This window comes from Heptranchias perlo, chromosome 14 (assembly GCF_035084215.1).
Source record: "Heptranchias perlo isolate sHepPer1 chromosome 14, sHepPer1.hap1, whole genome shotgun sequence".
NCBI classification, from domain to species: domain Eukaryota; kingdom Metazoa; phylum Chordata; class Chondrichthyes; order Hexanchiformes; family Hexanchidae; genus Heptranchias; species Heptranchias perlo.
In genome coordinates, this window is record NC_090338.1 from 6683437 (window position 1) to 6744436 (window position 61000).

General features: G+C 50.9%; 1 protein-coding gene and 1 long non-coding RNA gene across 2 annotated transcripts; one reads left to right on the forward strand and one right to left on the reverse strand.

Moving 5' to 3' along the window:
- Positions 1-27518: 27518 nt before the first annotated feature.
- gpx3 (glutathione peroxidase 3) lies at positions 27519-45024 on the forward strand. The gene is made up of 5 exons (XM_067995992.1): positions 27519-27663; positions 37387-37543; positions 41362-41479; positions 43104-43203; positions 43373-45024. Exons 1-5 carry the CDS (start codon positions 27592-27594, stop codon positions 43595-43597), a joined length of 672 nt encoding a protein of 223 aa, XP_067852093.1. The 5' UTR covers positions 27519-27591; the 3' UTR covers positions 43598-45024.
- A 6691-nt stretch (positions 45025-51715) lies between these two features.
- Positions 51716-60082, reverse strand: LOC137332036 (uncharacterized). The gene is made up of 2 exons (XR_010965559.1): positions 59994-60082; positions 51716-53027 (listed from the first exon to the last, which is right to left on the reverse strand). It is a non-coding gene; the product is annotated as an uncharacterized lncRNA (long non-coding RNA).
- Between the last annotated feature and the right edge of the window lie 918 nt (positions 60083-61000).

Here is a 61000-nt window from a genome sequence, read left to right on the forward strand (position 1 = left end):
AAGATGTTTCCAGTTGTGGAGGAGATCAGAAGTAGGGGCCGTAAATATTTTTTTATTATATTCGTTCATGGGATGTGGGCGTCGCTGGCGAGGCCGGCATTTATTGCCCATCCCTAATTGCCCCTTGAGAAGGTGGTGGTGAGCCGCCTTCTTGAACCGCTGCAGTCCGTGTGGTGACAGTTCTCCCGCTGTGCTGTTAGGAAGGGAGTTCCAGGATTTTGACCCAGCGACGATGAAGGAACGGCCGATATATTTCCAAGTCGGGATGGTGTGTGACTTGGAGGGGAACGTGCAGGTGGTGTTGTTCCCATGTGCCTGCTGCCCTTGTCCTTCTAGGTGGTAGAGGTCGCGGGTTTGGGAGGTGCTGTCGAAGAAGCCTTGGCGAGTTGCTGCAGTGCATCCTGTGGATGGTACACACTGCAGCCACTGTGCACCGGTGGTGAAGGGAGTGAATGTTTAGGGTGGTGGATAGGGTGCCAATCAAGCCAATCCAATAGGGATTTCAGGAGAAACTTCTTTACCCAGAGAGTGGTGAGAATGTGGAACTCACTCCCACAAGGAGTAGTTGAGGCGACCAGAATAGATACATTTAAGGGGAAGCTCGATAAACACATGAGGGTGAAAGAAATAGAAGGTTATGCTGGTTATGAAGGTTATGTGAGATAAAGTAAATAGTGGGAGGAGGCTCATGTGGAGCACAAACACCGGGCATAGTCCAATTGAGCCGAAGGGCCTGTTTCTATGCTGTAAATTCTATGGATCAGGTGAAATTGGTGAGAGAAGCTACTCTCCGACATTAGAAGTGACTACACTTCAAAAAGTACTTAATTGGCTTCCTCCCTCCCTTCCTCCCTTCATTCCTCCCTTTCTTCCTCCCTCCCTTCCTCCCTTCCATCCTCCCTCCCTCCCTTCCTTCCTCCCTCTCTTCCTTCCACCCTTCCTCCCTCCCTCTCTTCCTTCCACCCTACCTCCCTCCCTCCCTTCCTCCCTCTCTTCATTCCACCCTTCCTCCCTCCCTCCCTTCCTTCCACCCTTCCTCCCTTCCTTCCTCCCTCCCTTCCTTCCTTCCTCCCTCCCTCCCTCCCTTCCTTCCTTCCTTCCTCCCTCCCTCCCTCACTCCCTCCTTTCCTGCCTCCCACCCTTCCTTCCTCCCTCCCTCCCACCCTCCCTTCCTCCCTCCCTTCCTCCCTCCTTTCCTTCCTTCCTCCCTTCCTCCCTTCCATCCTCCCTCCCTCCCTCCCTCCCTCTCTTCCTTCCTCCTTCCCTCCCTTCCTCCCTCCCTCCCTCCCACCCTTCCTTCCTCCCTCCCTCCCAGGCTTCCTTTCTCTCTCCCTCCATTTCTCCCTTCCTCCCTCTCTTCCTTCCTCCCTCCCACCCTCCCTTCCGCCCTCCTTTTCACCCTCCCTTCCTTCCTTCCTTCCTCCCTCCCACCCTCCCTTCCGCCCTCCTTTTCACCCTCCCTTCCTTCCTTCCTTCCTCCCTCCCTCCCAGGCTTCCTTTCTCTCTCCCTCCATTTCTCCCTTCCTCCCTCCCTCCCTCCCTTCCTTCCTCCCTCCCTCCCTTCCTTCCTCCCTTCCTTCCTCCCTCCCTCCCTCCCACACTCCCTTCCTCCCTCCCTCCCTCCCTTCCTTCCTCCCTCCCTTTCTCCCTCCCTCCCTTCCTTCCTCCCTCCCTCCCTCCCTTCCTTCCTCCCTCCCTTTCTCCCTCCCTCCCTTCCTTCCTCCCTTCCTTCCTCCCTTCCTCCCTCCCTCCCTCCCTTCCTTCCTCCCTCCCTTCCTTCCTCCCTTCCTTCCTCCCTCCCTCCCTCCCACACTCCCTTCCTCCCTCCCTCCCTCCCTTCCTTCCTTCCTTCCTCCTTCCCTGCCTCCCTTCCTTCCTCCCTCCCTCCCTCACTCCCTCCTTTCCTGCCTCCCACCCTTCCTTCCTCCCTCCCTCCCACCCTCCCTTCCTCCCTCCCTTCCTCCCTCCTTTCCTTCCTTCCTCCCTTCCTCCCTTCCATCCTCCCTCCCTCCCTCCCTCCCTCTCTTCCTTCCTCCTTCCCTCCCTTCCTCCCTCCTTTCCTGCCTCCCTCCCTTCCTTCCTCCCTCCCTTTCTTCCTCCCTCCCTCCCTTCCTTCCTTCCTTCCTCCCTCCCTCCCTCCCTTCCTTCCTCCCTCCCTCCCTCCCTTACTCCCTCCCTTCCTTCTCCATCCGATCTTTCTTTCCAGTTCATCTGGGCTCAAGCTAATGAACCTCACAATCTCTTTATTTAATGCTCTGATACAGGGGAAAGGGCAGGGGAATTGGCTTAAAGTAGAGAACTCCACTTGAGGAGCTAGCACAGGTGCTGGATCAATGGGCCGAATGGCCTCTTTGTGAGCCATAATTCCTTTGACTCTGAGTTACAGGTAATGGAGCCAACCTCATACACCATGGGTCATTGCCCAGCTCCCTGTGGCTTCCAGGAAATGGTGAAGGTAAATAAACACAGTACAGACTCCATTTAAAGTAAATATTGAGAACAAATATGACAAGAGAAACATCTCCCGGTCGCATGACGAGCAAACAGTTTAAAAACGAGGGGGTTGCGATCTGTCCCCCCTCAGATACAATCCCCACCCCCCCCCGTCAGATACAATCCCCACCCCCCCCGTCAGATACAATCCCCACCCCCCTCCCCTCAGACACAATCCCCACCCCCCCAGGTCAGATACAATCCCCACCCCCCACGTCAGGTACAATCCCCACCCCCCCATCAGATACAATCCCCACCCCCCCCCGTCAGGTACAATCCCCACCCCCCCCCGTCAGATACAATTCCCCCCCCCTCCCCCCGGCAGGTACAGTAGGGGGGGAATTGGGGACTATGAGAGGGTCCAGGGGGTGGGGATTGTGGGGACGGGCGAATTATGGCCTCAAATCTGATGCTTGATTCACTCCTCTCAGAAATCCGTTCAAAAAGCGTGATAATTAGAACCTCAACACTGGGGGGTGGGGCGGGGGGGGCCGGGTTGGGGCGGGGGGGCCGGGTTGGGGCGGGGGGCCGGGAGGGGGGCGGGTTGGGGTGGGGGGGGTGGGGCTGGGGGGCGCTGGGAGGCTTCTCTTTTTAACATCAGACTTCTGAGGGCAATTTCTGCTCTGCTGACTGGGACCCCCCACGACCTGAAATTCTAAGATATGCTTTTGGGGATGGGGGGGTAAATCACCCCCTTCCCCACCCCATCCCCCCTCCCTCTCCCCATCCCCTTTTCCCTTCCTCATCCCCAACCCTCTCCCCTTACCCTCCCTTCTCCATCCCCCTCCCCATCCCTCTCCCTCTCCCCACCCCCTCTCCTCCCCACCTTCCCTTCCCCATCAAATCTCCTCCTCCCCCTCCCCAACTCCCCTTCCCATTCCCCCTCCCCCTCCCCATTTCTCCTTCCCCTCCCCAACCCCCTCCTCATCCCATCCCCATCCCCATCCTCAACCCCCTCCCCCTCCCCCTTCCTCTCCCTACCCCCTATCCCCTCCCCACCTCCCCTTCCCCCTCCCTCTCCCACCCCTTCCCCATCCCCCTTCCTCTTCCCACCCCCTCCCATCTCCCTGCTCCATCCCCCTCCCTCTCCATACCCCCGTCCCCATCTTCCCCCATCCCCCTCCCTCTCCCTTCCCATCGCCCCTCCCTCTCCCCACCCCCCTCCCCATTCCTTCTTCCCCTCCCCATCCCCTTCCCTCTCCCCATCTCCCCTCCTCTTCCCCATCCCCCTCCCCATCCCATCCCCATTTCTCTACTCAACCCCCCCTCCCATTCCCCATCCCTCTCCCCAACCCTCCCTCCCTTTCCCCCTTCCCCCTCCCCATCCACCCACCCCTTCCCCATCCCTCTCCCCATCCTCCCTCCTCCCCATCTCTCCTCCTCTTCCCCACCCCCTCCCCATCCCCCATCTCATCCCCCTTCCCCTCCCCACCCCCTCCCCATCCCCCATCTCATCCTCCATCTCCTCCCCATCCCTCCAAACCCCATCCCCCAGCCCAAGGGGGTGAGGGGGTGAAGGAGGGAGGAGCAGCCCCAGGTCACAGCTGGAGGAACTTGCACTCCTCCTACATCAAAGATCACACAGGAGGCAAGACAATAGACCGCCCTCCCTCCCACCCCCCCCACTCTCAGACCTTCGCCACAAAGGACTGTGGGATACAGGAGGAGCTCGCAGAGAGCAGGACATCACAGGGAAGCTGAGCGTTACCCCGGTAACCAGATTAACAGGGGTAGGGACCGGCCTCCCGAATGTAAATTATATTAGGAATTACAATTATAATATAAATTATGGTTTATTGTGTGAAAGTTGGTGCTGGCATTAGTTTTACCTAATAATTATAACACGGGAACAGGCCATTCGGCCCATCAGGTCTGTGTTGGTTTTTTTTATCCTCCACATGAGCAGTAGTCCTAATCCCACATGCCCACCTTGTTCCCCCTTTCCTTCAACCTCCCCTCTAACCTATTCTGAAATGTTGACATGGTCTCTGCTTCAATCACTAACCCGATTGTGCAATCTTTACCCAGACAGTGGTGAGAATGTGGAACTCGGTACCACAAGGAGTGGTTGAGGCGAATAGATTAGATGCGTTTAAGGGGAAGCTCGATAAACACACGAGGGAGAAAGGAATGGAAGGATATGCTGATAAGGTTGGATGAAGTAGGGAGGGAGGAGACTCGTGTGGATCTGGCATGGACCTGCTAGCCTGAATGGCCTGTATCTGTGCTTCAAAACTCTATGTTAATTCTACGCAATCCACACTCCCACAAACCTCTGTGTAAAAATGTTTCCCCTGCTCTCTGTCCTAAATATCTTGCATTTAATCTTATACCTAATCCCCTCATTGTAGACCCTTCACTCACTGGGAACAGACTGCTTCTATCTACTTTTTTTCACGCAGCGAGTTGTTATGATCTGGAATGCGCTTTCTGAAAGGGCGATGGAAGCAGATTCAATAATAACTTTCAAAAGGAAATTGGATAAATACTTGAAGGAGAAAGAATTGCAGGACAAAAGGGAATTGGATAAATTTTATTTTTATTCGTTCATGGGATGTGGGCGTCGCTGGCGAGGCCGGCATTTATTGCCCATCACTAATTGCCCTTGAGAAGGTGGTGGTGAGCCGCCTTCTTGAACCGCTGCAGTCCGTGTGGTGAAGGTTCTCCCACAGTGCTGTTAGGAAGGGAGTTCCAGGATTTTGACCCAGCGACGATGAAGGAACGGCGATATATTTCCAAGTCGGGATGGTGTGTGACTTGGAGGGGAACGTGCAGGTGGTGTTGTTCCCATGCGCCTGCTGCCCTTGTCCTTCTAGATGGTAGAGGTCGCGGGTTTGGGAGGTGCTGTCGAAGAAGCCTTGGCGAGTTGCTGCAGTGCATCCTGTGGATGGTACACACTGCAGCCACTGTGCGCCGGTGGTAAAGGGAGTGAATGTTTAGGGTGGTGGATAAGGTGCCAATCAAGCGGGCTGCTTTGTCCTGGATGGTGTCGAGCTTCTCAAGTGTTGTTGGAGCTGCACCCATCCAGGCAACTGGAGAGTATTCCATCACACTCCTGACTTGTGCCTTGTAGATGGTGGAAAGGCTTTGGGGAGTCGGGAGATGAGTCACTCGCCGCAGAATACCCAGCCTCTGACCTGCTCTTGTAGCCACAGTATTTATGTGGCTGGTCCAGTTAAGCTTCTGGTCAATGGTGACCCCCAGGATGTTGATGGTGGGGGATTCAGCAATGGTAATACCGTTGAATGTCAAGGGGAGGTGGTTAGACTCTCTCTTGTTGGGGATGGTCATTGCCTGGCACTTGTCTGGCGCGAATGTTACTTGCCACATATGAGCCCAAGTCTGGATGTTGTCCAGGTCTTGCTGCATGCGGGCTCGGACTGCTTCATTATTTGAGGGGTTGCGAATGGAACTGAAATACTTGAAGGTGAACAATTTACAGGGCCATGGGGAAAGAGATGGGGAGTGGGATTAATTGGATAGCTCTTTCAAAGAGCCGGCACAGGCTCGATGGGCCAAATGGCCTTCTCCTGTGCTGTACCTACTGTGATACTATGGTATTCTGTCCCAGCCTTCCATAATTTTGAACAGCTCTAACAAATCACCCCATAAAGTGCTCTGTTCTAACAAATCGTTCTTTGTATTTGTATCTCCTCCTTGCAGGCAGCACCCTGGTGAATTTGTGCTCTTCCCTCAATAACCTTCCTATAGTGTGGAGCCCAAAACTGCACCCAGTCCTCTAACTGTGGTCTTACTAAGGTTTTGTCTATAGGTTCACTATTCTCGACTTTTGTATTCCATTAGTTTTATTTTATGGCCTTATTCACTTAGAATCATGGAATCTTACGGCACAGAAAGAGGCCATTCGGCCCATCGTGCCTGTGCCGGCTCTTTGAGAAAGCTGTCCGATTAATCCCACTCTAACCCCCCCCCCACCCCGCCCTTTCCCCATAGCCCTGCAAATTGAGGTGCTGCTTTTAATATCTGGTGAACCCCGAACCCCCAAAATCCCTCCCCTCTTCCCCATCACCCAGCTTTTCCCCCATTCAAAGTATAATTTACTGCCTCTTTATCAAAACGTACCACCTCACATTCACTGACATTGAATGCCATCTGACACTATTTGGTTCGTTTCCCCCGTCTTATATATAACCCCCTTTGCAGCTCCCTTTAGTCCTCAGGATTATTTACTACGCAGTAGTAGAGGTGGGTACAATTTTGTCTTTTAAAAAGCATATGGACAGTTACATGGGTAAGATGGGTATAGAGGGATATGGGCCAAGTGCAGGCAATTGGGACTAGCTTAGTGGTATAAACTGGGCGACATGGACATGTTGGGCCGAAGGGCCTGTTTCCATGTTGTAAACTTCTATGGTTCTATGGTTCTTATTTTCGAATCGTCTGCAAATTTGGACACCGCTCCCCCTTAGGCCTATAATCGAACCATCGACGTACACACTGGACAGAGGTGATCCCAGAACAGAACCCTGTGGGGCACTGCTACCCACTTCTAACTCCCCTGAGGCCTCGGGTTTAACTCGGGGGTGGGATCGGTGCGTGCGGGGAGGATAATAGGGGTGGAAGGGTGGGGGTTGGCGACTCTGGTTGGCCGTATTCCTGGAGATTTCATCACATGACCTCCAGCTTCCAACCAGCCCCACCCGGTCAAACAGCCTTTCTTTCCCCATCTCCAATACTTTTGTAGCGTTCAATGAAAATAAAATGCATAATTTTTTTTTTAATGGCCCCAATGATTTTTCTCCATGGGCTTTTTGCTGATAGAGAGTTTCCTGGGAGGTTTATCTTTAATTCCTGGAGACTCCGGGGACAATCCTGGAGGGTTGGTATTATGGGATATAATTAAATTCAATTAATTAAATAAAAATCTGGAATTAAAATACTAGTATCAGTAATGATGGCCATGAAACTACCGGATTGTCGTAAAAACCCATCTGGTTCACTAATGTCCTTTAGGGAAGGAAACCTGCCGCCCTTACCCGGTCTGGCCTATATGTGACTCCAGACCCACAGCAATGTGGTTGATTCTTAATTGCCCTCTGAAATGGCCTAGCAAGCCACTCAGTTGTAAAATCTCGCTACGAAAAGTCATAATAAGAAAAAAACCGGACGGACCACCCGGCATCGGACCACCAGGCACCGGACATGACAACGGCAAAACACCAAGCCCAGTCGACCCTGCAAGGTCCTCCTTACTAACATCTGGGGACTTGTGCCAAAATTGGGAGAGCTGTCCCACAGACTAGTCAAGCAACAGCCTGACATAGCCATACTCACAGAATCATATCTTTCAGCCAACGTCCCAGACTCTTCCATCACCATCCCTGGGTATGTCCTGTCCCACCGGCAGGACAAACCCACCAGAGGTGGCGGTACAGTGATAGACAGTCAGGAGGGAGTGACCCTGGGAGTCCTCAACATTGACTCTGGACCCCATGAAATCTCATGGCATCAGGTCAAACATGGGCAAGGAAACCTCCTGCTGATTACCACCTACCGTCCTTCCTCAGCTGATGAATCAGTCCTCCTCCATGTTGAACACCACTTGGAGGAGGCACTGAGGGTAGCAAGGGCACAGAATGTACTCTGGGTGGGGAACTTCAATGTCCATCACCAAGAGTGGCTCGGCAGCACCACTACTGACCTACCGAGCTGGCCGAGTCCTGAAGGACATAGCTGCTAGACTGGGCCTGCGGCAGGTGGTGAGCGAACCAACACGAGGGAAAAACTTACTTGACCTCGTCCTCACCAATCTACCTGTCGCAAATGTATCTGTCCATGACAGTATTGGTAGGAGTGACCACCGCACAGTCCTCGTGGAGATGAAATCCCGTCTTCGCACTGAGGACACCATCCAACGTGTTGTGTGGCACTACCACCGTGCTAAATGGGATAGATTCAGAACAGATCTAGCAGCTCAAAACTGGGCATCCATGAGGCGCTGTGGGCCATCAGCAGCAGCAGAATTGTATTCCAGCACAATCTGTAACCTCATGGCCCGGCATATTCCTCACTCTACCATTACCAACAAGCCAGGGGATCAACCCTGGTTCAATGAGGAGTGTAGAAGAGCATGCCAGGAGCAGCACCAGGCGTACCTAAAAATGAGGTGCCAACCTGGTGAAGCTACAACTCAGGACTACATGCATGCTAAACAGCGGAAGCAACATGCTATAGACAGAGCTAAGCGATTCCACAACCAACGGATCAGATCAAAGCTCTGCAGTCCTGCCACATCCAGTCGTGAATGGTGGTGGACAATTAAACAACTAACGGAAGGAGGAGGCTCTGCAAACATCCCCATCCTCAATGATGGCGGAGTCCAGCACGTGAGTGCAAAAGACAAGGCTGAAGCATTTGCAACAATCTTCAGCCAGAAGTGCGGAGTGGATGATCCATCTCGGCCTCCTCCCGATATCCCCACCATCATGGAAGCCAGTCTTCGGCCAATTCGATTCACTCCACGTGATATCAAGAAACGGCTGAGTGCACTGGATACAGCAAAGGCTATGGGCCCCGACAACATCCCAGCTGTAGTGCTGAAGACTTGTGCTCCAGAATTAGCTGCGCCTCTAGCCAAACTGTTCCAGTACAGCTACAACACTGGCATCTACCCGACAATGTGGAAAATTGCCCAGGTATGTCCTGTCCACAAAAAGCAGGACAAATCCAATCCGGCCAATTACCGCCCCATCAGTCTACTCTCAATCATCAGCAAAGTGATGGAAGGTGTTGTCGACAGTGCTATCAAGCGGCACTTACTCACCAATAACCTGCTCACCGATGCTCAGTTTGGGTTCCGCCAGGACCACTCGGCTCCAGACCTCATTACAGCCCTGGTCCAAACATGGACAAAAGAGCTGAATTCCAGAGGTGAGGTGAGAGTGACTGCCCTTGAAATCAAGGCAGCATTTGACCGAGTGTGGCACCAAGGAGCCCTAGTAAAATTGAAGTCAATGGGAATCGGGGGGAAAACTCTCCAGTGGCTGGAGTCATACCTAGCACAAAGGAAGATGGTAGTGGTTGTTGGAGGCCAATCATCTCAGCCCCAGGACATTGCTGCAGGAGTTCCTCAGGGCAGTGTCCTAGGCCCAACCATCTTCAGCTGCTTCATCAATGACCTTCCCTCCATCATAAGGTCAGAAATGGGGATGTTCGCTGATGACTGCACAGTGTTCAGTTCCATTCGTAACCCCTCAAATAATGAAGCAGTCCGAGCCCGCATGCAGCAAGACCTGGACAACATCCAGGCTTGGGCTCATAAGTGGCAAGTAACATTCGCGCCAGACAAGTGCCAGGCAATGACCATCTCCAACAAGAGAGAGTCTAACCACCTCCCCTTGACATTCAACGGCATTACCATCGCCGAATCCCCACCATCAACATCCTGGGGGTCACCATTGACCAGAAACTTAACTGGACCAGCCATATAAATACTGTGGCTGCGAGAGCAGGTCAGAGGCTGGGTATTCTGCGGCGAGTGACTCACCTCCTGACTCCCCAAAGCCTTTCCACCATCCATAAGGCACAAGTCAGGAGTGTGATGGAATACTCTCCACTTGCCTGGATGAGTGCAGCTCCAACAACACTCAAGAAGCTCGACACCATCCAAGATAAAGCAGCCCGCTTGATTGGCACCCCATCCACCACCCTAAACATTCACTCCCTTCACCACCGGCGCACAGTGGCTGCAGTGTGTACCATCCACAGGATGCACTGCAGCAACTCGCCAAGGCTTCTTCGACAGCACCTCCCAAACCCGCGACCTCTACCACCTAGAAGGACAAGAGCAGCAGGTACATGGGAACAACACCACCTGCACGTTCCCCTCCAAGTCACACACCATCCCGACTTGGAAATATATCGGCCGTTCCTTCATCGTCGCTGGGTCAAAATCCTGGAACTCCCTTCCTAACAGCACTGTGGGAGAACCTTCACCACACGGACTGCAGCGGTTCAAGAAGGCGGCTCATCACCACCTTCTCAAGGGCAATTAGGGATGGGCAATAAATGCTGGCCTCGCCAGCGACGCCCACATCCCGTGAACGAATAAAAAAAATTAAAAAATTATGGGCCAAAGGCAGGTATATGGAGTTAGATCACAGATCAGCCATGATCTTATCAAATGGCGGAGCAGGCATGAGGGGCTGAATGGCCTACTCCTGTTCCTATGTTCCTAACCCCGAGAACAGGGGGCGAAGGTTGAGGGAGGGGGGGAACGGACCGGGGCATTCCTTGACCCCGGAGAGATTTTAACTCCTGGGGCCTCATTTCCATATCCAAAGGACCCCGGATTCCTGGCGACAGGAGGTCACCCCCCCTTCCCCCCCCCCTCCAGGGTCCCGCGGGAACGGTCGCCGGGTGGTCAGGTAAGTGGTGGGGGATGGGGGGAGAGATGATGGTGATCGGGGTGGGGGGAGAGTAGGGGGAGAGGGGGGAGGGGAAGCCACCTGGGGAAGGGGAGGCCCGAGGCTTCCTGGTGGGGAGCCAGAGGAGCGGAAATTGTTTCCGGGGCTGTAGGTTCCTCTGGTGGGTACACCAGCGCATCAGCCCCTGGTGCAGTTGGCTCCGTCAGTGTAGCGAGGGGGCACCTGCTGGGCATTCCGCTACCCCCTCATATTGGTCTCGTGTGATTTACATCCTGCACTGGGAGCGCAGAGGCCTGGGGATAAGCGGGGAGGAGGAATTCCTGGGCAGGAGCAGCTCCTTAAAGTGGCGGGTGCACTTCCTGTAGTCTGCGAACGGTGCTGAGAAGGGCCAGGCACCTGTTAGTTGGTGGAACGGGAACACTGGAACAGGAGCAGGCCATTCAGCCCCTCGAGCCTGTTCTACCATTCAATTAGATCATGGTTGATCTGTATCGTAACTCTATTTACCTCTCTTGGCTCCATAATCCTCGTCTAAAAAACAAATCTATCGATCTCTGTTTTGAAATTTCCAATTGACCCCCGGCCTCAACAGCTTTTTGGGGGAGAGAGTTCCAGATTTCCACTCCCCTTTGTGTGAAGAAGTGCTTCCTGACATCACCCCTGAACGGCCTAACTGTAATTTTAAGGTTATGCCCCCTTGTTCTGGACTCCCCCCACCAGAGGAAATAGTTTCTCTCTATCTACCCTCCTTTAATCATCTCAAACACCTCGATCAGATCACCCCTTAATCTTCTACACTCGAGGGAATACAAGCCTAGTCTATGCAACCTGTCCTCATAATTTAACCCTTTTAGCCCAGGGATAATTCAAGGGAGTTCAGCTCCCCTTTCTAACAGGTCCCTGGAGACCATTGCTGAGGGGAGGCGATGGTACGAGGAACGACGACACACACATGGCTGTTCAGGGCCTCCTTCCTCAGCACATTGCAGTCAGCGCTGCCTGGGACGAGGTGTCCAAAACAGGTCACAAGGCCATCGTGGAGGAAGGAGGCCATTCAGCCCATCTTAATTTATCCATCCAGTGAGATCCTAACTTACCCTCCCCCATTGCAGCATCCAATTGCCTCTTAAATGATTCCAAGGCTTTTGAAACAAGAAAGACTCGCATTTATGCAGCACCTTTCATGACCTCCCAAAGCACCTTACAGCCAATGAACTACTTTTTGAAGCGTAGTCACTGTTGCAATGTAGGAAACGCAGCAGCTAATTTGTGCACAGCAAGATCCCACAAACAGCAATGTGATAATGACCAGATCATCTGTTCTAGTGATGTTTGTTGAGGGGAAAAATATCGGCCAGGACACCGGGGAGAAACCCCCTGCTCTGCTTTGAAATAGTGGCCGTGGGATCTTTTAAGTCCGCCTGAGAGAGCAGACGGGGCCTCGGTTTAACATCTCATCCGAAAGACGGCACCTCCAACAATGCAGCACTCCCTCAGCATTGCATTTTGTGCTCAAATCTCTGGAGTGGGACTCAAACCCACAACCTTCTGACTCAGAGGTGAGAGTGCTGCCCAGTGAGCCATGGCTGACACCTGTAATAACCCTAGCTCACATTGTTCAGGAAATATCTGAACTATAGCATCCTTGACATGTCAGCTTCTGGTAATGACAGTGTGTTAACTAATTAAAAAACAGTCTAATTTAGAAATGCTGGACCAGCAGGCTAGTAGTGTGGAACCAATTTAGTTTAATCTGACCTCTGAAGACCCCGGATTCAACATTTATTGACTCTTTCAAATTAACAGCAACGTGAAAAGGGCAATGGAATTGAAGTAGGCAGCCCAGAAAATTCATTCATTCTCGTGATGTGGGCGTCGCTGGCGAGGCCGGCATTTATTGCCCATCCCTAATTGCCCTTGAGAAGGTGGTGGTGAGCCGCCTTCTTGAACCGCTGCAGTCCGTGTGGTGAAGGTTCTCCCACAGTGCTGTTAGGTCAGGAGTTCCAGGATTTTGACCCAGCGACGATGAAGGAACGGCCGATATATTTCCAAGTCGGGATGGTGTGTGACTTGGAGGGGAACGTGCAGGTGGTGTTGTTCCCATGTGCCTGCTGCCCTTGTCCTTCTAGGTGGTAGAGGTCGCGGGTTTGGGAGGTGCTGTCGAAGAAGCCTTGGCGAGTTGCTGCAGTGCATCCTGTGGATGGTACACACTGCAGCCACGGTGCGCCGGTGGTGAAGGGAGTGAATGTTCAGGGTGGTGGATGGGGTGCCGATCAAGCGGGCTGCTTTGCTCTGGATGGTGTCGAGCTTCTTGAGTGTTGTTGGAGCTGCACTCATCCAGGCAAGTGGAGAGTATTCCATCACACTCCTGACTTGTGAATCAATGAGCTAAACCAGATAACTGAGTGAGCCGAACAGTAGCAGATGGAATTTAATGCAGACAAATTTGAAGCTTTGCAGAAGGAAGATGGGCAACAAACATACTTCATGAATGGCAATGAAATGGCTCCAGGTGGAGTTGAAGGAGACTTAGTGGATTCAACGCTCAAAATATCCGACTGATGCAGAGCAGCAATCAACAAAACCCAACGGATGTTGAACGACATAATCAAAACAAGTCAGAGGAAGTGGTGATCAAACTGTACAGAGCTCTAGTCAGACTGCAACTTGAGTATTGTGTCCAGCTCTGGTCACTGAGAAACAAGGGAGACGTTTAAGCCTGGAGGCAACGCAAAGAAGAGCCATGAGGTTGATCCCTTGTGTCGGGGGTCTGAGTAATGAGGAAGGACTGGAGAGACTTGGGCTTTTCAGCCTGGAAAGTGGGTATCTGAGAGGTGAACTTATAGATAGGAAATGGTACGGAGAAGGTTAATCCACAGGGCCGAGGTTTCAAACTAGTAAAAGGCTGCTTTAGGGCTGGTGTCAGGGTTCTTCACCACCTGAAAAGGACTTCTGGGCAGAGTGATGGAGTCAAAAACCCGGGATTCACTTAACAAACAACTAGATGCAGTAATGGGGGGAGTTGTTCTGGATGCAAGAATTAAAATAGGCCAAACTTCCTTCCTCATCCGTAAGTATCGTGTGATTCAAATCATATTTTTAAAAACCACAAGCCAAAGAGAACATTGGGGCATTGTTCCAGGAGGCTACGGCCACATTAGGCCCAACCACTCATGCATAACGTCAGTGTTTTCGGCCATAGGAACAGGAGTCGGCCATTCAGCCCCTCGTGCCTTGCTCCGCCATTTGATAAGATCATGGCTGATCTGTGATCTAACTCCATAGACCCGCCTTTGGCCCATATCCCTTAATAACTTTGGTTGCCAAAAAGTTATCTATCTCACATTTAAATTTAGCAATTGAGCTAGTCTCAATTGCCGTTTGCGGAAGAGAGTTCCAAACGTCCACAACACTTTGTGTGCAGAAATGTTTTCTAATCTCGCTCCTGAAAGTTCTGGCTCTAATTTTTAGACCGTGCCCTCTACTCCTGGAATCCCCAACCAGCGGAAATAGTTTCTCTCTATCCACCCTATCCGTTCCCCTTAATATCTTATAAACTTTGATCAGATCACCCCTTAACCTTCGAAACTCTAGAGATTACAACCCCAATTTATGTAATCTCTCCTCGTAACTTAATCCTTGAAGTCCGGGTATCATTCTAGTAAACCTACGCTGCACTCCCTCCAAGGCCAATATGTCCTTCCGAAGGTGCGGTGCCCAGAACTGCTCACAGTACTCCAGGTGCGGTCTAACCAGGGTTTTGTATAGCTAGTATAGCCATGCTTCATGTTGCTCGATCACTCATGCAAACGTCTGGGAAGTTTAGAATCGAGCCAGCACGAGTAATATCTTTTGTCCAGATGAGATGCATCCTCGGTTACTGAGGGAGGTAAGGGTAGAAATTGCAGAGGCTCTGGCCACAATCTTCCAATCCTCCTTAGATATGGGGACGGTGCCCAAGGACTGGAGGATTGCAAATGTTACACCCCTGTGCAAAAAAGGGGAGAGAGATAAACCCGGCAATAAACCCAGCGCAGTCAGCCTAATGTCGGTGGTGGGGAAACATTTAGAGACAATAATCTGGGACAAAATGAATTGGCGCTTGGAAAAGTCTGGGCTAATAAATGAAAATCAGCGCTGATTTGTTAAAGGAAAATTGTGTTTGACTAACTTGATTGAGTTCTTTGATGAAGTAGCGGAGAGGGTTGATGAGGGTAGTACGGTTGATGTTGTGTAAATGGACTTTCAAAAGGCACTTGATAAAGTACCACATAATAGACTTGTTAGCAAAATTAAAGCCCATGGGATTAAAGGGTCAGTGGCAGCATGGATACAAAATTGGTTAAGGGACAGAAAGCAGAGAGTAGTGGTGAACGGTTATTTTTCAGATTGGAGGGAAGTTTACAGTGGTGTTCCCCAGGGGTCAGTATTAGCACCACTGTTCTATTTGACATATATTAATGACCTAGACTTGGTTATAGAGGGTATAATTTCAAAGTTTGCAAAGGACACAAAACTTGGAAATGTAGTAAACAATGTGGAGGATAGTAACAGACGTTCGAGAGGACAGAGACAGACTGGTGAAATGGGCAGACACACGACAGATAAAATTTAATGCAGAGAATTGTGAAGTGATACATTTTGGTCGGAAGAATGAGGAGAGGCAAAATAAACTAAATGGTGCAATTTTAAAGGGGGTGCAGGAACAGAGAGACCTGGAGGTGCAGATACATAAATCTTTGAAGGTGGCAGGACAAGTTGAGAAGGCTGTTAAAAAAGCACATGGGATCCTGGACTTTATTAATAGAGGCACAGAGTATAAAAGCAAGGAAGTTATGCTAAACCTTTATAAAACACTGGTTAGACCATAGCTGGAATATTGTGTTCAATTTTGGGCACCACACTTTAGGAAGGATGTCAAGGCCTTAGAGAGGGTGCAGAAGAGATTTACTAGAATAGTACCAGGGATGAGGGACTTCAGTTATGTGGAGAGACTGGAGAAGCTGGGATTGTTCTCCTTAGAACAGAGAAGGTTATGGGGAGATTTAACAGAGGTGTTCAAAAAGGAGAAACTGTTTCCAGTGGCTGGAGGGTCGGTAACCAGAGGACACAGATTTTAGGTGATCGGCAAAAGAGCCAGAGGCGACACGAGGAAACATTTTTTTTACACAGCGAGTTGTTATGATCTGGAATGCGCTGCCTGAAAGGGCGGTGGAAGCAGATTCAATAGTAACTTTCAAAAGGGAACTGGATAAACACTTGAAGGGGAAAAAATTACAGAGGTACGGGGAAAGAGCAGGGGAGTGAGACTTTGTGGATAGCTCTTTCAAAGAGCTGGCACAGGTACGATGGGCTGAATGGCCTCATCCTGTGCTGTACCTACTATGATACAATGCGACGTTGTTTGAGCACGAGCAGAGAAGACCTGACGCACAGTGCTTGATTGTTCCAGCTCAGCCAGGCGAAAGGATGAACAGTGCTGGAAGTGGTAGAATCTTCAGATCATTAAGTTCAGATCATTCCCTCTTAGAGGGAACATCTCTTTGTTTTGAAATCCTGCTTTGGTTGACCTGGTTTCTGTTAGTAGTATTCCTCTTTATATTTTGAAATTCAGTCCATTAATATTGTTTTATGTCCTTCCTATTCTAGAATCCAATAATGACATCATCTCTAGAATCAGGATTAAAATGTCCTTTAAGACACAACTATTCCACCCTCAGTAAACTTGAGCTCATCTAAAACTCTGCTGCCCGTATCCTAACTCGCACCAAGTCCCGTTCACCCATCACCCCCTGTTCTCGCTGACCTACATTGGCTCCCAGTCCGGGAACGCCTCGATTTTAAAATTCTCATCCTTGTTTTCAAATCCCTCCATGGCCTCGCCCCTCCCTATCTCTGTAACCTCCTCCAGCCCTACAACCCTCCGAGATCTCTGCGATCCTCCAATTCTGGCCTCTTGTGCATCCCCCGATTTTAATCGCTCCACCATTGGCGGCCGTGCCTTCAGATGCCTAGGCCCTAAGCTCTGGAATTCCCTCCCTAAACCTCTCTGCCTCTCTCTCCTCCTTTAAGATGCTCCTCAAAACCTACTACTTTGACCAAGCTTTTGGTCACCTGTCCTAATATCTCCTTACGTGGCACGGTGTCAATGTTTGTTTGATAATCGCTCCTGTGAAGCGCCTTGGGATGTTTTACCATGTTAAAGGCGCTAAATAAATGCAAGTTGTTGTTTATGTTGTGGTGGGGTTTGAATTCCCAGGCCCCGGTATTAACGGAGAGGGCGCAGGGCAGCCTGGTAGTGGGCAATGAACCAGACCAGGCCAGGGGATGTGGAGACCCTGCCGATCTTAACGGAATCATTTTGGGCGGACTTCCCGGCAATCAGTGGGGGGGGGGGGGGAGGGGGAGAAGGCTGCGGGCCGCGATCGGGTGGGAGAGGGGTTGGGAGCAGAAAGCTGTGATTGGGGTCGGGGGAAGGCTGAAGGATCGAAAGCTTCCTCGCGAGGCCTGGGTGAGGGGGGTGGGTAGTTTGGGGAGCACCTCTGCTCCTCCTGGCCCACAAGGACTGCTAAAAAGAGCAAGTCTTCACTACTTACCTTGGCCAGTCAGCGACTCCCGCTTCTGGGCATCCCACAGCGCAGGACTCCCCCTAATCTACGATGTCATTGGCCACGGCTATTTTGAATGTTAACTAGGCCCCCACCTACCTTTTGCGGGAGGCTGGTGACTGGCCTGGTTCGGGGCCGAGAGACGGCACCTCCAACAGTGCAGCACTCCCTCAGAACTGCACTGGGAGTGTCAGCCTGGATTATATACTTACCTCTGCTGGAGTGGGACTTGAACCCATGACCTATGCGACTACAAGAAGGCAAGAGTACTACCCACTGAGCCACAGGTAATCCAGAAACCGCATCAGCGTATGTCAGGATACTAGCACTGCGGGTGGGGGATACAGGATAAAGGAAAGTTTAGGATCGATTTCAGGAGGAATTACTTCATACAGAGTGGGATGATCTCTGGGCAAGGTAGACTTATTCAAGATACAGTTGAATGACTTGACAGGGAGAGGAGAATGTTGGTCATTTATTCTGGATGAATGGGCTAAAATGGGCCGCCTGATCTGAATCTATCCTGTCATCTTCAGGGTCATGCAAGAAGCAAGAAAGACTTGCCTTTCTATCGCGCCATTCACGACCTCAGGACATCCCAAAGCACTTTACAGCCACAGAAGTACTTTTTGAGATGTGGTCACTGTTGTAATGTAGGAAATGCAGCAGCCTATATGCGCACAGCAAGATCCCACAAACAGCAATGAGATAAATGACCAGATAACCTGATTCTTTAGTGATGTTGGTTGAGGGATAAATATTGGCCCAGGTCACCGGGGAGAACTCCCCTGCTCTTCTTCAAAAGAGTGGCCATGGGATCTTTTATATCCACCCCGAGAGGGCAGACGGGGCTTCAGCTTAACGCCTCATCTGAAAGTTCAGACTTGGAGCTCCCAACGAGGGCCTTACCCGCCGTGATGCAGATCGGATAGCCAGACAGGCGCTGGGCACGTTTCCCTGACTGTTACTTTTAAGTAGTGGGAAAATTGCATGCCGCTGAATTCTCCACCAGAAACTCAAGATTGGGAAACGATCTCTCTCCCCACCACCCGGCTTTTAGCTGACACGAGGTGTACAGACATAGAATGAGTTCCAAAGGAGGCTTCGCTCAACCCGTCACAGCTCGACTGAGGCCAACGTGCAAAGTCGGGGGTTGACAACTCTGCTTGGACGTATTCCTGTAGGTGTCATGACATGACCTCCTGAATCCAGCTGCCCCGCCCTCACTCTCCCCCCATTGGTCGCCCGACACGCCCATCCTCGCTGCGTCCTGCCTTCCCATGGCCAATTGGAAAGCGAACAGACTCTTTGGATGATTGTTGACTGTCAGTCAAACAGCAAGACAAGGCTGAAGCGTTTGCAACCATCTTCAGCCAGAAGTGCCGAGTGGATGATCCATCTCGGCCACCTCCCGATATCCCCACCAACGCAGAAGCCAGTCTTCAGCCAATTCGATTCACTCCACGTGATATCAAGAAACGGCTGAGTGCACTGGATACAGCAAAGGCTATGGGTCCCGACAACATCCCGGCTGTAGTGCTGAAGACCTGTGCTCCAGAACTAGCCGCGCCTCGAGCCAAGCTGTTCCAGTACAGCTACAACACTGGCATCTACCCGACAATGTGGAAAATTGCCCAGGTATGTCCTGTCCACAAAAAGCAGGACAAATCCAATCCGACCAATGACCGCCCCATCGGTCTACTCTCAATCATCAGCAAGTGATAGACGGTGTTGTCGACAGTGCTATCAAGCGGCACTTACTCACCAATAACCTGCTCACCGATGCTCAGTTTGGGTTCCGCCAGGACCACTCGGCTCCAGACCTCATTACAGCCTTGGTCCAAACATGGACAAAAGAGCTGAATTCCAGAGGTGAGGTGAGAGTGACTGCCCTTGACATCAAGGCAGCATTTGACTGAGTGTGGCACCAAGGAGCCCTAGTAAAATTGAAGTCAATGGGAATCAGGGGGAAAAATCTCCAGTGGCTGGAGTCATATCTAGCACAAAGGAAGATGTTAGTGGTTGTTGGAGGCCAATCATCTTAGCTCCAGGACATTGCTGCAGGAGTTCCTCAGGACCAACCATCTTCAGCTGCTTCATCAATGACCTTCCCGCTATCATAAGGTCAGAAATGGGGATGTTCGCTGATGATTGCACAGTGTTTAGTTCCATTCACAACTCCTCAGATAATGAAGCAGTCCGAGCCCGCATGCAGCAAGACCTGGACGACATCCAGGCTTGGGCTGATAAGTGGCAAGTAACATTCGCACCAGACAAGTGCCAGGCAATGACCATCTCCAACAAGAGAAAATCTAACCACCTCCCCTTGACATTCAATGGAATTACCATCGCCGAATCCCCCACCATCAACATCCTGGGGGTCACCATTGACCAGAAATTGAACTGGACCAGCCACATAAATAGTGTGGCTAAAAGAGCAGGTCAGAGGCTGGGTATTCTGCGGCGAGTGACTCACCTTCTGACTCCCCGAAGCCTTTCCACCATCTACAAGGCACAAGTCAGGAGTGTGATGGAATACTCTCCACTTGCCTGGATGAGTGCAACTCCAACAACACTCAAGAAGCTTGACACCATCCAGGACAAAGCAGCCCGCTTGATTGGCACCCCATCCACCACCCTAAGCATTCACTCCCTTCACCTCTGGCGCACTGTGGCTGCAGTGTGTACCATCCACAGGATGCACTGCAGCAACTTGCCAAGGCTTCTTCGACAGCACCTCCCAAACCCACGACCTCTACCACCTAGAAGGACAAGAGCAGCAGTTCTACAACAGTTCCAAACTTCTACAACCCTTTGTGTGTAGAAATGTTTTCTAATCTCGCTCCTGAAAGGTCTGGCTCTAATTTTTAGACTGTGCTCCCTACTCCTAAAATCCCCAACCAGCGGAAATAGTTTCTCTCTATCCACCCTATCTGTTCCCCTTAATATCTTATAAACTTCAATCAGATCACCCCTTAACCTTTGAAACTCTAGAGAATACAACCCCAATTTGTGTAATCTCTCCTCGTAACTTAACCCTTGACGTAAATCATTCTAGTAAACCTACGCTGCACTCCCTCCAAGGCCAATATGTCCTTCCGAAGGTGCGGTGCCCAGAACTGCTCACAGTGCTCCAGGTGCGGTCTAACCAGGGTTTTGTATAGCTGCAGCATAACTTCTGCCCCCTTGTACTCTAGTCCTCCAGATATAAAGGCCAGCATTCCATTTGCCTTCTTGATTATTTTCTGCACCTGTTCATGACATTTCAATGATCTATGTACCTGTACCCCTAAGTCCCTTTGGACATCCACTGTTTTTAACTTGTTACCATTTAGAAAGTACCCTGTTCTATCCTTTTTTGATCCAAAGTGGATGACCTCACATTTGTCTACATTGAATTCCATTTGCCACAGTTTTGCCCATTCACCTAATCTATCAATATCGCTTTGTAATTTTATGTTTTCATCTACACTGCTTACAATGCCACCAATCTTTGTGTCATCGGCAAACTTAGATATGAGACTTTCTGTGCCTTCATCTAAGTCGTTAATAAATATTGTGACTAATTGAGGCCCCAAGCCAGATCCCTGCGGGACTCCACTAGTCACATCCTGCCAATGTGAGTACCTTTCCATTATCCCTACTCTCTGTCGCCTTTCGCTCAGCCAACTTCCTAACCAAGTCCGTACTTTTCCCTCGATTCCATGGGCTTCTATCTTAGGTAACAGTCTCTTATGTGGGACCTTATCAAATGCCTTCTGGAAGTCCATATAAATAACATCCATTGACATTCCCCTGTCCACTACTTTAGTCACCTCTTCAAAAAATTCAATCAGGTTTGTCAGGCACGACCTACCTTTCACAAATCCATGCTGGCTCTCTCTAATTAACTGAAAATTCTCGAGGTGTTCAGTCACCCTATCCTTAATTATAGACTCCAGCATTTTCCCCACAACAGATGTTAGGCTAACTGGTCTATAATTCCCCATTTTCCCTCTCTCTCCTTTCTTAAAAAGCGGAGTGACAAGTGCAATTTTCCAATCTAGAGGGACAGTTCCTGAATCTAGAGAACTTTGAAAGATTATAGTTAGGGCATCTGCAATGTGCTCACCTACTTCCTTTAAAACTCTGGGATGGAAACCATCTGGTCCTGGGGATTTGTCACTCTTTAGTGCTATTATTTTCTTCATTACTGTTGCTTTACTTATGTTAATTTTATTGAGTCCCTGTCCCCGATTCAGTATTAGTTTTCTTGGGATTTCCGGCATGCTATCCTCTTTTTCTACTGTAAATACTGACGCAAAGTAATTGTCCAACATGTCCGCCATTTCCCCATTGTCAATGACAATATCCCCACTTTCAGTTTTTAAGGGGCCAACACTGCTCCTGACCACCCTCTTTTTCCTAATGTAACTATAAAAGTTCTTCGTATTGGTTTTGATATCCCTTGCAAGTTTCTTTTCATACTCTCTTTTTGTAGCTCTTACTATCTGTTTTGTGACCCTTTGTTGATCTTTGTATCTTTCCCATTTGCCAGGATCTGTGCCATTTTTTGCCTTTTTGTATGCCCTTTCCTTATGTCTTATACTGTGCCTTACCTCTTTAGTTGTCCATGGCTGTTTTTTTTGGCAAGTAGAGTTCTTGCCCCTCAGGGGTATAAACCGATTCTGTATCACGTTAAATGTTTCTTTAAACATTTCCCACTGATCATCAGTCGTTTTACCCATTAACAGATTTGCCCAGTTTACTGCGATGTGGAGATGCCGGTGATGGACTGGGGTTGACAATTGTAAACAATTTTACAACACCAAGTTATAGTCCAGCAATTTTATTTTAAATTCACAAGCTTTCGGAGGCTTCCTCCTTCCTCAGGTGAACGAAATGAAATCCTCGAAATGAAATCGCATTTATAATTCACAGAACAATGCTTGGTGATTACAGACAGTTTTTTCAACTGCCCGTTGCCAAGGCAATCAGTGTGCAGACAGACAGGTGTTACCTGCAAGGTCTCAGAATATACAAATCACCAAAAAAAAAACAACAAACAAAAAAAAACAGAGATAGAGAGGTAGAAACATAGAAAAGACAGCAACTGACCCGTTATATTAAAAACAGATAACATTTGTTCGCTGGTGGGGTAACGTGTAGCGTGACATGAACCCAAGATCCCGGTTGAGGCCGTCCTCATGGGTGCGGAACTTGGCTATCAATTTCTGCTCGACGATTTTGCGTTGTCGTGTGTCTCGAAGGCCGCCTTGGAGTACGCTTACCCGAAGGTCGGTGGATGAATGTCCATGACTGCTGAAGTGTTCCCCGACTGGGAGGGAACCCTCCTGTTTGGCGATTGTTGCGCGGTGTCCGTTCATCCGTTGTCGCAGCGTCTGCATGGTCTCGCCAATGTACCATGCTCTGGGGCATCCTTTCCTGCAACGTATGAGGTAGACAACGTTGGCCGAGTCACAGGAGTATGAACCATGCACCTGGTGGGTGGTGTCCTCTCGTGTGATGGTGGTATCTGTGTCGATGATCTGGCATGTCTTGCAGAGGTTACCGTGGCAGGGTTGTGTGGTGTCGTGGACGCTGTTCTCTTGAAAGCTAGGTAATTTGCTGCGAACGATGGTCTGTTTGAGGTTGGGTGGCTGTTTGAAGGCGAGTAGTGGAGGTGTGGGGATGGCCATAGCGAGGTGTTCGTCGTCATTGATGACATGTTGAAGGCTGCGGAGAACATGGCGTAGTTTCTCCGCTCCGGGGAAGTACTGGACGACAAAGGGTACTCTGTTGGTTGCGTCCCGTGTTAGTCTCCTGAGGAGGTCTATGCGATTTTTTGCTGTGGCCCGTCGGAACTGTCGATCGATGAGTCGAGCGTCATATCCCGTTCTTACTAGTTCTTACAGTTTACTGTGGACAGTCTCTGTCTCATCCCATTGAAGTCGGCCTTGCCCAAGTCTAGAATCTTAGCAGTTGATTCACTTTTTTTCCTTTCAAACACTACATTGAACTCGATCATGTTATGATCACTATTGGATAGATGTTCACGCACAGTTAATCCGTTAGCTAAATCTGGGTCGTTACTCATTACTAAATCTAGTATGGCTTGCCCTGTTGTTGCCTCTAGGACATACTGCTGTAGAAAACTATCCCGGACACACTCAAGAAATTCACTACCTTTCTGATAGTTGCTCGTCTGCTTTCCCCAATCTATGTGAAGGTTAAAGTCCCCCATTAAGACCACTATGCCTTTCTTACACGCTTGTCTAATCTCTGCATTTATACAATCTAGCACTTCGGAGCTGATGCCAGGGGTCCTATACACAACTCCCACTATAGTCTTAGATCCTTTCCTATTTCTCAATTCAACCCATAAGGTCTCTGTTGGCTGCTTACCTCTCGTTATATCCCCCTTTATCATTGAAGTGATTTCATCTCTAATCATTAAGGCTACTCCTCCCCCTCTTCCATTTTCCCTCTCTCTCCTGTAGACCTTATAACGGTATATTTAGTTCCCAATCCTGACCATCCTGCAGCCATGCCTCAGTAATAGCTATCATGTCATAACCTCCAATTTGAATTTGAACCTGTAGTTCATTTAATTTATTCCTTATACTCCATGCATTTGTATATAGAACTCTTAGTTGGGCCACACACCCTAGCCTGACCTTCAGCTTTGATGCTGGGTTAATCGCCTTACGCCTTCTAGTTTTTATTTTATCTGTCGTGCCTAAATTACACTTTCTTTCCTCTGCTCTACGCTTTTCCCTCTCACTTGTTCTTGAACAATTGTTTGTACTATTTGTATTGTAAATTTCCCCTGGGTCTTCCCCTCTCTTGCTGCTTTCAACTTTACTCCGTTCTGACTCCCCGCTCAGGTTCCCATCCCCCTGCCACTCTAGTTTAAACCTTCCCCAACAGCACTAGCAAACACCCCCGCGATGACATTGGTCCCGGTCCTGCTCGGGTGTAACCCGTCCCGCTTGTACAGGTCCCACCTTCCCCAGAACCGGTCCCAATGTCCCAGGAATCTAAATCCCTCCCTCCTACACCATCCCTGCAGCCACGCATTCATCCTGTCTATTCTCCTGTTCCTATACTCACTAGCACGTGGCACTGGTAGAAATCCTGAGATCACTACCTTTGAAGTCCTGCTTTTTAATTTATCTCCTAACTCCTTAAATTCACCTTGCAGGACCTCATCCCTTTTTCTTACCTATGTCGTTGGTACCAATATGGACCACGACTACTGGCTGTTTACCCTCCCCCTCCAGAATGCTCTGCAGCCGCTCCGTGACATCCTTGACCCTAGCACCAGAGAGACAACATACCATCCTGGAGTCACGTTTGCGGTCGCGCTCATCAAATGTCCCAACAGCCCGACACCATTAACCAGCTCGCAGGACAAGGTACACAACAGGCAGGAACAAAGGCAAATGGGCGGAAGATCACGCAATGTCAGCCCCTTAAAAAGAGTTAAGGAGGCCCCTCTCAAAATCCTGGGCCGGAGTCCATGGAGGGAGAGGGGGAGGGTGAAACCACAGGACCCCTCCAAGCCCAGAACTGGTACCATTTTGTTCCTATTATTTTTTTCCGCCTCTACTCTCTGTAACGTCCTTGAGAGAAGGGAAACTGCCACCACTCCTTGACCTGGCTTCCACGTGACTCCAGCCCGTACTATGGGGTTCACTCTTAATGCCCGCAGGGCAACTAGAGATGGGCAGAGTCACCCACAACCAAGAACAAATAATTAAAAGAAATCGCTCACTCACTAACTTACTTGCCTCACTCATTCACTCACTCATTCACTCTCTCATTCACTCACTCATTCACTCTCTCATTCACTCACTCATTCACTCACTCATTCACTCTCTCATTCACTCATTCATTCACCCACTCACTCTCTCACACTCACTCGCTCACTTAGCCACTCACTCATTCACTCTCTCATTCACTCTCTCATTCACTCACTCACTCTCTCACACTCACTCGCTCACTTAGTCACTCACTCATTCGCTTACTCACTGATTCACTTGCTCAATCACATTCACTCATTCGTTCACTCTCATTCACTCTCTCGCTCTCTCACTCGCTCACTCACTCGCTCAATTATTCACTCACTCACTTACTTACTCTTTCACTCACTCACTCATTCACTTACTTACTCTTTCACTCACTCACTCACTCATTCACTCACTCACTGACTCGCTCACTCACTCACTCACGCTCACTCACTTGGTCACTCACCCACTGTCTCAATCACTCTCTCACTGCCCGCTCACCCACTTGCTCAATCACACTCACTCATTTGCTCACTCTTATTCACTCTCTCGCTCTATCACTCGCTCTCTTGCTCACTCACTCATTCACTCACTCATTCACTCACTTCACTCATTCACTCAATCACTCAGTCACACATTCAATCATTCACTCACTCATTCACTCACACTCTCACTCACTCGCTTGCTCAATCACACTCACTCATTCGCTCATTCACTCACTCTCTTACACTCACTTGCTCACTTAGTCACTTACTCGCTCACTCACTCGCTGATTCACTTGCTCAATCACATTCACTCATTCGTTCACTCTCATTCACTCTCTCGCTCACTCACTCACTTGCTTACTTACTCTTTCACTCACTCACTTTCTCACTTGCTCACTCACTCTCTCACTCACTTGCTCATTTGCACACGCTCACACTCACTCGCTCACACTCACTCGCTCACTCACTCACTGACTTACTTGCTCAATCACACTCACTCATTTGTTCACTCTTATTCACTCTTTCGCTCTCTCACTCGCTCACTCACTCGCTCAATCACTCACTCACTCGTTCATTCACTCGCTCAATCACTCACTCACTCGCTTACTCTCACACTCACTCGTTCACATTCACTCGCTCACACTCTCACTCAATTGCTCAATCATACTCACTCATTCACTCGCTCACTCTCCCACTCATTCACACTCACTCGCTCACTTACTCACATTCACTCGCTCACTTACTCACACTCCCTCATTCACTCACACTCTCACTCTCTCACTCACACTCTTCACTCATACTCTCTCACTCACACTCTCTCACTCACACTCTCTCACTCGCTCGGTTACTCACTCATTCACTCTCTCACTCACACTCACTCACACTAACTCACTCTCTCTCTCGCTCACTCGCTCACACTCACTCATTTGCTCACACTCACTCACTCGGTCACTCACTCATTCACTGTCTCAATCACTCTCTCTCTCGCTCACTCACTCGCTCACTCACTTGCTCAATCACACTCCCTCATTCACTCATTCACTTATGCTCTCACTCTCTCGCTCACTCACACACTCGCTCACCCACTTGCTCACTCGCTCACTTGGAGTGTGTAAATACTTACAGGGAGTCATAGGAGTGTGTCAGTATTTACAGGGGGTCCCCGGGAGTGTGTCAGTATTTACAGGGGGACCCCGGGAGTGAGTCAGTATTTACAGGGGGACCCCAGGAGTGTGTCAGTATTTACAGGGGGACCCCAGGAGTGTGTCAGTATTTACAGGGGGACCCCAGGAGTGTGTCAGTATTTACAGGGGGACCCCAGGAGTGTGTCAGTATTTACAGGGGGTCCCCGGGAGCGTATCAATATTTGCAGGGGGTCCCCGGGAGTGTGTCAGTATTTACATGGGGTCCCCGGGAGTGTGTCAGTATTTACAGGGGGTCCCCGGGAATGTATCAGTATTTACAGGGGGTCCCCGGGAGTGTGTCAGTATTTACATGGGGTCCCCGGGAGTGTGTCAGTATTTACAGGGGGTCCCCGGGAGTGTGTCAGTATTTACAGGGGGTCCCCGGGAGTGTGTCAGTATTTACAGGGGGTCCCCGGGAGTGTGTCAGTATTTACAGGATGATTTGAAAAGCACTTGTTGAACATTCTACGCAATGACCTTACAATTCTGCATTGAAAGGGTTACATCAATGGAGCCTATGTTTGTCCTTCTTGCTCGTGATTGGTCAGTTTAGCCCTGCCTCCTTTGCTCTGTGTTTAAATAGGACGATGTTTGATTGAGGCCCTGGATATCCTGAGTGACTGAATCCAGACTAGTGACTGGGACAGGCCAGTGGTCTGTGTGTGATGGAGGGGTGCTACAAATACTGGCTCCTGCTGTCACTCCTGCAGGGATGGATCCAGTCAGGAGCTGGGCAGGTAAGAGAGATTTTAACTATTGGCTGAAAAGAGAGCTTGTTTATCTTTCATGCAAGCTGAAAATAATTCATAGGTTGCTTAAAATCCTTTATCCACCATTTCAATTGTAGATTTTTTCCATCTGGGTTTTTGTATGTTGTATTAATATTAAGTATTATGACATTTGTCAGGTTACACCCTAAGGTTATTGATTTTGTTCTGGATTCACTAGGAATATGTGTCCATACTTCAAATTAATTACAGAATATCATCAGTGAGCTCCATGCCCCCACCCTTGCTCAGTATCTTCCCCCCACCCCACCCCTGCTGCCTTCTGAAGGCTGAACATGGTTCCACAAGCATCATGAGCCCCCAACTCCCCCCACCACCCCCTGCCCTGCTCCAAATGGCCATTCTTCATCTCAATGGTGCAGGTTGGTTGGCTATTTGGCTGTGGTGGGCATGATAGCTTGAGCCTCACATGGGCATGGAGTTGCTGGAGAGGGAATGGGAGCGAGAGCCCTGGCTGATTACTTTTTTTTTTGTCTCTCTGCCTTTCCCCTTCCCCTGTAGAGGTTCTGGCAGTGCATGGGCTGAGATCAGTGAACAGCACAGACTGGGGGGTGGTGCAGAGGGAGATCAAACCTGGGATCTGCCTGGCTCAGTTAAACACTTACCAACTGGTGCCAGGTAATGAGAGGGTGTGTGGTGACTGGGATGTCAATCAAAATTCCATGAAGCAATTTAATTGTGGGAGTAGCGGGTGCCGATCCGTCAGTATCGCTGTGTGAAATACCATGGGGTAGATTTTCTACCCCATCACCTGCTGTAGAACCCATCTGATTTTCATTCCATTGTTGTACCTCTCTGGGTCTCTCTCTCACCCAGAGCTGAGGACAGGGCACATTATAAACACGTATGTTCACGAGTGTTTTGCTGGCTCACCTACCACTCCCAGAATATAGACATGTTTTTACATTACTTTTAACTCTAACAAAGCCAGAACAATAAAATAGACAGAGCTGGCTCAAACTGCGTTCTTGCAAATCCTGTCTTTCCCCTCCGTGACGCTGATAACATTGGAGAGGATTGAGTTTTAGGGGCCATGACATTGGACTGTATGGATAGACACATAGATTATTAATTAAATAAACTAGGTGGATAATATTGAGTTTAATAGTTTGTCAGGATTAAAACACATAGGCTTTTAAAACAGGCTTTTGATCACAGCAGGGGATAGTGAGAGAGGAGACAGTTGCAATATAAAAGGCAGTAGGTTGCTATACAGCATACATCAAGGGTTTTGTGCAACAAGAAGCTATGGCTCGGGACTGGCAATGAGCTGAAGCAACAGCGTGGCCTGAAGACATGAGACCCCCCTCATCCCTATTTAGCAATCTGTTCAAAGAACTGGGAGTTGTAAAACATCGGATAACGTTGCAGCCAGCAGATGCAGACCATGAAAGCAAATGGTATTAAAAAAGAGATGCCACATTTTACTTCGGTTGGAGACTTTTGGGCCATCTTCAAGACTTTACACAGTGTGAACAGGTGTGGAGAAGCCATTTTCAGGTTCTTCACCAAATCCTGAGGGTTAGATGCGAAGCTGATGTGTATTGCTCTGTACGGGGGGTTATAAGATTAATATTTTGTAACAATGAATGAAGTTAGTCATCAGACATCTGATTCTAGCTTTTCAAATCTGTTAAAAGGGTGAGGAAGGAAATTATCCAACAACAATTAAATAGAATTTACAGCCCAACTGGTCTATGCCGGTGTTTATGCTCCACACGAGCCTCCTCCCTCCCCTCTTCATCTCACCCTATCAGCATATTCTTCTATTCCTTTCTCCCTCATGTGTTTATCGAGCTTCCCCTTAAATGTATCTATGCTATTCACCTTGTGGGAGCGAGTTCCACATTCTCACCACTCTCTGGGTAAAGAAGTTTCTCCTGAATTCCTTATTGGATTTATTAGTCACTATTGTATATGTGTGGCCCCCTAGCTTTGGACTCCCCCACAAGTGGAAACATCTTCTCTACGTCTACAGAGTATCAGTATTCAGGGACCAGAGCTCTTGTCTCCATGGTCTGGAATGGGATTCAAAACCCATAACCTTCCAACTCAAAGGTGGGAATCTACCACTGTGGCAAGGCCTATCATTTCATCAACAGTCCTCTCTGCTTTGCAGCTGTTTGGTTGGTAGGTTCTCTTAAGCCCTCTCACTATCTTCTTGAGCCTTGGCTCAGTGGGTAGCACTCTTGCCCCCTGAGTCAGAAGGTTGTGGGTTCAAGTTCACCTCCAGAGACTGGCAGTACTGAGGGAGTGCTGCACTGTCGGAGGTGCCGCCTTTCGGATTAGAGGTTTAAAAACATAAGAAATAGGAGCAGGAGTAGGCCACACGGCCCCTCGAGCCTGCTCCGCCAATCAATATGATCATGGCTGATCTTCGACCTCAACTCCGCTTTCCCGCCCGATCCCCATTTCCCTTGATTCCCTTAGCGACCAAAAATCTATCAATCTCAGTCTTGAATATATTCAATGACTCAGCATCCACAGCTCTCTGGGGTAGAAAATTCTAAAGATTAACAACCCTCTGGAGTGAAGAAATTTCTCCTCATCTCAGTCCTAAATGGCCAATCCCTTATCTGAGAATCTGACCCCTAGTTCTAGACTCTCCAGCCAGGGGAAACAGCTTCTCAGCATCTACCCTGTCAAGCCCTCTTAGAATCTTATGTTTCAATGAGATCACCTCTTATTATTCTAAACTCCAGAGAATATAGGCCCATTCTACTCAATCTCTCCTCATAGGACAACCCTCTCATCCCAGGAATCAATCTAGTGAACTGAGGCCCTATCTGCTCTCAGGTGGATGCAAAAGATCCCATGGCACTATTTTGAAGAAGAGCAGGGGAGTTCTCTCCGATGCCCTGGCCAATAGTTATCCCTCAAACCAACATCACTAAAACAGATTATCTGGTCATTGTCATTGCTGTTTGTGGGATCTTGCTGTGCGCAAATTGGCTGCCACATTTTGCTACATTGCAACAGTGACTTCACTTCAAAAGTACTTCATTGGCTGTGAGGTTCTTTGGGATGTCCGGAGGATATAAAGGCGCTAAATAAATGCAAATTCTTTCTTTGTAGTTCTTCTAACTGGCCTTTTTACATTTTGTTTTTTTATTCGTTCATGGGATGTGGGCATCACTGGCAAGGCCAGCATTTATTGCCCTTAGAGAAGGTGGTGGTGAGCCGCCTTGAACCGCTGCAGTCCGTGTGGTGACGGTTCTCCCACAGTGCTGTTAGGAAGGGAGTTCCTGGATTTTGACCCAGCGACGATGAAGGAACGGCGATATATTTCCAAGTCGGGATGGTGTTCCTTGGAGGGGAACGTGCAAGTGGTGTTGTTCCCATGTGCCTGCTGCTCTTGTCCTTCTAGGTGGTAGAGGTCGCGGGTTTGGGAGGTGTTGTCGAAGAAGCCTTGGCGAGTTGCTGCAGTGCATCCTGTGGATGGTACACACTGCAGCCACGGTGCGCCGGTGGTGGAGAAGAGAGTGAATGGTCAGGGTGGTGGATGGGGTGCCAATCAAGTGGGTTGCTTTGACCTGGATGGTGTCGAGCTTCCTGATTGCTCAGAGTTGGGCTCCTAGGAGACCAGTGCCTGCCGATCAGCTCCAGGGTAGATTTACATAATCTGTGGTTCTGACAGCAGAACTGTTGGCAGTTTTTTTAGGACCAATTCCAAACCTCACGGAGCCAAAAGTTTGGAAAAAACATGTGCTGCGTGTGCCCGGGAGGTGAGGCACCCTTCAGAAAATCATACCCTTTAGTGTCGTGTTTATGTTTCATAAATTTCCAACTTGCTCAAAGCCCAGGGTCTTTGATTTTAAAACTGACAGCCCAGATCTCCAGACAATGGAACTCTGGACAGCAGTTGTAAAGCAATGCAGAGATTGGAACCTAGCCACGGTTACGGATGGTACTTTGGACTACAGGGCAGTCAAAGGGGAAACTGTGTCCTACCCACTGTCTAGAATTCAGAGGTGGCTGTAGAATGTAGAATTGATTGTGTCAGCTGTGGCTCAGTGGCAAGGCTCTGAATCAGAAGGTTGTGGGTTCAATTCCCACCCCAGAAAATTGAGCCCATAATGCAGGCTGACACACTCCCAGTGCGGCACTGTCTGAGGTGCCGTCTTTCGGATGAGACGTTAAACCGAGGTCCCCGCCTGCCCTCTAGCGGATGTAAAAGATCCCACGGCCACTATTTTGAAGAAGAGCAGCAGAGTTCTCCCTGGTGTCCTGGGCCAAATTTATCCCTCAACCAACATCACTAAAACAGATTATCTGGTTACTTATCTCACTACTGTTTGTGGGATATTGCCGTGTGCAAATTGGCTGCTGTAACCATGGCTACATTCCAAAAAGGACTTAATTGGCTGTAAAGTGCTTTGGGACATCCCAAGGTGGTGAAAGGTGCTATATAAATGCAAGTTCTTTTTTCTATTTAGCTCATTCAGCCCCTCGAGCCTGCTCCGCCATTCAATTAAATCATGGCTAATCTCTACCTCCACTCCATCTACCCGCCTTCTCTCCGTATCTGTATCCCGTACTTAACAAAAATCTATCGACCTGTCTTAAGAATTTCAATTGACCCACAACATTTTGGGGGAGAGAGTTCCAGATTTCCACTCCCCTTTGTGTGAAGAAGTGCTTCCTGACATCACCCCTGAACGGCCGAGCTCCAATTTTAAGGTTATGCCCTCCTTGTTCTGGACTCCCCCCACCAGAGGAAATAGTTTCTCTGTCTCCACCCATCAAATCCATTAATCATTTTAAAACACCTCAATTAGATCACCTCCCCCAACCTCCTAAACTCACGGGAATACGAACCAATTGGGAAATGTGAAACATTACTTTGTCTCTTCACTCTACAGATAATGACAGACCCGCTGAGGGCTTCACACATTCTTGTTTCAAATTTCGAGCATCTGAAGGGTTTTGATAAGAGTAAATAAGGAGAATCTGTGTCCACTGGTGGGAGGGTCTGTAACCAGAGGACACAGATTCAAGATAATTGGCAAAAGAGCCAGAGGGGAAATGAGGAGACTTTTTTTAACGCAGCGAGAAGTTATGATCTGGAATGCGCTGCCTGACAGGGCGGTGGAAGCAGATTCAATAGTAACTTTCTAAGGGGAATTAGATAAATATTTGAAAAGGAAAAAATTTGCAGGGCTATGGGGAAAAAGCATGGAGTGGGACTAATTGGATAGCTCTCCCAACGAGCCAGCACAGGCTCGATGGGCCGAATGGCCTCCTTCTGTGCCATGCGATGCTACGATTCTAACTGTGATTGGTTTGGAATTTTGATAGAGCCACGCTCCCCCGATGGTGAGCTTAACCAAAGAGTGGCTGAATTGTGCAACCTGGTCCACTCCGGAGCCTGTACTGAGCGTGTAGACATCAGCCATGGGGAGCTACGATTAATCTTGGCACCGTGGACTTCGGAGGGAGGGAGGGAGAGAGGGGGAGGGGAGGAGAGGAGGAAATATCCAGCCATGGTTCCCATTCCTCGCTGGGCAACACACTTACGCTGGATGTGGGGATAAGGACCAGGTTTTGTATGAGGCCCATGCGATGCGCAACGGACTGGGTTCCAGAACTCTGGGTCCAAGCCGTTGGCAAAAAGCCCAAAACCCTGAGGGGAGAAAATTAGGGGGAAAAGATTAGTTTGAAAAGCTTCCGAAATAGATAAACTTGCAGAAAACAATCCCCACCCCACCCTCCCACACACTAGTTAGACTACGAGAGCCTGTGTCCGCTCTTTAACGAAGCTATTCAATTAGTCCCACTTGACCCCTCCCCGCTCTTGCCCTGTAAATTCTTCCCCTGACGAGACTCGCTTTTGAGATGGCGGGGGAATAGGGGGAGCGCCATGAGGGTTGGACGTATCAGGTGACCAATGGCAGGAGTGCGTGGGGGGGGGGTGGAGAGCGGGGTGGGGGGGAAAGGCGGAGCAGAAGGGTGGTGCAGAGTGGAGGGGGGGCAGTGATCAGGGGGTGTGGAGGGGAGCGGAGTATGTGGGGGACAGAGCGGGGGGGGGGGGGGCGTGGAGTGGAGTGGGCGAGGCGGATAGGGGGCAGAGCAGAGGGGCCGGAGCGGAGTGTGGGGAAGGAGAGCGGGGGGTGGGGGGCAGAGTGGGGTGGACAGGGGCCCGGAGTGGGGACGGTCGAGCCTGGGGATGGGGGGGGCGGAGCGGGGGGGGGAGGGGGGAGGTGGGGCAGAGGGGCGGACATTGAAGGCGGGAGGTCAGGTGATGAAACCTCTCTGAACACGGCCAACCACAATTGACGACCCTCCGTTGTGGCATGTTTTGGGATTTTTCATGCACAAGAATGTTCTTGATGGTTGCACTCGGCATAAGCAGGCCATCCTGATCTAGTTTCTATGATAAATAAGCAGAGGGAAGGCATTCTACCAGCAGTAACTAGGCCATTGCTTCATAAGACAGCCCGGTTGCTAGGCAACCAGACAAGACTTGAGTGGGAAGGTTATATATACGCGCTGCTGAATTACATTCTGCCACGTAGGGCCCTTCTGTTTCTAACCTGCGCCAGACATGGCTGTGGGGAAATAAAAAAAAAAGACTTCTCGAATCAGTGACCAAACAAACAAAAGGAAAACATCCTGGGTTCCAGTTTATGCCAACTGTTTAACGATCAATTCATATTATCGTCAGTGAGCAAACAAGCCCAGCATGTTAGGCAAGCTCAGTGCGTCTCTCTCTCTCTCTCTCTCTCCTCTCTCTCCCCTTGCTTTCTCTCTCTCTCCTCTCTCTCTCCCCTTGCTTTCTCTCTCTCTCCTCTCTCTCTCCCCTTGCTTTCTCTCTCTCTCCTCTCTCTCTCCCCTTGCTTTCTCTCTCTCTCCTCTCTCTCTCCCCTTGCTTTCTCTCTCTCCCTCTTCTCTCTCCCCTTGCTTTCTCTCTCTCTCTCTCCTCTCTCTCCCCTTGCTTTCTCTCTCTCTCTCCTCTCTCTCCCCTTGCTTTCTCTCTCTCCCTCTTCTCCAAAAGTCTTCTACAGGCATATAAATAATAAACGGGTAAAGAGGAGGGATGGGGCCGATTAGGGACCAAAAAGGAGATCTACTCATGGAGGCAGAGGGCATGGCCGAGGTACTAAATGAGTACTTTGCATCTGTCTTTACCAAGGAAGAAGATGCTGCCAAAGTCACAGTAAAAGAGGAGGTAGTTGAGATACTGGATGGATTAAAAATTGATAGAGGAGGTGTTAGAAAGGCTGGCTGTACTTAAAGTAGATAAGTCACCAGGTCTGGATGGGATGCATCCTAGGTTGCTGAGGGAAGTAAGGGTGGAAATTGCAGAGGTGCTGGTCATAATCTTCCAAACATCTGTAGATACGGGGGTGGTGCCAGAGAACTGGAGAATTGCAAATGTTACATCCTTGTTCAAAAAAGGGTGTAAGGATAAACCCAGCAACTACAGGCCAGTCAGTTTAACCTCAATGGTGGGGAAACTTTTAGAAACGATAATCCAGGACAAAATTAATAGTCACTTGGACAAGTATGGATTAATAAAGAAAAGCCAGCATGGATTAGTTAAAGGCAAATTGTGTTTAAGTAACTTAACTGAATTTTTTGATGGGGTAACAGAGGGTTGAGGGCAATGTGGTTGATGTGGTGTATATGGACTTTCAAAAGGTCATAGAGTTATAGAGTTATACAGCACGGATAGAGGCCCTTCGGCCCATCGTGTCCGCGCCGGCCATCAGCCCTGTCTACTCTAATCCCATATTCCAGCATTTGGTCCGTAGCCTTGTATGCTATGGCATTTCAAGTGCTCATCCAAATGCTTCTTGAATGTTGAGGGTTCCTGCCTCCACAACCCTTTCAGGCAGTGAGTTCCAGACTCCAACCACCCTCTGGGTGAAAAAGTTCTTTCTCAAATCCCCTCTAAACCTCCCGCCTTTTACCTTGAATCTATGTCCCCTTGTTATAGAACCCTCAACGAAGGGAAAAAGCTCCTTAGTATCCATCCTATCTGTGCCCCTCATAATTTTGTACACCTCAATCATGTCCCCCCTCAGCCTCCTCTGCTCCAAGGAAAACAAACCCAATCTTCCCAGTCTCTCTTCATAGCATAGGTGTTTGATAAAGTGCCACATAATAGACTTGTCAGCAAAATTGAAGCCCATAGAATAAAAGGGGCAGTGACTGCATGGATACAAAACTGGCTAAGTGACAGGAAACAGAGTAGTGGTGAATAGTTGTTTTTCAAACTGTTGGGGGGTGTACAGTGGTGTTCCCCAGGGGTCGGTACTGGGACCACTGCTTTTCTTGATATATATTAATGACTTGGACTTGGGTGTACAGGGCGCAATTTCAAAATTTGCAGATGACACAAAACTTGGAAGGGTAGTAAACAGTGAGGAGGATAGTGATAGACTTCAAGAGGATATAGACAGGCTGGTGGAATGGGCAGACACACATGGCAGATGAAATTTAATGCAGAGAAGTGCAAAGTAATACATTTTGGCAAGAAGAACGAGGAGAGGCAATATAAACTAAATGGTACAATTCTAAAGCAGGTGCAGTAACAGAGACCTGGGGGTATATGTACACAAATCTTTTGAAGGTGGAAGGGCAGGTTGAGAAAGCAGTTAAACAAGCATACAGGATCCTGGGCTTTATAAATAGAAGCAGAGTACAAAAGCAAGGAAGTTATGTTGAACCTTTATAAAACACTGGTTTGGCCACAACTGGAGTATTGTGTCCAATTCTGGGCACCGCACTTTAGGAAGGATGTGAAGGCTTTAGAGAGGGTGCAGGGGAGATTTACTAGAATGGTTCCAGGGATGAGGGACTTCAGTTACGGGGATAGACTGGAGACGCTGGGGTTGTTCTCCTTACAGCAGAGAAGGTCGAGAGGAGATTTGATAAGTCTTCAAAATCATGAAGGATTTAGATAAAGTAAATAAAGAAAAACTGTTCCCATTGGCGAAAGGGTCGAGAACCAGAGGACACAGATTGAAGGTAATTGGCAAAAGAACCAAAGGCGATGTGAGGAGAAACTTTTTTACGCTGCGAGTGGTTATGATCTGGAATGTGCTGCCTGAGAAGTGGTGGAAGCAGATTCAATCGTGGCTTTCAAAAAGGAATTGGATAAATATTTGTAGGGAAAAAAATTGCAGGGCTATGGGGAAAGAGCGGGGGGAATGGGACTAACTGGATTGTTCTTACAAAGAGTCAACACTGACTCGATGGGCCGAATGGCCTCCTTCTGTGCTGTAATGATTCTGATTTACACCATCAATGCCCACCATGTAGTTTGAGAACAGTGACTGATCGGATGGCCTTCAGAATATGGGAAATCTGAATTCACTGATTTAAAAGAAAGAACTTCCATTCATTTACTGCCTTCTACCACTTCTGAATGTCCCTAAGTGCTTTACAGCCAATGAAGTACTTTTGAAGTGTAGTCACTGTTGTAATGGAGGAAACCTGACAACCAATTTGCACACCGCAAGATCCCACAAATAGCAATGACTTAATGACCAGATAATCTTTTTTTAGTGATGTTGGTTGAGGGATAAATATTGACCCAGGACACCAGGGAGAACCTGCCCCGCCCTGCTTTCGGTCGGTCAGAATCAGTGCTGTCAGGAGAGAAGAGAATGTTGCAATAACAAGTGAATAAATAGCAAACCCCTCATTCTCCTTTCTCTCTTCCAGGTCTCTCACTGTAACTTCTCAGCACCCGGCTCCATCTATGATTACGGAGCAACTACTATAGACGGGAGACGCTATGTTTCCTTTAAGGAATACACCGGAAAAACCGTCCTGGTCCTCAACGTAGCAACGTTCTGACAGCTGACGTCCCAATATTTAGGTAAGGAGGCATCACAAGTCCCTGCTCCGTGGTGAGGTTGCATAGAATGTATAGCACAGAAACGGGCCATTCGGCCCACCTGGTCTATGCCAGCATTTATGCTCCACACGAGCCTCCTCCCTCCCTACTTCATCTCACCCTATCAGCATATCCTTCCATTCCTTTCTCCCTCATGTGTTTATCTAGCTTCCCCTTAAATGTATCTATGCTATTCACCTCAACTACTCCTTGTGGTAGCAAGTTCCACATTCCCATCACTCTCTGGGTAAAGAAGTTTCTCCAGAATTCCCTATTGGATTTATTAGTGACGATCTTATATTTCTGGCCCCCTAGTGTTGGTCTCCCCCACAAGTGGAAACATCTTCTCTACATCTACCCTATCGAGCCCCTTCATAATTTTAAAGACCTCTATCAGGTCACCTCTCGGCCTTTTTTTTTTCTAGAGAATAGAGCCTCAGCCTCCCTTGATAGTTGTACCCTTTCAGTTCTGGTACCATCCTTGTAAACCTTTTCTGCACCTTCTCCAGTGCCTCTATCGGTTTTGTGATATGGAGACCAGAACTGTGCACAGTACTTTAAGTGAGGATCGATGATACACAATAAGTACAGTACAATGCTGATCGACAGTTCTTGCAACGAGGCAAGAGCGAGACTCAAGCCAAATACCGCAGATCATAGAATAATACAGCGCAGGAGGAGGCCATTCGGCCCATCATGACTCTGCCGGCTCTTTGAAAGAGCTATCCAATTGGTCCCACTCCCAAATCCCTGCAAATTTTTTCCTTTTCAAGTCTTTATCCAGTTCATTTTTGAAAGTTACTACTGAATCTACTTCCACCGCCCTTTCAGGCAGCGCATTCCAGATCATCACAACTCGCTGCGTTAAAAAAATTCTCATCCTCTCTTTTGCCAATTACCTTAAATCTGTGTCCTCTGGTTACCGACCATTCTGCCACTGGAAACAGTTTCTCCTTATCCGCTCTATCAAAACTCTTCATGATTTTGAACACCTCTATCAAATCTCCCCTTAACCTTCTTTGCTCCAACGGGAACAACCCCAGTTTCTCCAGCCTCTCCACAAAACTGTTTCAGGTCGGTGGCTTTTCACCAGAACTGGAGGATTTTGGAGCTTTAATGGTTTATATCGAATGCGAGAAGGGGGGAAACAAAGTAATGAAGGTGAACAAGGTAAAAACAAACAGAAATCCCTGTCAGAAAGAAGAGCAGAGCTTTTTCAAGGTGGGGCATTTCTGGAAGAGAAATGGCAGTGAATTAAACACTAAAACAAAAGCAAAATTCTGCAGATGCTGAGAAATCTGAAATAAAAACAGAAAATGCTCCTTTTTTATCTCCCCTTGCTGTGATCAGCACAGGGCAATCCGGGGAGCTCAGCACCATCACTGAAGCACAATTTTGTTTTCTCGGGATGTGGGCGTTGCTGGCAGGGCTGGCATTCATTGTTCATTGCCAGCTGTCCTTGAGAAGGTGGCGGTGAGCCGCCTTCTTGAACCGCTGCAGTCCGTGTGGTGAAGGTTCTCCCACGGTGCTGTGAAGACATGATTTTAAGGCAGGTTAGATGCAGAGTAAAGCTCCTCCTACTCTGCCCCCTATTGTGCCAGTGTGTCTTTTTTTCCCTTTCCCACACCAGCAAACCTGTGGCTTCTCTGACTGACTGAGACAATCTCGTGCCCTTTTGGGGATGGCTTTGTGCTGTGGTTGTGGGGGTCCCGGAACACTGAGCTGGGTAGAGACTGGACTCAAACTCGTTTTACGCAGGACCCTTACAGCCAAGAGCTGGAGGAGACTTTCATTACATCAGTCCCAACCTCCGCTGTGACTTTCGGCCACGGTTCAGTGGGCAGCAGCTCTCATCAGAGTCAGAAGGTCGTGGGTTCGAGACTCACCCCAGAGACTTGAGCACAAAATCCAGGCTGACACTCCCAGTGCCAGTACTGAGTGTGCTGCACTCAGAGGTGCCGTCTTTTGGATGAGATGTTAAACTGAGGCCCCTTCTGCCCCCTTAGGTGGATGTAAAAGATCTCATGGCCGCTGTTTCGAAGAAGGGCAGGGGAGATCTACCTGCTGTCCTGGGGCCAATATTTATCCCTCAGATAACATCACTGAAAACAGATTATCTGGTCATTTGTTTCATTTTTGTTTGTGGGATCTTGCTGTGTGCAAATTGGCTGTCACTTTCCCTACATTACAACAGTGACCACACTTCCACAAAGTACTTCATTGGTTATAAAGCACTTTGGGACTTCCTGAGGTTGTGAAAGGCACTATATAAATGCAAGTCTTTCTTTCATTCTCCACACCAATCACAACATAGCCTCTCTGACTGAAGTTGCCAAATGGTGTGGTATGGGGGGGTGGGGGCAAGACTATGCCCCCTCCCTCTTTCCCTCTCCCCCCCCCCCCCCCCCCCGCCATGCCCACTGGGAATTGGTTGAGACCGCACAACTCATTTCACATAGAAGGAATTTCCAATCCACCAGTCTGGGCTGGACCCCCCTCTCCCCACCAATGAGAATCCTTGTGCCAAGTGATGTGAGCCTCTGGTGCTGGTTTAACTGAACACAAGGTGACCTTTCCTGCCCCACTGATGTTTGTATCATGCTTTCTTGTCTATTTTATCAATACAGATAATGGGCTGGGAAAGACCAACTGGTCCATTTAAGCCTGACTGACTCACATGCAGCCTAGATCACCATAACTGGACACTTCCTACCCCCACCCCTCCAGCAGTAGTTTTGATCGTCTGAGGGGGTCAAAGGAATTATCCAGTGTTTTCTCCCCCCCCCCCCCTTAGTGGCCCTGCGTTTTTTCCTTTTATTTGCCTCTACCAGGAGATTATACGCTGCAAGATGGGAGCAGGAAGTGTCCAGGCATTGTGAGGGTGGGGCAGGCTTGATGGACCAGTTGGTCTTTTCCTGCCTGTCATTCCCATAAGTTAGCTGAAATCCCAGCATGGCAAGTTGTGAGGATTTGGCAGTTGGTGGGCGGGCACCAGGATAAAATGACTCTGAAAGCTACCAGATGGTTGTAACATCCCAACTGGCTCATCAATGTCCTTCCGGGAAAGGCACCTGCATCTCTACCCAGTCTGGAACAATACGTGACTCCAGTCCCATACCATGTGGTTGACTCTCGATACCCTCGGGGCATTAAGATTTTACAAGGATGATGCCAAAACTGAGGTTATAAACGATCAGGAAAGACTGAACAGGCTGGGGCTCTTTTCTCTAGAAAAGAGAAGGCTGAGAGGTGACCTGATAGAGGCCTTTAAAATTATGAAGGGGTTCGATGGAGAAGATGTTTCCACTTGTGGGGGAGACCAGAACTAGAGGTCATAAATGTAAAATAGTCACTAATAAATCAATAGGGAATTCAGGAGAAACTTCTTTACTCAGTGGTGAGAATGTGGAACTCACTACCACAAGGAGTAGTTGAGGTGAATAGTGTAGATACATTAAGGGGAAGCTCGATAAACACATGAGGGAGAAAGGAATAGAAGGATATGCTGATAGGGTGAGATTAGGGAGGGAGGAGGCTCGTGTGGAGCATAAACACCAGCATAGACCAGTTGGGCCGAATGGCCTGTTTCTGTGCTGCACATTCTATGTAACCAGGGATTTGGGCCTGGCCAGTGCCGCCCACATCCTGAGAACAGATTAGAAAGAACTCCACCAGAGTTGGGATCAGTGAGAGAATTGGAGTGGGGGGGGAAAAACGGAATTTTTAACATTTCCAAAAAAAAAATCTTGTGCTGAAATGTTCTTGGAATGAAAGCATTTGGTTTTTTTTTCCTCTCCTAGAATTGAATGCACTACACGAGGAGCTGAGTCCCTACGGCTTCACCATCCTCGCATTCCCGTCCAACCAGTTTGGCTTGCAGGAACCGGCGGCGGACGAGGAGATCATCTCCTTGTTGAAGTAAGTAGGAGGCGGTCCTCGGTGTCCCGATCCCCTAGTAAGTCAGGCAACATCCATGGGACTGGCGGGACCCATTGACCTCGGGGGGGGGGGGGGGGGGGGAGAAAACACCCACCAAGGAACCGGCCGCTCGGTGGGCTCCATTGTCAGCGGTGGTGGGGTGTCCCATCAGAACCACCAGCATGGTGGGGGCACTGGGTCCACAAGCCGCCCATATATAGATGGCGTGATGAAGTGCAAAATGGTGGGAATATATCATCTCTCGTAGCTCACCATCGTTTGTGTCAAAGCAACACGAGGCGACATGTCTGACCCTGGCATCCCTTCCACAGCCCATGTACACTCTACCCTATCGTGGACTCTACCCCCCCACCCATTTAATCTACTGAGGGAAAGTTCTGTATAACTACTCCCTGATCCCAAAATTAAACTAGATTATTAAGTGATCCCCACTATTGACCCCTGGCCTGCTGCGGTGATGCAGAGACCTGGTTTTACACAAAAAGATGGGGCAGGTTTCACCAACATACCTTCCTCCCAGAAGCTCTGAGGAAGGGCTCCCGATGGCTCACTCGGGAAAAGGCGGCCCCCGGTGTGGGCCCATGTTAATGGTCTGCCCCGAGTTCCCTGGACTCAGTGGTAGGGACACGTCAATTGGCCTCCGTGCTCTTACGGTAGGGAGGGGCCTGGGCTCCCGTTCCCTGGTTACTATCAAGGGGACATTCAAACATAGAAAATAGGAGCAGGAGTAGGCCATTCGGCCCTTCGAGCCTGCTCCGCCATTCAATATGATCATGGCTGATCCTCCATCTCAATACCATATTCCCGCTCTCTCCCCATACCCCTTGATGCCTTCTGTCTAGAAATCTATCTAGCCTCTTAAATATATTCAGTGACTTGGCCTCCACAGCCTTCTGTGGTAGAGAATTCCACAGGTTCACCACCCTCTGAGTGAAGGAATTTCTCCTCATCTCAGTCCTAAATGTCCTACCCAGTATCCTGAGATTGTGACCCCTCGTTCTGGACCCCCCAGCCAGGGGAAACATCCTCCCTGCATCCAGTCTGTCTAGCCCTGTCAGAATTTTTTCAATGAGATCCCTCTCATTCTTCTAAACTCGAGTGAATTCAGGCCGAGTCGACCCAATCTCTCCTCATACGACGGTCCTGCAATCCCAGGAATCAGTCTGGTGAACCTTCGCTGCACTCCCTCTATGGCAAGTATATCCTTAGATAAGGAGACCAAAACTACTCTATACTCCAGGTGTGGTCTCACCAAGGCCCTGTATTACTGCAGTAAGACATCCTTGCTCCTGTACTCGAATCCTCTGAACCTCCCCGGGGTGAAGGCAAGGAACCAGCTGGGCTGTGTTGATTCCCCCCACTGTCGAATAGCCTGCCCGCCCCCTTACTGCCTCGAGTCTCTCGGGCAAAGGTGCTAGAGAGCAGCCATACCCAGCGTGAGCCAGCACCTTCGAGGGGCGGGGCGGGGTGGGAGGGTCTGTAAACGTTGCGGGGAGTGACTGGAGTCCCATCGGACCAAGTCACACCTTCGACCTCCATCCTTGCTTTGGCTCTGCGTGGGTTTTATTGCCTCTACAGCTAATCCTTTCCCCTTTGGCCACAGGTATGTCCGGCCCGGCAAAGGGTTTTTGCCAAACTTCCAGCTGTTCCAGAAAGGGGATGTGAACGGCTACAACGAGCAGGGGCTGTTCAGGTACCTGAAGGTGAGTGGGACTCGGACTCTGGTTAATTCGCAGGTGCGGTACTGTCGGAGGGGGCGGTAGTGGGGGGGGAAGGGGGTGGGTGGAGGTCACAGGGCGAGGGGAGATTGGTGAGTGCCCGCTAACTTTCTAATGGTGAACCCTTTGCCTTTTTTTGTGTTTCTTTGAGCAGAGTGCCTGCCCCCCGGTGGGGGAGTCGTTTGGAAACCCCACCAACAGGCTGTTCTGGGAGCCCCTCAAAATCTCCGACATCAAGTGGAACTTCGAGAAGTTTCTCATCGGCCCCAACGGCAAACCCGTCCAGCGCTGGTTCCCTCGAGTCCCCGTGGCCACTATCAAGGAGGACATCATCCGTCACATGAGCACGCTGGCCCGTACCACAAAGAAATCCGGCTAGATGGTGTTTGCAAAGCTTTTATTTGTTTGCTCTTGCGATGGTTCGGATTAGCTAATTGAGGTTGGTCCTGTTATGCTTTCCTTCACCCCTTCCCTCCCTCCCCGTTCACCCTAGTCCCCCCACCCTTCATCTCTCCCCACACACGCATCTCAACAAGAAATAAAGATGGAAAATGCCAGAGATTTCACACTCGGCCCATCAGTGGAGGAGGGACCAGGATTCTGTTAGTTGCCTGAAATGTTGACCATTCTTCTTTCTTCCTCACTCAGATACTGACATCCCTTCCGCTGTTCTCCGATTTTTGATTTTCAATTTTCCCCCGCCCCCCGCCCGGTTACATTTTTTTTTTCTTCTCAATCGGATTCCTCGCCTTCAAACCTCAGCATTTAAGATTCCCATCGTGCTCGTGAAAGGCACGGTCCAAGGAAAGGCTGTCTCTTCCCCCCCCCCCCCTCCCCAGGCTCCTGTAATCCACATCAGTCAGCGACTGCTCTAAAGGGACTTGTTAAACACTACAGAGGAGCGGGGATCTTAATCGAAAAGGCAAAGCACAGGCTCGTCCCTGGAGGAGCACCTCTCTGAGCTGTTATCAGTTCTGCATTGGCAAGTCCGGATAAGTTACCGATTTAATTCGCCCAGTAGGCGTGGAGATTATGGCAAACTGACAACAGTAACTGCAGAGGAAGGAGGCCGTTCAGCCCGTCTTTATTCACCTATTCAGAATAATCCTAGAGTCCACCCATTGATCGCAGCATCCACTCACTGCTTAACTGTTTCCAGTGCTGTTACCTGGGGAGTGGGTTCCTTGTGTTACTCAGTGTGTGTGTCTTCCTGCTATCAGTGCTGAATTTACCTTTCTCTAGTTGCAACTAGTTGCCCTACTCCCATGATTTAATTTTAAAATAACATTCTGGATTAATCTATTCCATCCCCTTAACTATTTTACACCCCCAACCCACGCCGATAAAATTACCACTCAAGACGCCTGCTTTCGAGAAGGAGGACCGTCCCCTCCTTCCCCTTCCCCCCCACCGAGTTAGAATGGGGCGTGGGCCAGAAACGAGCAATGAAGGGTGGGGCCAATCCAGCCCAGCTCTCAGTTAACTAACTCGAACCATCATTACACGCACAGGAAATCGGTATATATTAGAATTCATCACTTTCGCTCTGAGCTCGGGGATATACCGGGGGAGTGCTGGGAAGAGAACTGCAGAGTGACGATCAGGTCGAAAAGCAGGCACTCCCTGCCAGGCCTGGTCTGAAGCTGTGCGGAGACAGGCCCAGCCCTTCAGTGCATTCGGGCTGCCCTGTCACCCGCACCCAGCAGTGCTGTCTTCACCTTTTTATAGCGTCTCCTGCCCGCCGGGATATCGACAAGCCGTGGAACACTCTCACACACCTACAAATAATAAAACCTCTTTCGCACACTCTGCGTCACCTGGAAAACTTTGCCTTTTGAAGTGCTTGGTCACACGGGTGCAGGCTTTGGTAACTTCACTTCAGCAGCTAGCCGGGGAAACCTCACGGTGGTGAGCTATTTAACTGAGGAGGGCATCCCAACTAAGCCCGATATAAACACACTTATCGAGTGACGGCCACTGGTTAGCAATCAGATTCAGGAACCGTGACCCAGTGAACGCCAGCACGGATTTCGTGTTTGACGAACTTGATTGAGTTCTTTGCTGAAGTAACGGAGAGGGTTGATGAGGGTCGTGCGGTTGATGTTGTGTATACGGACTTTCAAAAGGTGTTTGATAAAGTACCACATAATAGACTTGTTAGCAAAATTAAAGCCCATGGGATTAAAGGGACAGTGGCAGCATGGATATGTAATTGGCTAAAAGACAGAAAGCAGAGAGTAGTGGTGAACGGTTATTTTTCAGTACTAGGACCACGGCTCTTTTTGATATATACTAGATATATTTCTACATACTTGAAAGGAAAACATTTCCAGGGCTACGGGGATAGGGCGGGGGAGTGGGACTAGCTGGATTGCTCTTGCATAGAGCCGGAGATGGGCCGAATGTCCTCGTTCCGTGCTGTAACCTTTCTATGATAATGACCTGGATATAATTATACCTGGGTATAATTTCAAGGTTTGCAGATGACACAAAACTCAGAAATGTAGTAAACAATGTGGAGGATAGTAACAGACTCCAGGAGGGCAGAGACAGACTGGTGAAATAGGCAGACACATGGCAGATGAAATTTAAGTTAGTTAGTTAAGATTTTAGAAGTTTATTTAAGAAGGCTGAAGTGATACATTTGGTAGGAAGAATGAGGAGAGGCAATATAAACTAAATGGTACAATTTTAAGAGTGGTGCAGAACAGAGAGACCTGGGGTTGTATGTACACAAAGCTTTGAAGGTGGCAGGACAAGTTGAGAACAGTTGTTAAACAACATATGGGATCCTGGGCTTTATTAATAGAGGCACAGAGTACAAAAACAAGGAAGTTATGCTAAACCTTTATAAAACACTGGTTGGGTCTCAGCTGGAGTATTGTGTCCAATTCTGGGCACCGCACTTTAGAAGGATGTGAAGGCCTTGGAGAGGGTGCAGAGGAGATTTACTAGAATGGTACCAGGGATGAGGGACTTCAGTTACGTGGAGAGACTGGAGAAGCTGGGATTGTTCTCCTTAGAGCAGAGAAAGTTAAGGGGAGATTTAATGGAGATGTTCAAAATCATGAGGGGTTTTGATAGAGTAAATAAGGAGAAACTGTTTCCAGTGGCAGGAGGGTCGGTAACCAAGAGACACAGATTTGAGATAATTGGCAAAAGAACCAGAGGGGAGATGAGGAGAATGTTTTTACACAGCGAGTTGTTATGATCTGAACGCGCTGCCTGAAAGGGTGTTGGAAGCAGATTCAATAATAACTTTCAAAAGGAATTGGATAAATACTGGAAAAGGAAAATTTGTAGGGCTATTGGGGAAAGAGCAGGGGGGAGTGGGACTAATTGGATAGCTCTTTCAAAGAGCCAGCATAGGCACGACGGGCCGAATGGCCTCCTTCTGTGCTGCATCATTCCATGATTCTACTTTCCCAGCAAGATTCGGCCCAATGTTTATTAAACATTAATCAGGATGTCTGGTTCGCACCCCGTGGCCTCGATTTTAACCCTCCCTCGACCAGCAACAATAGTGCGCGGTCGAGTCCACTTACCCGCCTGAGGTGACTCCATTCCTGCCGACTGTCACGGCCCTATGATGTCATCAGCCCCACGACAGGGTCTTGACGTCGAGTCGGGGGAGGCCCGGCCCGGTGTCAGACCCGACCCCTGAACCATGGCAGGGAGGAGCTGACTGGCCAGAGGAGGCCACGGTAAGTTTTGTACAATGGCTTTTGTGAGAACTCCTTCGTGGGCCAAGAGGAGTGCTCATCCCCCCACCAGGCCCCACAAGGAGTCCTTGGGCCTCCCCAGGCCCCCCCGGCCTGTTCCTCTCCCTCTCTCTGGGCTGAGAAAGCCCTTACCCTAGCGCTGAGATTAAGCCGTGGCCCGTTCCCTCGCATCCTAAGGGCTCTTGGCCCGATTTCCTCACTCCGGCCCTGGCCTCAGGCCTGGTGGTTTCGGGCGGCACGCTGTCCTCCCGTTATTCAAATGAGGTCCGGAGCTAAAATAGCCTGGGCCTCATACCGAGAGCGCCGTGGGGGGTTTCTCCCCTCTCCTGCCCCTCCCACCCCTCCAGAACACTCCCCCCACCCCCCCCCCAGTAAAAAGTGAGGCTGGTGTATCCGTGTAAATTGGAGCTTTCAAACTCTGAGGGAACAGTCCAGTTGTTGCTACTTTGCCTCGTTCCCACTGACAGTTCAGGAAGGATTTCTGACAGGAATTTGCGGACTCCAGGGAATGTCATTTGCAAGGTTCACACTTCCTTCCGTATCTCTGGCTTTCAACAACTCGAATCAGGCAGCCATCAAGACCTAAAAAGTGCACTATTGCAAGGAAGTTGTTGTTGATTGCCAGCTGGAACACTGAGAATTTCACCAGAGATCGACGCTCCATGAAATGTCAATGCAGCGGACTGAATAAAAGAAGGTTCGGGATTCTGGAACAAGTAAAGGCCATTCGTCCCATCTAGCCTGCAGCTTCGACAGAGCAGAACCACCCGATCATGGACTCGACAAACCCATTTAATCTCCTCCACAGCCGTGTACACTCTCCCCTATCATGGACTCTCCCCACCCATTTAATCTCCCCCACAGCCCATGTACACTCTCCCCTATCATGGACTCTCCCACCCATTTAATCTCCTTCCACAGCCCGTGTACACTCTCCCCTATCATGGACTCTCCCCACCCATTTAATCTCCTCCCACAGCCATGTACACCCTCCCCTATCATGGACTCTCCCCACCCATTTAATCTCCTCCCACAGCCCATGTACACTCTCCCCTATCATGGACTCTCCCCACCCATTTAATCTCCTCCCACAGCCCATGTACACTCTCCCCTATCATGGACTCTACCCACCCATTTCATCTCCTCCCACAGCCCGTGTACACTCTCCCCTATCATGGACTCTCCCCACCCATTTCATCTCCTCCCACAGCCCGTGTACACTCTCCCCTATCATGGACTCTCCCCACCCATTTAATCTCCTCCCACAGCCCATGTACACTCTCCCCTTCATGGACTCTCCCCACCCATTTAATCTCCTCCCACAGCCCATGTACACTCTCCCCTATCATGGACTCTCCCCACCCATTTCATCTCCTCCCACAGCCCGTGTACACTCTCCCCTATCATGGACTCTCCCCACCCATTTCATCTCCTCCCACAGCCCGTGTACACTCTCCCCTATCATGGGACTCTACCCACCCATTTAATCTCCTCCCACAGCCCATGTACACTCTCCCCCATCATGGACTCTACTCACCCATTTAATCTCCTCCCACAGCCCGTGTACAATAGATATTAGGGTCAAGCCCATCTCACGCCCAAACTTTCTTGAAGGGGTCTCTGGTTAGCAACCAGGAGCAGGAACCTTGACTGAGCTTTCTCCTCTTCCTCGGAAGAGATGGGGGTGCGGGGAAAAGAGGGCAGAAGGGGGACGATAGGCACTCTTGGCACTCCTGGGTTTGCACTCCTGGTTGATTTCGCAGGGGTGAGGGATCACAATCTCCGGCCTCCTCCTGGTCTTTACACGGCCCAGGTCCAGACTGGTCCCGATATTCCCCCACCACTATCCCTCACCCCGACAAAAATAAACCATTAGCGAGCAAAGAGCGAGCAAACTCTCGCGTGGCTGCTTGATCCACTGTTTCCCTTCAGAGGAAAAACACAAAGAAACACTCTCACACACACCAACCCTCTCTCACACACCCACCCTCTCTCTCTCGCTCTCTCTCTCGCACCCACCCACCCTCTCCCTCTCTCTCACTCCCACCCGCCCCCCTCTCTCTCTCACTCCCACCCGCCCCCTCTCTCTCTCACTCCCACCCGCCCCCTCTCTCTCTCACTCCCACCCCGCCCCCTCTCTCTCTCACTCCCACCCGCCCCCTCTCTCTCTCACTCCACCCCCCCTCTCTCTCTCACTCCCACCCGCCCTCTCTCTCTCTCACTCTCTCTCTCACTCCCACCCCCGCCCCCTCTCTCTCTCACTCCCACCCGCCCTCTCTCTCTCTCACTCTCTCTCTCACTCCCACCCGCCCTCTCTCACACTCTCTCTCTCACTCCCACCCGCCCTCTCTCTCTCTCACTCCCACCACGCCCCCTCTCTCTCTCACTCCCACCCCGCCCTCTCTCTCTCACTCCCACCCCGCCCTCTCTCTCTCTCACTCCCACCCGCCCTCTCTCTCTCTCACTCCACCCGCCCTCTCTCTCTCTCACTCCCACCCGCCCCCTCTCTCTCTCACCCACCCGCCCTCTCTCTCTCTCACTCCCACCCGCCCTCTCTCTCTCTCACTCCACCCGCCCTCTCTCTCTCTCACTCCACCCGCCCTCTCTCTCTCTCACTCCACCCGCCCCTCTCTCTCACTCCCACCCGCCCTCTCTCTCTCTCACTCCCACCCGCCCCCTCTCTCTCACTTCCACCCGCCCTCTCTCTCTCACTCCCACCCGCCCTCGCTCTCTCTCACTCCCACCCGCCCCCTCTCTCTCACTCCCACCCGCCCTCTCTCTCTCTCACTCCCGCCCCGCCCTCTCTCTCTCTCTCTCCCGCCCGCCCTCTCTCACTCTCACTCACTCACTCCCACCCCCCCTCTCTCACTCACTCCCACCATGTTCTTTCCTGGTTTATACAGGAGACATGAAAAAGATTATATTAAAATGTCAGGCTCTGCAGCAAGGCCAGTCAACTCTTCGATACACTGAGCACAATCTTTAAGTGCCCCTCGGGTGAAGCCCGTCACACTTGCACACGTCTGTACTGCTCCGGTGGAAACAGGAACAGAAACATTCCGGAAACCAAAATCAGCGTGGAGAGGCGGAGGTGGATGAGGGAGAGGTGGTGCCTCACAGGGTGAAGATGGACAAGCCACTTTTAAAAGGTCGGCCGAGGTTAACTCAGGATATGTCCATGATTACAAATTGCAGAGGGGGGGGGAAAAAAGAGCTTGCATTCCTACAGCCCCCTTCAGGATGTCCCAAAGCGCTTTACAGCCAACAAAGCACTTTTGAAGTGCAGTCTCTGCTGTGATGTAGGGAATTGCGGCAGCCATTTCGCACACAGCAAGATCCCACAAACAGCAACCTGATAACAACCAGAGAATCTGTTTTTTTAAAACGCGATGCTGGTTGAGGGATAGAACCACGGTATTGTATAGCACAGGAGGCCATTCGGCCCATTGCACCTGTGCCCTCTCTCTGAGGGAGTCATCCACTCCCCCGTCCTTTCCCCATACCCTTCAATTATATTTTTCCCTTTTAAAAGCCGTGCTCCTCGGGTCATTCCACGACCAACAACGCTCCGCGGGAAATAAACCTTCTCCGAGCTTCTCCCTCCGCTCCCTCGGCGGTGACCTCGAGAGTGCTGGATCAGGATCGGAGACACCTCAACACAAAGAGGGGACACGAGAAGGGGGATCCGGCTCTCTGCTGTGTCTCTTTCAGACGCCGACGGACCAGAACGATAAACCTGAGCCGTACACAGAGAGGTCGATACATGGCAGGGCAACAGCGGAGGACAGCGAGGCCTCCAATGCACTCGGCCATCTTCAGGCGGGCGTGCACCTCGACACAGATTCACAAAACATCACCGTGTGGGTGGGGGTAGGGTGCAGAGGGGGGGGGGAAAGGGGGATGCAGAGGAAGGGGGGGTGGCGAGAAAGGGATGCAGAGGAACGGGGGGGGGGGAAAGAGAGAAAGGGATGCAGAGGAAGGGGGGGGGGAGGGAGAAAGGGATGCAGAGGAAGGGGGGGGAGGGGAGGGAGAAAGGGATGCAGAGGAAGGGGGGGGGGAAGAGAGAAAGGGATGCAGAGGAAGGGGGGGGGGAAGAGAGAAAGGGATGCAGAGGAAGGGGGGTGGGGAGAGAAAGGGATGCAGAGGAAGGGGGGGGAAGGGAGAAAGGGATGCAGAGGAAGGGGGGGGGGGAAGGGAGAAAGGGATGCAGAGGAACGGGGGGGGAAGAGAGAAAGGGATGCAGAGGAACGGGGGGGGGGGGGAGGGAGAAAGGGATGCAGAGGAAGGGGGGGGGGAAGGAAGAAAGGGATGCAGAGGAAGGGGGGGAGGAAGGGAGAAAGGGATGCAGAGAAAGGGGGGGGGGGGAAGAGAGAAAGGGATGCAGAGGAAGGGGGGGGGAAGGGGGATGCAGAGGAAGGAGGGGGGGGAAGGGAGAAAGGGATGCAGAGAAAGGGGGGGGGAAGGGAGAAAGGGATGCAGAGAAAGGGGGGGGGGAAGGAAGAAAGGGATGCAGAGAAAGGGGGGGGGAAGGAAGAAAGGGATGCAGAGGAAGGGGGGGGAGGAAAGGGAGAAAGGGATGCAGAGGAAGGGGGGGGGGAGGGAGAAAGGGATGCAGAGGAAGGGGGGGAAGGGAGAAAGGGATGCAGAGAAAGGGGGGGGGGGGGAAGAAAGGGATGCAGAGGAAGGAGGGAAGGCTTCTAATTCCCAAGCTATCAAACCTATTGGTCAGCCCACCTTATAATATGCACAAAATGAACAAAGTGGAAAGGACGGTGTGAGGCACAGCGACAAGTTTTAATGAAGGTTAAAAAAAAACCAACATGTGGTGATGGAGGGACACCGAGTTTTGGTTCTCGATGTCTCTGCGGGCCAGGGTTAGGGAGGGGGGGACGGAGCGAGGGGACGAGTTGGGAGGTCCCAGCGAAGGATGGGTACAAGTGGGAGAGGAGATTCGATTACGCCACGGGGAGAGGACTGATCACAGAAGGGACACATTCGCACGCGATTAATATCCTGGAGCGTTCGAGCAGAAATTCCAATCAAGGTTAACTCTTGGTGAAAACACAGATGCTGTCGGGTGAGGGGAATGGGTAAGGAATCCTGGTCTGTTCCCGAGCTACAGGGTTTGGGAAAGAAAAAACTCCACACAAAATGCTTTAAATACTTATTTTAGAAACAAAAATATGATGGACCGTACCCTAATTGTTGGCAGCCTATCTACATAAGTAATATGTTATCAGAATTCTATACTCAATTGCTTTATGAACTTCCTAACGCGTGACAGTGAGGGGAGAAGAGGGGTTTACATAGGAATGGGAGTAGGCCATTCAGCCCATCAAGCCTGTTATACTAGGAACATGAGTAAGGCCATTCAGCCCCTCAAGCCTGTTCCTTATTGTCTTACGGGCTGTCTGGTTGGCGCTCAGCGCCACGGAGTAATAGTTACAGTGTGTGCCAACCCACGGGAGCGACCGAGGCCCTTTAAAATCATTGAGAGAATATTACGGAATTTTAGAAATGGCCGGGAATCGAGCTCAGCTGATCGGTTACGGGCCGGAAGGCAAAATCATTTGAACCGGGCAGCGAGACTGTCGCCAGTGTCACCTTGTGGCAGAACCTCAGTAAGAGCGGTCTCAAGGGCAGCAATTAAAATATATTTATCAGCAATTCTTTGTGTTCTTAACTGCAGAATTAAGAACAAGGGCCAATTCCTCCCCATTTGTACTTTGGTTAACCAGAAACCCATAAGGAAAATGGAGGCCAAGTGGGAAACAAGATGGAGGTCAGGTAGCCCCACGGAAATGGGAGGGGGTCCTGATACCAAAGGACCATCACCTCCGCCTCCCTCCCTACTGTGTTTATACTCTATTCAGTAATATGTACAGGACACAGAATGGATCATACAACAATCTCTTAAATGATGCAGCCTTTGCGATCCGCTCCACGGGAAAAGGGGGGAAATCTTGCCGCGTTGGGACTTAAAAAAAAAACCGCTTTTGAGCTTTTCCATGGGCCTCTCTGGATAACCGGGTGGGGGAATCCTCTTCACTCAATGCTGTCCTTTGCCAAGTCCTGGAGACGAAGGTTCTGTGGAAAAAGGGGAGTTGAAGCTTTTCACGAATACGTAGAATTGCAGAGAATTTACAGCACAGGAACAGGCCATTCGGCCCGACTCGTCTATGCCAGCGTTTGTGCTCCACACGAGCCTCCTCCATCTCACCCTATCAGCATATCCTTCTATTCCTTTCTCCCTCATGTGTTTATCCAGCTTCCCCTTAAATGTATCTACGCTATTTGCCTCAACTACTCCTTGTGGGAGCGAGTTCCACATTCTCACCACTCTCTGGGTAAAGAAGTTTCTCCTGAATTCCTTATCGTATTTATTAGTGACTATCTTATATTTGTGGCCTCTGGTTTTTGACTCCCCCACAAGTGGAAACATCTTCTCTACATCTACCCTATCGAACCCTTTCATTATCTAGAAGACCTCCATCAGGTCACCCCTCAGTCTTCTCTTTTCTAGAGAAAAAGAGCCCCAGCCTCTTCAATATGTAGTTAAGAATGTGATTGGTACATTCTCGTGTTGGTGAACACACTGTTCGCGAGTGGAATTTACTTGCTCTCCCCCTCAAGCTCCCCCTGGAGTCGCGTCCACTGCCCTGTGTGGGGTACAAACTCGGCCATCCAGATTAGCAAGGCCCCAGGCTAGATCTTACACCCTTTGTGGGATTAGTTGACCCCCAACTGAAGCAGTAGTTGGGAATTGGCTGGGGTGGGGGAGAAGAGCGGGGAAAATGGAAAAACAGCCATAGTTCCCACAACCGATTGCAATCCAGTGTCTCTGAATCATACAATGATTGATTGGTATGATTCTATCATAAGAATGATAGAATCTCACAGCACAGAAGGAGGCCATTCGGCCCATCGTGCCTGTGCCGGCTCTTTGAAAGAGCTGTCCAATTGGTCCCGCTCCCCTGCCCTTTCCCCATAGCCCTGCAGATTTCTCCTTTTCAAGTTGTAAAGTGGACAGACATGATCAACTCACATTTATACAGCGCCTTTGATGGGAGAAAATCAACCCAAGGCCCTTCACAGAAGCGTAATCAGATGAAAATTGACACCGAGACTAAGAAGGCGGCATTAGGAGGGGTGACTAAAAGCTTGGCCAGGTGAGGAAAAGAATCAGGCTTGGCGGTGAGATACCGTTCCACGGTTGAACGGGCTGTTATTGTTGAGACTCCCGACATGAAGACTGGTCACTTGGGCTGGCACCTGTAGAACTGAGCCCCTAACACGGAGACAACACCTTCTAGGGGAGAGGAGCAAAGGAGATAGAACTGGTGCTGAGGACAGATGGCAGGACAAGTTGATCTGCCTGGTTAAAAAAAAAAAGCCTACGGGATCCTGGGCTTTATTGATAGAGGCATAGGGAACAAAAGCAAGGAAGTTATTACTAAACCTTTATAAAACACTGGTTAGGCCTCAGCTGGAGTATTGTGTCCAATTCTGGGCACCGCACTTTAGAAGGATGTCAAGGCCTTAGAGAGGGTGCAGAGGAGATTTACTAGAATGGTGCCAGGGATGAGGGACTTCAGTTACGTGGAGAGACTGGAGAAGCTGGGTTGTTCTCCTTAGAGCAGAGAAGGTTAAGGGAGATTTGATAGAGGTGTTCAAAATCATGAAGGGTTTTTAATAGAGTAAATAAGGAGAAACTGTTTCCAGTGGCAGGAGGGTCGGTAACCAGAGGACACAGATTTAAGATAGTTGGCAAAAGAACCAGAGGTGAGATGAGGAGAATTTTTTTTTACGCAGCGAGTTGTTATGATCTGGAATGCGCTGCCTGAAAGGGCGGTGGAAGCAGATTCAATAATAACTTTCAAAAGGGAATTGGATAAATACTTGAAAAGGAAAAATTTCCAGGGCTGTGTACTTCATTGCCTGCAAAGCGCTTTCTGCAGGGTCAGTATATGTGGGTCACTGATGCTGCCTTTTGGGAGTCTTAGAAGGGGCTCCCCAGGACTGTGTCAATATTTGGAGAGGATCCCCAGTATTTTGTCAATATTTGGAGGGGTTCCCCAGGAATATCTTGTTAATTGTATCCATATGATTTATATCAATTAGTGTTAATTATATTCAGGTGCTGGGTATTCATTGGGGACTCTCTTGAATCAAAATTTATGAGAGAGCTGATCTAGGGCGTGTGGTGTGGGTGCAAAGTGGATCTCAGAGGCTTGGAAGCAACTGAAGACCAGGCTCTAGTATTCGATCCTTCACCACCGGGCTATCAGTTTAGAACATGCGTCGATATTCGAGGGGTCCCGGGAGCGAGAGCGTCGATATTCGAGGGGGTCCCCGGGAGCGAGAGCGTCGATATTCGAGGGGGTCCCCGGGAGCGAGAGCGTCGATATTCGAGGGGGTCCCCGGGAGCGAGAGCGTCGATATTCGAGGGGGTCCCCGGGAGCGAGAGCGTCGATATTCGAGGGGGTCCCCCGGGAGCGAGAGCGTCGATATTCGAGGGGGTCCCGGGAGCGAGAGCGTCGATATTCGAGGGGGTCCCCGGGAGCGAGAGCGTCGATATCGAGGGGGTCCCCGGGAGCGAGAGCGTCGATACTCGAGGGGGTCCCCGGGAGCGAGAGCGTCGATACTCGAGGGGGTCCCGGGAGCGAGAGCGTCGATACTCGAGGGGGTCCCGGGAGCGAGAGCGTCGATACTCGAGGGGGTCCCCGGGAGCGAGAGCGTCGATATTCGAGGGGGTCCCCGGGAGCGAGAGCGTCGATACTCGAGGGGGTCCCCGGGAGCGAGAGCGTCGATACTCGAGGGGGTCCCCGGGAGCGAGAGCGTCGATACTCGAGGGGGTCCCCGGGAGCGAGAGCGTCGATACTCGAGGGGGTCCCCGGGAGCGAGAGCGTCGATACTCGAGGGGGTCCCCGGGAGCGAGAGCGTCGATACTCGAGGGGGTCCCCGGGAGCGAGAGCGTCGATACTCGAGGGGGTCCCCGGGAGCGAGAGCGTCGATACTCGAGGGGGTCCCCGGGAGCGAGAGCGTCGATACTCGAGGGGGTCCCCGGGAGCGAGAGCGTCGATACTCGAGGGGGTCCCCGGGAGCGAGAGCGTCGATACTCGAGGGGTCCCCGGGAGCGAGAGCGTCGATATTCGAGGGGGTCCCCGGGAGCGAGAGCGTCGATATTCGAGGGGGTCCCCGGGAGCGAGAGCGTCGATATTCGAGGGGGTCCCCGGGAGCGAGAGCGTCGATATTCGAGGGGGTCCCCGGGAGCGAGAGCGTCGATATTCGAGGGGGTCCCCGGGAGCGAGAGCGTCGATATTCGAGGGGGTCCCCGGGAGCGAGAGCGTCGATATTCGAGGGGGTCCCGGGAGCGAGAGCGTCGATATTCGAGGGGGTCCCCGGGAGCGAGAGCGTCGATATTCGAGGGGGTCCCCGGGAGCGAGAGCGTCGATATTCGAGGGGGTCCCGGGAGCGAGAGCGTCGATATTCGAGGGGGTCCCCGGGAGCGAGAGCGTCGATATTCGAGGGGGTCCCCGGGAGCGAGAGCGTCGATATTCGAGGGGGTCCCCGGGAGCGAGAGCGTCGATATTCGAGGGGGTCCCCGGGAGCGAGAGCGTCGATATTCGAGGGGGTCCCCGGGAGCGAGAGCGTCGATATTCGAGGGGGTCCCCGGGAGCGAGAGCGTCGATATTCGAGGGGGTCCCCGGGAGCGAGAGCGTCGATATTCGAGGGGGTCCCCGGGAGCGAGAGCGTCGATATTCGAGGGGGTCCCCGGGAGCGAGAGCGTCGATATTCGAGGGGGTCCCGGGAGCGAGAGCGTCGATATTCGAGGGGGTCCCCGGGAGCGAGAGCGTCGATATTCAAGGGGTCCCCGGGAGCGAGAGCGCCGGTATTCGAGGGGGTCCCCGGGAGCGAGAGCGCCGGTATTCGAGGGGGTCCCCGGGAGCGAGAGCGTCGGTATTCGAGGGGGTGTCACCTACCCATCTTTTCCTGGTCGGCCCTCGTCTTCCTTTCGACCTTGCTGCTGGCCTGCAATACGGGCCTCGGCCCCTCAACTAGGCTTCTCAGTAATCATTTTATTTTTTAAAAAGGCAAGTTAGGCCCCAAGGCCAATTATGATGATCTGGAATGCGCTGCCTGAAAGGGCGGTGGAAGCAGATTCAATAGTAACTTTCAAAAGGGAATTGGATAAATACTTGAAAAGGAAAAATTTCCAGGGCTGTGTACTTAATTGCCTGCAAAGCGCTTTCTGCAGGGTCAGTATCTGTGGGTCACTGATGCTGCCTTTTGGGAGTCTTAGAAGGGGCTCCCCAGGACTGTGTCAATATTTGGAGAGGATCCCCAGTATTTTGTCAATATTTGGAGGGGTTCCCCAGGAATATCTTGTTAATTGTATCCATATGATTTATATCAATTAGTGTTAATTATATTCAGGTGCTGGGTATTCATTGGGGACTCTCTTGAATCAAAATTTATAAGAGAGCTGATCTAGGGCGTGTGGTGTGGGTGCAAAGTGGATCTCAGAGGCTTGGAAGCAACTGAAGACCAGGCTCTAGTATTCGATCCTTCACCACCGGGCTATCAGTTTAGAACATGTGTCGATATTCGAGGGGGTCCCCGGGAGCGAGAGTGTCGATATTCGAGGGGGTCCCCGGGAGGAGAGCGTCGGTATTCGAGGGGGTCCCCGGGAGGGAGAGCGCCGGTATTCGAGGGGTCCCCGGGAGCGAGTGTGTCGGTATTCGAGGGGGTCCCCGGGAGCCAGAGTGTCGATAGTCGAGGGGTCCCCGGGAGCGAGAGTGTCGATAGTCGAGGGGGTCCCCGGGAGCGAGAGCGTCGGTATTCGAGTGGGTCCCCGGGAGCGAGAGCGCCGGTATTCGAGGGGGTCCCCGGGAGCGAGAGCGCCGGTATTCGAGGGGGTCCCGGGAGCGAGAGCGCCGGTATTCGAGGGGGTCCCCGGGAGCGAGAGCGCCGGTATTCGAGGGGGTCCCCGGGAGCGAGAGCGCCGGTATTCGAGGGGGTCCCCGGGAGCGAGAGCGCCGGTATTCGAGGGGGTCCCCGGGAGCGAGAGCGCCGGTATTCGAGGGGGTCCCCGGGAGCGAGAGCGCCGGTATTCGAGGGGGTCCCCGGGAGCGAGAGCGCCGGTATTCGAGGGGGTCCCCGGGAGCGAGAGTGTCGGTATTCGAGGGGGTCCCCGGGAGCGAGAGCGTCGATAGTCGAGGGGGTCCCCGGGAGCGAGAGTGTCGATATTCGAGGGGGTCCCCGGGAGCGAGTAGTGTCGGTATTCGAGGGGGTCCCCGGGAGCGAGAGCGTCGATAGTCGAGGGGGTCCCCGGGAGCGAGAGCGTCGGTATTCGAGGGGGTCCCCGGGAGCGAGAGCGTCGGTATTCGAGGGGGTCCCCGGGAGCGAGAGTCGATAGTCGAGGGGGTCCCCGGGAGCGAGAGTGTCGGTATTCGAGTGGGTCCCCGGGAGCGAGAGCGTCGGTATTCGAGGGGGTCCCCGGGAGCGAGAGCGCCGGTATTCGAGGGGGTCCCCGGGAGCGAGAGTGTCGGTATTCGAGGGGGTCCCCGGGAGCGAGAGTGTCGATAGTCGAGGGGGTCCCCGGGAGCGAGAGAGTCGATAGTCGAGGGGGTCCCCGGGAGCGAGAGCGTCGATAGTCGAGGGGGTCCCCGGGAGCGAGAGCGTCGGTATTCGAGGGGGTCCCCGGGAGCGAGAGCGTCGGTATTCGAGGGGGTCCCCGGGAGCGAGAGCGTCGGTATTCGAGGGGGTCCCCGGGAGCGAGAGCGTCGATAGTCGAGGGGGTCCCCGGGAGGAGAGTGTCGATAGTCGAGGGGGTCCCCGGGAGCGAGAGTGTCGATAGTAGAGGGGGTCCCCGGGAGGGAGAGCGTCGGTATTCGAGGGGGTCCCCGGGAGGGAGAGTGTCGGTATTCGAGGGGGTCCCCGGGAGCGAGAGTGTCGGTATTCGAGGGGGTCCCCGGGAGCGAGAGTGTCGGTATTCGAGGGGGTCCCCGGGAGCGAGAGTGTCGATAGTCGAGGGGGTCCCCGGGAGCGAGAGTGTCGATAGTCGAGGGGGTCCCCGGGAGCGAGAGTGTCGATAGTAGAGGGGGTCCCCGGGAGGGAGAGCGTCGGTATTCGAGGGGGTCCCCGGGAGGGAGAGTGTCGGTATTCGAGGGGTCCCCGGGAGCGAGAGTGTCGGTATTCGAGGGGGTCCCCGGGAGCGAGAGCGTCGGTATTCGAGGGGGTCCCCGGGAGCGAGAGCGTCGGTATTCGAGGGGGTCCCGGGAGCGAGAGTCGATAGTCGAGGGGGTCCCCGGGAGCGAGAGCGTCGATAGTCGAGGGGGTCCCCGGGAGCGAGAGCGCCGGTAGTCGAGGGGGTCCCCGGGAGCGAGAGCGCCGGTAGTCGAGGGGGTCCCCGGGAGCGAGAGTTTCGGTATTCGAGGGGGTCCCCGGGAGCGAGAGTGTCGGTATTCGAGGGGGTCCCCGGGAGCGAGAGTGTCGGTATTCGAGGGGGTCCCCGGGAGGGAGAGTGTCGGTATTCGAGGGGGTCCCCGGGAGGGAGAGTGTCGGTATTTGCAGGAATGGAGGTTCCTCCATCGATAAATGTGAAAGCCACTGGTTCAGGGCAGCTGGAGAATGTCACCCTCTCCATACCTCGACTTTCTGATTTAATAACTGACAATGAACTTTACAGAGATTGTGATTGTATAGGAGTCAGATCAGTGACTGTAAACAAGGGACCAGCAGTGAGTCATCGAGAGGAGTTTAGACAAACATACCGTTCTCTGTACTTTGTAACTAGTTAACCTGACCTGGGGAGTTGCTGGATTCAAATATAGATTATCCAATCTGACCGTTTCCTCCTGTGTCGCCCTAAAGACGACAATGTCACCTCAGTGTTACATAGAAAGAGTGAAGATTTATTATCTTCTTTTCTCTTGCCCCTCTCCTAGATCAAATATATATTTTAATGTTTAAACTGCAGAATTTCCAAGTGAGGAGCTGAACTCCATCCAACTATTACCAAAATATAAATAGAACTAAAGACTTGCTCACCTTTCCCATCGGCCTTTGGCCTGTCAGAAACCACAGCCTGCTGATTCCGGGTGGTGGAGTAGGGACGGGCCCAGGGATACTCCGACTGGTGTTAGAAGGAAAATGAACAATGAATAGTAGCAGCAATACAGTGAAACACGGTCACAGTGGGGGAAGCATCAACTGGAAACTGCTGGGGGCCCCCAGTCACTGGAGAGGATGGAGGAGAAGAGAGGGAAGGGCAGCGACAGAGGTGGGGGGGGGGGATAGAGAGGGAGAGAAAAAAGAAGGGAGAGGGAGAGAAAGAAAGAAAGAGAAGGGAGAGGGAGAGAAAGAAAGAAAGAAAGAAAGAAAGAAAGAAAGAAAGAAGAGAAAGAAAGAAAGAAAGAAAGAAAGAGAAGGGAGAGGGAGAGAAAGAAAGAAAGAAAGAAAGAAAGAAAGAAAGAAAGAAAGAGAAGGGAGAGGGAGAGAAAGAGCAGGGAGAGGGAGAGAAAGAGCAGGGAGAGGGAGAGAAAGAGCAGGGAGAGGGAGAGAAAGAGCAGGGAGAGGAGAGAAAGAGCAGGAGAGGGAGAGAAAGAGCAGGAGAGGGAGAGAAAGAGCAGGGAGAGGGAGAGAAAGAGCAGGGAGAGGAGGGAGAGAAAGAGCAGGGAGAGGGAGGGAGAGAAAGAGCAGGGAGAGGGAGGGAGAGAAAGAGCAGGGAGAGGGAGGGAGAGAAAGAGCAGGGAGAGGGAGGGAGAGAAAGAGCAGGGAGAGGGAGGGAGAGAAAGAGCAGGGAGAGGGAGGGAGAGAAAGAGCAGGGAGAGGGAGGGAGAGAAAGAGCAGGGAGAGGGAGGGAGAAAGTGTTAAACTGAAGCAACAATGGTGTTGACAGAAAGGGTCTAATCTGCATCTCATTCTAAACCAAGTTTGCAAATATAAGAACAGGGGCGAGGGCCATGGGAGTAAATCGGGGAAGAAACAGAAGAACACGTTTCAGCCTTCGACAGAAAGTAGCAGCTCAAGGCTGGAGACCTCTGCGAGTCGCCGGA